The 72,089-nt window shown below is 35.2% G+C and overlaps 1 protein-coding gene across 1 annotated transcript; it reads right to left on the minus strand.

Moving 5' to 3' along the window:
• Positions 1-17,884: 17,884 nt before the first annotated feature.
• LOC149559196 (disease resistance protein RPS5-like) lies at positions 17,885-20,981 on the minus strand. The gene has a single exon (XM_089828376.1). The coding sequence runs from the start codon at positions 20,875-20,877 to the stop codon at positions 17,941-17,943; it is 2,937 nt and encodes a 978-aa protein (XP_089684502.1). The 5' UTR covers positions 20,878-20,981; the 3' UTR covers positions 17,885-17,940.
• Between the last annotated feature and the right edge of the window lie 51,108 nt (positions 20,982-72,089).

Below are 72,089 nucleotides of genomic sequence, written 5' to 3' on the forward strand. Positions count from 1 at the left end.
TGGTTAAGGGAGTCGTAGTCACCTACTAGTCGGGATCTACACGATGCACCACTTCCTTCCATTGCCTATTTAGTTTAGTATATATTGTGCTTGTACATACATAGTTTTTATGCAAGTTGTAGGTACCAGGTATCGACTTCCCTGAATTGCCAGGATGAGCGTACCCTATCACATTATCTCAATGATAAGAGAGGGGAGATAAATTCTCAAGTCCACATCTCAACCCTTTAAGCCATTTGTCCTAATTGAAAACTAGGACAAGTATCTCAGTCAAGTACCTTCCGAAATACATTGGATGATGTAATTCGTGATATAAACCCTTGGTTTGATTTTGTATGTATTTTGGCTATGATGAGTTTTTCGTATTTTATTTTATGAGTCTTTGATGTATTTTCTATTAATTAAGCCTAATTAAAAGAGTTAATTAATGGTTTAATTTAATGGAAAATTAATATGATATTTTAATATTTATTTTATTTAATTAATTGAGAAATTAATTAAATAAAATAATTAAATTTGAAAATAAAAATTATAATTTTAAAAGTTGGAATGTGACAATATTTATTTTAATAATAATATATTTGGAGTTCATTTTTAAATAAATGACTAAATAATAATATTATTAAAGCTAATAAATATTTTAGCAACTAAGTTTTGAAAATGAAATTTAAAAGTGGAAAATATATTAAAAATTATTAAAAGATTCTAGATCTCATGTGATTAAAATATAAATATATTTAGTTTTAAACAAGTGGAGATATTAAAGTTAGTGCATGAGATTTAATAAATAAATAAATTAAATTGGAAAGAGTAAAGTAAATATTATAGTGCATTATTTTAATGTTTGCTCACATAGGAGTTTGCAAATTCTCGAGAGTTGTCATGTAGACAACACAGGAGTTTGCACTCTAAGTATGCACTAGTTGTCTACACTTAGGAGTTAGCATTTTATTTGAGCACATGGTGTCTACAACCTTATGACTCATCTAGAAGGTTGGAGAAGACTCATGCTTGGTTGTCATGCTTATCTTCTAGTTGTTTCTAGAGACATTCTAGATGCATCTTAGAGGCCTTTAAATAGAGGCTCTCCTAGTGTGTTTGGACAAGCTAGAATGGAAGCTTCAAAGCTTACATGCATTTGAGAAGCTCATATGCTTCTACATGCTCATTGGTTTTCTACTTGCTTCTATACTTCTTCTAGCACTTCTAGTCACTTGGAAGTTTTCGGTTGGCTTGGATCTTGGAGGAATTGCGAATGATGGAGAAGGAAGGGATTTTCTATGGACTTCTAAGGCATGGAAAATTAGCATCAGTGTCCAGGTGCACTCGTGATATTCGCATATTTCCTTTGCACTCTTTCTCTTCCTATCTTCATTATGTCTGTTGTATGTGTCTGAATCTTCTCTATGATTGAATTTGTAATTTGAAATTGGAATCTAGATATGTATTTAGTTGGTTGAGAAGGAAACAATAGAAAAAACCTAGATCCAATTAAGGAAGAAATTAGATCTAATTCGAGTTTGGGTTCGAATTAGAATCAAATTGAAATAGATTTGAAAATGGTTTCAAGAATTATAGCCAAATCCATTAGAGGAATTATTGGATAAGTTTAGAGAACAAATATTTTAAGAAATTATTAAAGTTTGGAAGACTTTTTGTGTATATGTTCTTTATGGAAAACATACATGTTTATATATTTTCAGATCTCCACACACACACACACACACACACACACACACACACATATACATACTATAGTGCAAAAATCTACATATATATATATATATATACATATATATATATATACATATATATATACATATATATATATATACACACATATATATACATATATACACACATATATATATACATATATACACACATATATATATACATATATACATTTATATATATATATATATATATATATATATATATATATATATATATATATATATATATATATATATATATATATATATATATATATATATATATATATATATATATATATATATATATATATATATATATATATATATATATATACATACATATGTATATGTTTATACATATATATTTAATTGGAAAGTCGTATATTATAACGCAGTGAAGAAGATTGTTTATTAAAAATCCAAATCGCGCATGAGAAAGTGCTTTATGAATAATGTTTAAAAATAATAATAATAATTTAATATGTATTGGGAGGGGCGGACAGTCACATCCCATCCCACCCCACCCCCCCGGTGGTCACTGTCCACAACAGTGGACGCGCCGATAGTCCTTTGTGACTGTCTGCCGGCCACTGCTGTGGCAATGCCGCGACAGGCCTCCTGTACGAGATGACGCTACAACCGTGGTAGTCTGCGGTTTAATTTAATCGCAACGATATATTCGTTTATATGTATGTTTAAAAATGTTATAACAATTTTGGCATATGTGTTGATTTGTAATTCGATTTTTATATTATGTAGTTATCAAATATTATTATATGTATATATATATATATATGTGTGTGTGTATATATATATATATATATATATATATTGTAATTCGATTTTGTAAGTATAATGAAGTATTGGATATTAATCGTTATATATATATAATATTAATAAAATTTTATTTAAGTTATTAATCAAGTTATTGAAATTTCAATAAAGCAATATAGTTAGAATTTAATAACTACTTATTTAGTCTAAAGACTAATAAGAATGTTCTAAATGAATTGATGGAGGTTTTTAATAGGAACGATTGTAGATAGAACTGATGGAAAGAGATATTGAATGGAGGAATTTTTATATATTAAATAATTTAGAGATGGTAATTTTATATTACGAGATGATTTTAAATTAAGTGATTCAAATTTTAATGATATTGGACAATGGGTCATTGTTACATTTTGACCTTGTTATAACATAGCTACAATTTGAATTATTATTATATTGATTATAAATTATTAATATACCTTAAAGGTTAGTTAAATATAAACTAATGAGGTTTATGGAAGGTTCTCTAGATTGATTAATAATAGTTTGATGAGTTTTATTATTTATTAATGTTTGTTGGGTCTAACAAACTATTAATAAATAATGGTTTAAATAGTTATCAATAAATTCGATTAGAGTTAATCTAGTGGAGATTATTTAATGTTTGAAGTTGGAGTATAGTTGATTTTTAATTGATATTCATTGAGTTGATATCATAACTATGATATTATTAATTAAGTTGTGCGATAGAGTCTTACCTGAAATGATTATTGATAATACGAATTTGTCAAGGGAATGTTAGTATTCTTTGAAAGAATGATGTATGTGGTCATTATAGATTTCCTATAACTTGCTATTAAATAATAACAAGCCGTTATTGAACTATTAATATGAATATTAGAGATTTGAGTTATAGTTGACTTTTAACTTACAAAATTATAGTTAGTTATTAGTCAACTGATATTAATTGGAACGTTGCCATGGATATGTTATTATTAATTAAATTAATTAATTAGATTTAATTAGATTTAATTAATAATTAAGATATGTAATTAAGTTTTAATTGATATGCTAACATCGATTCCTCTAGTAAAATTGTGAAGTATCTACATTGAAGTTGATAAGTCTTATGACTTGAATTATGCTCTTTAGATATTATATGGTTGTCAACGATGATAACAATTAAATTAAAAGACTCAAACTTTAGTAATACTTAATTAAGTTTCTAATTGAAAACTATTAGAATGATATAGGTCATGGATGGTGTACCTATGTTAATTGATTGATTTAATTGATCATTTTAATAAAGTTATAATCTTCTTACTCAAAGATTGATAACTGACTTTCTTATAGCTTAACGAATAATGATCCTTGATTATGATGAAAAGTTGAAGTAACATTGAAGAAGAGTTAATCAACTAGAATATGGATCATAGTTAAATCAAGAGAACGGTTTAATGAGTAGATATTTATCCTTGAGTTATTTTATTGTAAGGATAATGCTATTGGGGAAACAAATGGGTTGACGTATAGGTCAAATGGTAAATCATATACACTTGAAGTATACTTGAAACAAAAAACTGGAAACCTCTACACTTAATTCAGCTATGTGATTTTAGTAAACCAAAACATGTGTCTGCATTGTGTTTTCTATATGCTTCTTGTTTTGGGTTTTGGGTCGACTAGTGTTGACTAGTCCTAGGTTGTTACCAGAGGCTCGGGGGTTATGAGATGTGATGGCATGTTGATCTTATTTGGTCTCGATCTTTATAAACCCAACCATGGTAATGTGATCGTATGCTCTATGAAATGTTTGTATTCACTGATTGTTATTGTTCATTAGTCTTCATGTGTGAAGCTGAGATGTATGTGTATGAGACATTTGAGCTAATCATTTTTGAGTCATCAATCAGTTATCCTTGGATTACTTTGTAGTCGCCATGATGGGACTAAAGTGTTGATTTACTTCTTGATGATGTCATGTTGTGACATGTTTTGACTCAACCATTTTGGAGTCTTCGATCAGTATGGTTTTGTGATATTCTTGGTTGCTTGTTGAGAACCAATGGATATTGTGATTCATTTTGAGATATATTTTGGTTGTTAGGAACCAATGGATATTGTGATTTATTTTGAGATATATTTTGGTTATTGAGAACCAATGGATACTTATGATTATCAGTGATACCTACAGTTGCCAATAGAGAACTGTTTGATCATGATTTTCTATGGATGCTTTCCAGATGCTCATGGAGATTTGATGATTCTTTTTATGGATTACCTTTTTGGTATTTTTACAGTTGCTTGTACAGGACTGTGGCGATTTATGATTCCATGAGCTTAGGGTAGGTTATCTACTTGTAGTGTCGGGAAGTGGCTTGCAATGGGGGTTGGGGCCCTAAGTGGTTGCCAGGGTAACTCATTGTAAGTTTGATTAATAAGTGATAACATTTACACACTAAATGGGTATTAAATGAACCTGAAAAGATAATTGTTTTGATGTTCTCGCCCATGCCTCAAGTGCTTGTACAGACTAGGATGGGAGTAGAGAGAATGCATGGTTGCGACCTTGCATTCCATAGTATGCCTGGTCAATATGAGAGGATACTAGTGGCCGCATGAGATCAGTATGGACCCGTGGAGTTTAGCTAACTGCCAGGGTAACTTGTACGTGATAAATGTGATGACACTTTTTCGCTTGCAGAGTAGGTTTCCTACATGTCATTGTGTGCCTTTGGGAATTAGATGTCGGTTTTGTGATTGGAACCTTTGAGTTAGTATACTTTTAGGATTCTTGGATATAGAGAGTATCATTTCTATGTGACTTTTGATAGCCTGTTTGGGAGTTGAGATTATCTCCTCAGCACAGTGGAAGTGGACCACTTAGGTTCCACATGGTCGGGTGGTAATGTATTTCCACTCTTATCATTTGAGATCCATCCGAGACACCGTGGTTGGAGTATTCTTGATTGGTATTTATCTTCATTCTGTTCTTGGAGCATTATGGTTGATGATATACGTTATGATGAATGTATTTATTGGTGTGTTTCTCACATTGATGATTTGCATATGTTAGATGATGTTATCTTATGCTTTACTTTGCATGTTAGTAGGATGTTTTAGGAGTGACATTCCTACTATGATAATACCAATGATCTCTTCGGTGCTTTGGAATGTTATGCACGGAGGGATGGCTAGGATCCACGATGGTCTAATGATGCTATTTACGGTTGGGTGGAACCATGCACTTAGTTATTTATGTTTGTGATATATGGTTATCTGTATGATGGATGTTTATATCTTTTGTGATGTTGTATCAGGTATGACATATGGTTTCATTTACTTTAATTGCATCATGGATTAGTATTGGATGATGATGTACTTTATTTATGTGGATGTTTATTCTTTCATACCCTCTGACATGTATAGTGGATGATTGAGCAATCTAAAATGTAATTCAGAAAGGACACTTGTATATCGTTTAAGAATGTTGCATGTATCATTGTTATTTCATAAGAATGTGAAGTTAGATGAATGGTTAATTAGATGTGATTCAACGTTAAGGGATCCTTAAAGAATGTAATCTATTATGTTATGTTACTTTCATTTGATTTGTTGCTATTGCTTCCGTTACTATGCGTAAGTTGTAAATGGTTTACTTTCATGTTAAAAAAAAAATTGTTTGCCAAACTTAGTGAAATTCTTTGGATCCCTTGGCAGGGCATTACATTTGGCTCCAGTCAAGATTGGGTTAGATGGGTTCTTAGCTGTGTTACTACTCCTTCCTTCTCGGTCCTTCTTAATGGTGAATCGACAGAGCTTTTTGGGGCTTCTAGAGGTCTTCATTAGGGAGATCCCATCTCACCTTATTTGTTTATCATTATGGCCGAGGGACTTGGTAGACTTATCAAGTTTCATGTTTCCCAAAATTTGATTCAAGGATGGCAATGGGGAAATGGTTTGCCTGCTCTTTCCCACCTTCAGTTTGTTGATGATACTACCCTTGCTAGGAGAGCTCGGATTCGAGAAGCTAAAGCCTTTTGGCTCACCTTGGATACTTATTTGGCTATCTCTAGGAAGAAAATTAATGACCACAAGTCCTCTATTTTTTTCTTCAACACTCCTGAGCTGATCTAGGGGAGGATTGCTAATATCTTGAGATTTCAGATTGCGTCTCTCCCTCTGACTTACTTGGGGGTCCCTATTGTGGTGGGTAGACAGCCTAGGCTTTTTTGGCAAAGCTTGCTTGACAAACTTCGACAACGGGTCAATAATTGGACTCATAGGTGGCTCTCTATTGCTGGTAGGGTGACACTCCTTCAATATGTAATTCAAGCTCTTCCCATATACAGAAGCATGGTTTAGGCTGCCCTGGTATATTTTCTTAAAGAATTTGATGCCCTCTCTCACCAATTTCTTTGGAGTGGCAATTTGCAACATAGCAAATGGAGCCTCATCAATTGGGATACTGTTTGTTGGCCAAAAAAGGAAGGAGGCCTTGGCCTTCGGTCTGCTATCTTGTGCAATCACACTCTTGCTGCCAAGCTCTATTGGCATTGGTGTACTAGTCAGTCTTAGCTTTGGGCCCGTATCCTGTCACACAAGTATTTATGTGGTGTTGAACCTTCAGAAATTTCCTAATTTTCTCTTGAGGGAAGAGGCTCTATGGTGTGGAATACCCTCAAGATTGGTGCTCACCTGGTGAAGCGAAGTTTATTTTGGATTTGCAACAAGGGCACTGAGGCTCTATTTTGGAGTGATTCTTGGAATGGGCATCCTCCTCTCCTTTCCTCTCATCCTCACTTGCAGGCTCTTTGTGATTCTTTCCTTTCTGCCAGATGGAATAAGGTGGCTCATTATAAGGAGGCTTTTAACCTAGGCCTTGCTGTGGGTTATAGATGGAAGATTTCTTCTAATTGGCCTCTGGGTGGCTCACTAGGAGATCGACTGGAACTATCTCAAATATTGGCTTCTAGGGAGTGCAGCTCGTTGCAGGGACCTGATCTTTTGGCTTGGCGAGGTGCTTCTTCTAGCAAGTATTTTGTTTCTTTTGTGTACCTTGCGCTGATAAAGAAACTTTTTGGTGAGGTGGAGGTCTCTTGGTGGAAGAAAGTTTGGAATAGTTTTTCATGGCCTAAGTGTAACTTTTTCCTCTAGATTTTGGTTTACAATCGTTGTCCCACTTGGGATAATCTCTGCAAGTGAGGCTTTCAGGGGCCTTCCATCTGTGTTCTCTGCTGCAATAGTGAAGAGACTGTATCTCACCTTTTTTTCCAGTGCCCCTTTGCCAAACAGATTTGGCACCTCTGGTGGAGTGTGTAGGGATGCACATGCTGGAATTTGTCCTCTTTGTTTGAATTCTGGGACCGTTTGGGCCATTCCCCTTCCAAGACTTCTTTTCTTCAAGTTGCTTGGACTATCGGCCCTTCCCTTATTTTATGGCATGTTTGGCTTTAGAGGAATAGAGGGATCTTTCATGATTTGTAGTTTGAGATCAGGCACCTGTGGGGGAAAATTGTTAATTCTCTTCAAGAAACACTCCTTGCTAAATGTGACATTGGTGGGGGTTTGGATCCTATTGATGCTGGTATTTACTCTCGCCTCTCCTTTCCTCTTCAGGGTTGCTCTCCTTCGATCCCCCACACCCGCTCTAGGAATAGAGCTAAGAAACACCCTCAAGGTGTTAATTGTTAGGGACATTGGTCTCCTCCTACAGTGAGCACTCTTAAAATCAACACTAATGGTTCTTCTCAGGAAAATCCTGGTCTGGATGGTATTGGGGGAGTTGGACGTGATAGTTCTGGTGATATCTAGTTTTTGTTTTCTATATACAAGGGTTACCATACTAATAACCTAATGGAAGCCCTGGCTATCTTGGTTGCAGTGGAACAGTGTTGTCTACGTGGCTGGAAAAGAATCATTTGTGAGACTAACTCGCAGGTGGTTGTGAACTTATTGCATAATAGGAACCTTGTGCATGTGGATTGGCATTTGGCTCTGGTTATTCAGTAGATCATTCAGTTAGGCAATTCTCTGGATTTTGTGTCCTTTATGCATATCCCTCATGAGTGGAACGATGTGGCTGATTATCTGGCTAAATGAGCCTCTGAGCAGGGGCCGGCTTGGAACATTCTTGATCCTAGGATACTTCCCCTTGATTTATCTCAGATGCTGGATCAACTTGCGGACCAGGATAAAGCTATGTAGTTCTCTTTGTTTCTTGTGTTGTTTAGCTCTCTTTGATATTCAATAAAAATTTTACCCCTCTTTTAGTCAAATTTTTTTAATAAATTCATTAATGCAAGATGAAGTTGTTAGAAAATATTTGTATTTTTTGTTGAAGAAAATTAATTTTGTCCCTCACCAAAAATAGTATGGACCAATAGAATGGATGAAAAATGTGATTTATAAAATAATGAAAAATTAGAAAAATATATAAACATTTGAAATCTCATATAATTTTTTAAATTCTTTGTTTTCATTGGTTAGTGTTAATGTCATATTTGCATTAACATGAATGCATAAGTATTCTTGCCTTGGCAGGAACTAAAAACAAAATATCGATAGTGAGAGGTGAATAGTAGAGAAATGACTAAGATAAGATAGAGATAGGGAGGGAGACAAGAGTGTATATGTGTAAGAAAGATATATAGGAGGGAGGGAGGGAGAGAGAGAGGGGTATTGAATTATTGATTTTAATGATTTAAAGATATTTTAGGTGATGGATAGTATTTAGATAGATACATAGAGTATATCAAAGATGAATTCAAAAAGCAAAATATAGATGGTGAGAGGTGAATAGTAAAGAAATGAGTAAGATACGATAGAGATAGGGAGGGAGACAAGAGTGTATATGTGTATAAGAAAGACATATAGGAGAGAGGGAGGGAGGGAGAGAGAGGGGGATTGCATTATTGATTTCAAATAGCTAGGATATCCATTTCGTATAAGAAATAATGATAAGTGAGATAGATGATTATAATGAGAGATAGTGGGAAGGAGAGAAATATGAAGACGAGAAGAGGGAGATAAATAGAGAGAATGATAAGGAGATATGAGGAGATAGATGGATAGTGGATAAATAAATAGATAGATAGAGTAGATCAAAGAGAAATAGAGAAATCATGATATATATATATATATATATATATATATATATATATATATATATATATATATATATATATATATATATATATAGCGAGAGAGAGAGAGAGAGAGAGAGAGAGAGAGAGAGGAGCGTCTATGTGGATAAAGATAAAGATAAAGGAAGTAGATAGGGAGATTTTATGAAGATATGTTAAAGAACACCATAAAAAATATATAAATACTATCGGCTTAATTCTTGCACCCTTCAAAGGTGCAAGTGCTAGTTTATATCTTTTCTTGATTCCTTTTAGATCAACATATGACATTCAAAAAAATCTTGAAAAATTATTAAAAAATTATTCTTCCATAATACATAAATAATTAGTAAAATAAAACTCCTTCAAAACTATTTAAAAAAATTAATTATTAAAAATATTTTTTAATATTGCAAATTTTCTTCATATTTTTGTAGATTAAAAATTCTCTCCATATTTCATGAAAGCTATTAGGGGAGAGGACCCAAACTTGAGCACGTTCCAATGGTTGTGATAGGAGTTGTTAACTTAACACCCACACTTGTTGATTTAATATCCAACATTTTTGACAAGATTGTACCAATAGTTGTAACTTTAAAGTTGTTCTTTCTAATGATGACTACCCATAATTGAATGAAAAGTGCCCATTTTCTCAAAGAAAACAACCAATAGTGTAACTTTGTCTCCCCAGAAAAAATTGAAAAATATTTAAACATCGAAAAAATTACATAAAATTCACTATGAAAATCAATTTTATTTTAGTACAATAAATGTTATAACTCAAAACAAACAAGTCCTAAATAGTGGCTTAGTACTTACCTTCAACTTTTATATAAATATAATTTTAATTTAATAATTTTTTAATAATTTATAAAATATTTTAATTAATAAAAATATTAGATAATTATAGTTTTCTATAATGATATTGATTATAATTATAATTATATTTATATTTATAAATATAATTATTAATATATATGTTGTATTGTATATATGTCATATGATAATATTATATTAGAAATCTATTAAAATATGAAAATAATAATATATAATAGTATTTCTCAAACTATTATATAATATACATAAGATATCTTTTTAGTATTTTTAATTGAATGAAAAATATTATATTATAAAAAAATACACAAAAAAGAAGAAGAAGACCAAATCATTTACATTAAATATATTAAAAATTAATGAATCATATTCACGTTAATAAAAACTATCTCTTGTTTTATAATAAATGAACTCAACCAATCAAATATTAGAAAAAAATTTCTTAAATTTGTAATATTAACAATCATGCATTTATGCTATGCAACATATTAGTTCGACAAAAATTTTTAAATCAATAAATTTTAAAGTAATACCAAAAAATTTAATCACTAGTTAAAGCATAAAATCTAAAAAGTATCACAATAGTACAGAGCTAAGTACTAATAAAGTGCATAAACTAAAGAATTCACTACAACTCAATGTTATGTCTTTGTTCCATTTCCAATGCTTTACGGTGGTTGAGTTGTGTGGTGCTAAATATTTCGAAAGTTTATTGAAGAGACATAGACTGACTTGCAACATTTAATAATCATAGAGAAAGAATTCAAACTATTTTGTACGCATAGCCATGAGAGAGTTTCACAACCTTGTGTGCTAATACTAATATTCATAGGAATAGTATAAAGAAGTTTAATAAAATAGTGCATCAAGTAGGATACTATAGCATTCATTGAATGCAACTTTTTAATTTGATTCTCCAATCAAAGTAATTTATTTTTCAAGAACTTTATGAAACTATATAGTTTTAATTTATATTAGTTTTTTCAAAATTCAAGATAAATTATTTATCTACAATCTCATTGACTAATGTGTGTTACAGTAGTGTTTCACTTCCGATTTTTTGTTCACAAAAATAAAAAATCACTTTAGAAGTTATGAAACTATATAGTTTTAATTTATATTAGTTTTTCCAAAATTCAAGATAAATTATTTATCTACAATCTCATTGACTAATGTGTGTTACATAGTGTTTCACTTCTGATTTTTTGTTCACAAAAATAAAAAATCACTTTAGAAGTATTCCACCATTATGAAAATGACAAGTGACTTGACATTAAAATAAAAATAATAAATATGTACCAACCACCTCACAATGTCTATTAATATCTTCAAATGCTTTAATAAGAGTTTATATTCAATTAAATATATAGAACTTTGCCAATTTTTAAATTAAAACTATTTAAATTAAAATAATTAATATGTACCAACCATCTATGAATATCTTCAAATACTATAATAAGAGACATAAATATATAAATCTTTCCAAATTTCTTTAATTAAAACTATCTATATTAAAATAATAAATATGCACCAACCATTGACAATGTCTATGAATATCTTCAAATTCTTTAATAAGAAATGATATTTACCAAATGAATGCCTTTTATTTTCAAACCTTTTTTAATTCTCGAAGGAATTTTTTTCAAAAAAAAAACTTCAAATCTTTTATATTAGTTTGCTTAGGAATATTTGCATAGATTCTTAAAAAAAATTAGTAGTTCCTTTAGGTTATTTATCTAATTTGTTTAGAATGTAATTAAGATCTAATTTTAATAATTTTATTAGATTTTATCAAGATATTTTATAATTTAATCTAAAATTTAAGTTTAAATTAATAGAAAGAAAATAGATTTGTGAAAAATCATTTTACAAAAAAAATTAATTACATTTATACTTGCAATATAATATATTTATTTAAAAATAAAATTAGCATATACTTATGCACGTTTATTAAAAATGTCAAATTTTTAATATAAATATATTATTAAAAGTAGTTATGTTTTTAATGTATTATAAAAATAACATTTACTCTAATTTATTTTAGATATTTAGTAGTAATTTTGTTCCTCATTTCATGAGACCTACAAAATCACTAAATACTCCACTTTTCACTTTGGTTATGCTACTCTCAATGCCATTTTTGGCACGGTAGACATGTAACATATGTCATTTAATTTATCTGATTTTTTTAAAAATTTATTGAATTTATATATATTTGTTAAATATTCTATGAGAAAATGCATAATAACCATTTTACTATTGCAATTGCAAATAAAACAAAATTTTCAAAAGTCAAATTTGTAGTTTAAGTGTAATACAATACTAACAATAGGTGACACTTTGGCTATAAAATTTAAATCAATTTCTACATTGGCATGTCCTTGTTAAAAATGTAATGAGTTATAAATTGGTACAATTAGTTATAAGATATAATATAAACTCTTCCGAAAGAGATGAAAGGTTAGACTATTACAAAGTAAACATTAAACTACTACATTAGAAACAAAAAGTCAAAGCAATAATAATTTATATATATTTGTTAAATATACTATGAGAAAATGCATAATAACCATTTTACTATTGCAATTGAAATGACCCTAGCTATAAAGGTCACTAAATCCCAACATTGTACTGTGGCAATTCGTCAAATAGTTGGCAAACAGGCTCTGATACCACTGAAATAACCCTGACAGGTTATTGCTTTCTCCAGCACCAAAAAAACTCTTTATACTTCAGGGGTTTGCAATTTCGTCAAACAACTTGCTGCATTGGCTACTAAAAAACAATACTGTACTGATGATTTTTATTGAATACTCAGCATACACATAAATGTAATAATTTAAGCAATGTACCAGATAAGTGGATGAATCAAAATGCAATGATTAATACCATTAGGGAAAATCCAATCACAACCAGTTGAAGATAATGAATTACCAATTTATATATATAACGTCAGCAATAACTAGAACCTGGAATGGCCGCTTCTATTGGTAGTCGTACGCCTGATAGAGGGAAAGAAAACTGGTGAACGATCTTCTGAACCTGACTTGCACAACTAGGAGTGCCGTTTGCTACCTGCATTAACCCTACTGTCATACGGGTTCGTGACCATCAGCCAAGTTAATCAGTTGATGACCAAATAATGATTCTTTCCTTCCTCTCTGCCGCCTGCTTTATGAGACTTCCAGATTTTGGTTTGCGATTTTCATCCTATAATGGACTATCCGATCGAGGTGACCGAATAGCTGCTGAAGTCTGTGCGATTTATCCGGTTATGATTTCAGCGTCCCTCAATGATGCCTAGACGGACAGAGACTTTTATTGTCCTTTTCCCGAGTTCATTCGCATTTTCTCTAACGCGTTTTCAGAGCTGCAATACAATTCGAGTTTGAATGTCCGCATGAAATGCTTGGAGATTGATAGTTTCTGCTACCCGTACTTGGACGTCTGCAACTATACTTCACCGCCTTGCGATCTATCTATATCAATTCAGACTTCTGTCCATCGCTGCCGTCTATACCTTGGACTTCTGTTGTGAGTGGATCCTCAATTGGATCATGAAAGGCCCTGTCAGCTCGACCAAGCATATCGCCCAACTCCTCAATTCAATTTGGCGGGAATATCAGGCTTTGTGAATCAAATGGCCGCTTCAGCATAGCATTCTCGGCATGGAAAAACTTCTTTCGAAACTTTCGTTGGAAATTGGCGTGCTGTCGTTTGCCTTATGGTATCTTCAAACCGGTTGGGCTTGTGAACCTCCCTCCTACAGTCTGCTCGCGCTGCGACCCTAAAATTTATATGCCCACCAAAATGCCAATCCGGCTGAGGACAAAGCCGTCTGGGTGCAGGTATAACCGAGTGTCAATTTGCTTGCAAATCCGACCCGGTATGAGGAAAATATAACCATAGATATACTTCCAGCTTCCTTACAAAATTCTCCTGATCTGCAATAATTTGATAGATGACAAATGATGCTTTTCAATCAATCAATAATGAAAGGATCTCCCCACTTGGCCCTAAGCCACAAATTTTTGCTTAGATGAAAAGACTAAAACGTCACGAATAAGCCCAACATGAAATGGCTAAAGACCATCTCCAATGTGCAATAATTCGGATGATATTTCACATCCTCAAAATTGCGTACCAATTGAGAGTTATCGTTCTCAATGGCCAACTGTGACAATTGCGAAAACCCTAGGTTCCACAATGCACCCGTGATTGAATCACAATCTTGAAATCAAAAGAGAGATAAAAACTGCCTGATTCGAATGGAGCCCCCGGGGTGCCTATTTATTCTTTTCCCTCCATCCTCTCCAGAGACTTCTAGAACCTTTTTGATCTTATCCCTCAAGTGACTTTATTAAATATTTTCCAAGTCACTTTATTAAATACAAGGTTATCTTTTAATATTTATTTATTTAATTAAAATAATTAATTAGTCGTCCTTGGACAACCAAATTAATTAAATTAATTAAATCGAACTGTCACCAAAAAATTGGGGACATGACAGTCCGCCCTTCCTGAAATTGCTTGTCCCCAAGCAATGGCTGAACCATAAACCAATCAGTATGCCTGGGTCCCAAATGTAAATCTGTATGTCATCCCAATCCTCATCATACTCCCATGGAGAAATCATCAATACCAGTAGCTGAGAAACTATACTCAACATCCAAACAACTGACAACTCTGATGAAATCATCTGTAAACCAACTGTAGCTGGCGATAGAAGAAACCTTCCTGTAGATCTCAACCCAACTGAAACATCAACTCCATCAAAATTCAAACCCCTGTCAAAATGACACCTGCACCCAACTGCACTGTAGATATGACAACAGCCATAGGTACCTGAAACACTGCCATCAAATCCAATCTCTGAAAAATTGCTCCGGGCGTGTCGATGCTGCAAGCCGAGTAACTTGCTACTACCAGTTTTATTTTCAAAAGATGGGGCCAATCTATCCCCTAATGGATGATAAGAAATTGGAGCCAATCTACATCTGCGTGAAATAAAATCTTCTACCTCTGTGTCAAAAGAGAAATGATGAGCGTACCCTACCGTATAATGCCGGTAAGAACCTCCAAATTCTGCTGCTAGCTCATCATCACTGAACTGGTAATCAACATATGGCTCCAATCTCTGACTCCGAGTGACTGTAGGTCGTATAGGTCCCTGTGCATTCTGCTCAACAAACCCCTCCTCGAGATCCCTGTGAGGTAGCATAGTAGCAAGGACCCCTATAATCTTCTCAACCAATCTGCAAATAACACTAGTATCTTGGATGAGAACACCTTTTGTCACCTTATGCGAGTCTAACTGAACACATGCACTATCCAACAAATGCTTCATGAACGGTTTAGTGCAGTAAAAATTATAGGAAGAAACATTAACATACTCCCCTTTACACCACAACTGGTCCTCCTGAAAGGGTGGCATATTCAACTGTACCACGCTATCAACTATCTGAGAAGAATCAATCTGGAAACTTGACTCTACTGGTATCCCAAACTCATTAAGACCAACTTCTTCCAAACCCTGAACATGTGTGTCAGTCTCAACAATAAGCTCCTCAAAAGCAACTGTAGGAGTGTACTTACCGTCATCTACCTCAGTAGTCAAATGAACTGGGTCTAGGGCTGATTTTGACCACAAATGCTCCAACTCCATGGTCACCTCCTTCAACTGAAACTGCGACTTCTGTAGATCTCGCTGTGTGTCCTCTAATGCCTCAGTAGTCGCTATGAGCTCTTGAGAAAGCTCACTCACCTCCTCTTCATGATCCAAGAGTGCCTCATATGCTGTACTCCCCCACTCAACCAAGTGATCACGGTCGGCTACCAATCGTAAATAATCCTGTTTCAAAATCCGAACAACTTCATGCAAGGCATGAATCTCTGCCAAAGAAAAGTAACCACCGCTGGACTCATCTGTCATAGAAGAACCCCAACCAGTAACAGCCAACAACTGACGAGCAGTATCAAAATGCTCACAAGCGATAGCAATGTCTCGCTCACTAACTTTCAACTGGATAATCACATGATGGCTCTGGCTAGACTGTCTTCTACAAACTCCCTCTGACACATTGTCTAGAGGAGTGTCTTCAAAGATACTGGTCTCTGGATTATTTCCATCCATATTTTTCGAATCAACTTCAAAACTCATATCAACATCCAGAGTGTCAAAATCTGTAGTCCTGCTGTCAAGCTCTTTTGTACCTAAAGAAACTGTCAAGGAAGCTGAATCTTCAAAACTGTTCACTTCATTCTCCTGGATGTCATCAAGGCCAAAACGATCCTGGGACTCATCTGTACATGCTTCCAAACATGAAAAATCTTCAACACCTTTCAGCAAGAATGGTCATCTACATATATAAACCAAACCTAACACCGGTGTATAAAAACTAATTCCAACATCGGATGTTCTGTTGGCATAAGGAAAGACAACACTGTATACTCTGCTGATCAAATCCATAATAGCACTCAAACAAACATTGCTACTATTAAATGTTAACGATCTCCAGTTAATTGAACCCCAAATGCTGCGACCCTAAAATTTATATGCCCACCAAAATGCCAATCCGACTGAGGACAAAGCCGTCCAGGTGCAGGTATAACCGAGTGTCAATTTGCTTGCAAATCCGATCCAGTATGAGGAAAATATAACCATAGATATACTTCCAGCTTCCTTACAAAATTCTCCTGATCTGCAATAATTTGATAGATGACAAATGATGCTTTTCAATCAATCAATAATGAAAGGATCTCCCCACTTGGCCCTAAGCCACAAATTTTTGCTTAGATGAAAAGACTGAAACGTCACGAATAAGCCCAACATGAAATGGCTAAAGACCATCTCCAATGTGCAATAATTCGAATGATATTTCACATCCTCAAAATTGCGTACCAATTGAGAGTTATCGTTCTCAATGGCCAACTGTGACAATTGCGAAAACCCTAGGTTCCACAATGCACCCGTGATTGAATCACAATCTTGAAATCAAAAGAGAGATAAAAACTGCCTGATTCGAATGGAGCCCCCGGGGTGCCTATTTATTCTTTTCCCTCCATCCTCTCCAGAGACTTCTAGAACCTTTTTGATCTTATCCCTCAAGTGACTTTATTAAATATTTTCCAAGTCACTTTATTAAATACAAGGTTATCTTTTAATATTTATTTATTTAATTAAAATAATTAATTAGTCGTCCTTGGACAACCAAATTAATTAAATTAATTAAATCGAACTGTCACCAAAAAATTGGGGACATGACAGCAATTGCAAATAAAACAAAATTTTCAAAAGTCAAATTTGTAGTTTCATACAATAATAACACTTTGACTATAAAATTTAAATTAATTTCTACATTAGCTTTTAATTTAAATTAATTTAAATTAATTTCTAAATTAATACGCTTTTCGTCCTTGTTTTGTATAATACACAACTTGTACTATTGAATTCAATATAATTTTATTTTAGTATAATATAATTCTTTTTAATGCTATAACTCAAAAGAAATTGAGTCCATAAACTTATCCAAAAAGTGAAATGTTTCATTCCACCCAAATTCCACATGATAAAAAGGTCCAGTCCAGCTAGCCATATGATGGTACTGCTCTTCTAATGCTTGAATTTCTTCAGTAGATAATCTTATTGTTTGCACCTTGGTCTTTGACTTGATAAAGTTCTCTTCTGCTGTCATAACATGAAAAACCTTGGAGCAACCGTAGACTCTTATCTTCTCTACACTCTCCAAATTCAAGTAACACTCTGGTAAACTCTGCAGTGCCTCGCACTTCATTAATGTTAGTTTTTTAAGTGAAAGCAGCGCTCCTCCTTCCACTATCGGCAGCTGCTCCAACTTTTTCATCTCCACCAGTGAAAGTATCTCAAGCTTCAGAAAAGTTCCCTCCTTTCCGAAATCTTCTGGGAACTTGTCTATATTGGGGCAATTTACGATCTGTAAGTGCCTCAGATTCTGAACTTCGTGCAAGGCCGGTAGTTGCTTCAGCATGTGACAGTTACTCAAACCAATGTAGCTCAGATGTTGAAATTCAGAGAAGGAATATTCTATTTTAAGAAATTTAGGACATTCTAACCAGAGTTTGTTCAATTTTGACATGGCACTCACGTCATGAGGTAGGTTTTCCATATCTGTGAGACTCAAACATAGCCACTTCATCTCCTTCATATTTCCCAGCATTCCTTCTCTAATAGTTTCGCCATTATTTTGAAGCGCCAATCTTTTGAGTTGGGTTAGTGTGCCCGAATCATTAATTGAAAGGCGATCTTTTCCACAATTCTTCCACCTGATATTTGAGCTACTTATATTGAGGTATTCCAGGGAGGTAAGGCGTGATATCCCATCAGGCATGCACAACAAATGTTTACATAGATTAACTTTCAAAAGTTTTAGGGAATTTAACTTAGAGATAGTGGAGGGAAGCTCTCTAATATCAGATTTATAAAGATCTAATATTTTAAGGTTTTTAAGAGCGGAGATAGTGTTTGGCAATCTCTTGATTGGGACCAAGGATAACTTGAGGCAAACTAAATGCTTCAGGCATCCTATGCTTTTTGGCCATGATCGGATTCCAGTAAATGACAAATCCAAGATTCTGTGAGCGGTCATGCTCTGAAACACCTCTTTTGGAATTTTTGTCAAAGAAAGATTGTGAGCAAGTACCAAGGACCTTATACAAGGAGCTCTGAATGTCTTTGGAATGCTGGTCAAATTGTTGTACCACAGTGAAATTCTCCCGTTATCTGAGAAGTCATGCGGAAATTCAGATAAACCTCTGCCTGCCCGAAGGAAGCATTTTTCGTCATACTCAGCAATTTGATGCGCCATATCGTACAGAACATCATGTACCTTGAAATACACTACATTTCCATCACAATCCCTGTGGACTGGTTCAATAAGGCATCTATCTGCTAAGATTTTGACATATCTCTCTCCAATTTGGATAGGATTCGTCCCGGCCGCCAACCCTTCTCCAATCCAGTACTTTGTAGCAACTCCAATGGAGATGACCTCGTCCTCTGAGAAAGCAGCAAGGCAGAGGAAGCACAACTGTAAGGAAACGCCGTAACCGACCACATCGGCTAAAGCATCATAGCTCAATCTCAACCTGGGTGGAAGCGTGCATGAAAGTGACTGTGTGCCATCGTTTTGCAACTTCTGCAATGTGAATTCCCACTCACTTGGCTGAGTGATGCCTGCCATTGCATGCCCGATTACTTTGAGGGCTAATGGAAGCCCCCCGCACTCCTTGCAGACTCCCCTCGCAACATCTTCGTCAATGATCCTGGGCAAAATTCCTCCGCTATGTGGGAAAGCGTGGAAACAAAACAAATTCCAACTGTCATCCTCTGTCAAATCTCGCATTTGGATGAGTGATGATTTCGGAACGCCCAACCGTGAGAGTACACTAGTTGTTCTGGAAGTGGCAATGACAATGCTGGATTTTTGTGGAAAGAGAGGAACACACAACTCCTCTAGCAAAGAGGTTGCATTAATTTCCCAAACATCATCTAAAAACAGGCCAAACTTGCGTTTTGCCATGGTTTCATTCAACCAAGTTTTGACATGATGTTCCTCTGTACTGTCCAAAACCTCTTTTACCTTAAAACCTATTTGTTTGACCATATCTCTTCTAATAGCATTGAAAGAGGGGTTTTGTGAAACAGTAACCCAAATCATCAAGTCATTAGAAAAGAGAGTTTGTACCTGGTTACTGTTGAAGATTTGTTTCAGCAGAAGGGTTTTACCGGACCCGCCCTTGCCTACTATGCCGAATCGAGACAGATTGTTGTGGTGCTCTGAATCAATCAGCTCCTCAAGTCTGGTCGATGCAGAATCCTGTCCCACGATGAGTGCCTCCTCAATATACCTTGTGTAAGAAGCAGTTGAAGAAGTGGATATTGTTAAAAGATCTCCAGACGTTCCAGTTCGCTGAATAGAATCGATTCTCTGCCCCATCTCTTCAAATCCATGACGGTAGACCATGTCTTGGTGAAGCTGGTGGAGGAAAGCAACGGTGGCCACATCCTTTTCCACATGCTTTTTCAATTTTGCAGCGAGTCTCCGGATCTTTCTGCTCAAGGAATACCGAGAAAAGAGATGAAAGTGTGAGGGTACAGTGCAGCACTCGGTCAAATCAGACGCTTCCTCTAAAAGATCACTCAATTTCTTCAACCAGCTATTCACCGTGGAGGGCAAAGATGGAAGAGAAAATGTACTCAATTTGCCAGAATTCAGAGCCATTTGATACTTCTGCAATTCCAAGTTCATTTCATTACTTCTTGTAAGCAGATCTCTTAGGGCATTCAACTCTTTCCTGCACCGTACGGAAACATTGATGCGATGAATGATGCGATTTCCCGCTAATTGAATGGCGTAACCAATAAATCCAGGGATGAAGCCAGGATCCGGCATTTTGGGGCACGTGAAGGAAAAAAATGAAAGGGATTTTCTCACAGAAAAAGGGAGAAATATAAACAATGGAGGAGCTAAAGCTGTGGTCAGTGAAACAGGGTAACCTGCTGGGTTGGCTCACGATACGAATTGCTTATGACGCAGTCCAAAGATCTCTTCCTATTCACGAAAGGCATGCTCAATAATGATGGACATTTTCATATTCGTTGGCAAACCGATATTTCGTTGTTGATTGAAAGACCCTATTATGCACATCCTACTAAACAATTATAATCAATTAAGGAAAATAATGGATTGGTTAATTCTTAAATTAGAACTGTTAAATAGTCGAAGTCAAATAATTTTTTACGAACATCAGTTTGAAAAAAAATTCTTGCGATCTCTTCCACGTCTAAATCATATCAAATTAGATGAAACATCGGCTAAAATTATTGCCAGGAAGCAAGTTAACATCGGCTAAAATCCTTGCAATGCTTATATATTGTTTCAGCCGTCAGCATTTAGTCATGTTCACAAGTTGAAGGCTCAATAAATAGACTGTTTGACTAGCGAAGTAGATTTCACAAACCATTTTCAATAATTTAAAAGTTAAAAGGCATCTAAAACAAATGTCCAATTTGAGGGATATCTAGAAGTTCCTCGATTTATTCAACATTATGTTTTTTAATACTTTTATTCCGCGTTCTAAGTAAAAATTGCCCACGCCCGCGTTTTCAATGGGAAAAGTCGGAAGGAAGAAAACATCAAATTTGAATGAAACAGCCTGTTTGAAATTAATCTTCAATTATCCAAACTGTGGCCAGCCCTTAAATATTACATACTAAGCAATAAATTAAGGAGTAGAAGCTCAATAGTTCCTTTCTTTAGTGTAGTGAATTTGGTGTAAGAGTTAAGTTATACTTCTTGTTATTTGAGGTGTGAACTTAAAGTGAAATGCTAATGTTATTGAGAGCTTTTAATTTGTGAAGACTAAGTGCATCAAATCTATTTATGAGCATAATTTTTCCTTATTGTAGGTAATTAGTATTTTTGTTACTATTTTCAAAAAAAATTAGGAAAAATTTATTGTTCGACCACTCATATCATAAAAATCATTAAGGTCTCTTCTACAAATAATTTGATACAGTTTAGAGACCAAGTAGGAATGCTTAGATCTAGATAGTGAATCTTTAGAAAAAAAGTTATAACTTATTCAGATGGATTGTTTGTGATACTATAAATTATTATTGACAATATTGATAAGATTGATGATATGAAGCTAATTTATAATTGATGGCGTTCTTATCTTTAAAACTTGGGGTAGCACCTAATAAGAGTCGCATGAGTAAAAAATCAAATATAATTTATCGTTGTAAGTGAAACAATATATGAAATAGTAATTTATTCATAATATCGTATAATTGTGATTTAGTCTAATACCTTTGTTTGCTTATAATCAACATAGCACTGTAAAAAAAGGTAATATTTATAGATTGTCTTTAGATGTGTATTTAGGGTAAGGATTAGTAATATAATGTTTAAATCTTCATATAAAAAAAACTAAATTCAAATTAAAAATATGTAAAATTTGAATATTCGTAAAAATAATGCTTTAAAATAATTAGTAATAAAAAATAAGTTCATGATGATTAAGAAATAATATAAATAATCATGACTCACATACAAGCTTGCTCTGCTCTTTGCTTATGGGTTTGGCGAGCTCTTGTTGGTTCGATCAATTCCTTTTCAACTCTCTAGATAGTTATATCTCACCATCCTAGTTTGGCCCTTTTTATAGCATGCCACTGAAGTAAATTCCAACTAGGAATTCTTTCTCCGTATTGATGGATCATCGTTCGAGTTCAACGAAGAGGAAAGGTGCCCTAGGCTTTAATTCTAAAATTTTGAACAGTGCCCCAATGGTTCACAATGCTATAAATAGAAGAGTGGTGAAGGAAGATGTACAAAATGGTGGTTCTAGAAACCCTAATGCTTGTTCAAAGAATGGTTGAATATGGGTTATTCTTGTTAGTTCTTCCTGTATATCATCAAGGGCAAATGTTGTTCCTTTGCGCCCTCCAGATGGAGTAAGGGTTCTCACTCGGTTCATCCTGATCCAAATATTCTTAATAGGGGTAAAAATTCAATGACATTGGTAGGGAAATTTGATCAAATCCCCTTAGGGCTTCAAAAATTTCACCTACTCAGAAACCCCAAACCCTTATCATGAACAATATTTATACTAATGGCCTTTGGGTTATTGTCAAATGAATGGGCTTTTTGCCAAATGGAGCTGCGAAGATCCAACTGGAATCTTAGTGTGGGATTGGCTTGAAACCTCATATGGCAACCAGTTAAGAATCTCTTATCTTAAAAATGATTCTTTTTGCCAAGATTGTTCATCTTTAGAACTATGAAATAAATTATTCCCTAGAGATCCAATTTTTTTTGAAAGGTCACCATTTAAAAGTCATAAAATAGGAATGCAACTTTGATCCATTTTCCTTCAATAATGTCAAAATTTTGAAATGGATTCTACTTAGAGATATTTTGGTAAGATTATTGCAGGGCGACATTCTCAGTTGAATGGGAAACTCTATGGGTTTTTTTTAGAGGTTTAGAAGATGATTTTGTAACATTGGAGCACATCATTTATCACCCTGAGATGTTATGATGTACTATATATCGTAAGATCGCAGACCGCCTAATGCCATTCAAACTTAATATAAAAATCTTTTCTAGTCCCACTGATCCAACTAAGCATATATATGGTATTCGTATCACAATCTGACCAATCAGAACTGGACACCTGTCTGACAACACACCATCACTTTTTCTTGTCTTCAATCTCCTTACAATCTTACGATGATAAATATCCCATAGCATCGCAACAACCAAATATTTCCTTTACGATCTTAAGATATCCACTGCTTTGTAACATCGTAACAAATTCTTTCATTGTCCCCAATGCCATGATTGCCTTCTTTGTCATAACTTCGTAGAGGGAAAAAATAAAACAATTTAAACTGTCATACGATCATACAATACAAAGGAAATCGTAAGATTGGGAATACTAACTTTCTCATCCATGATACTATGATACAACACTTATCTTAAGATCGGGACAATGAAAATACCACATCACGATCTACCGCTAATCCTTTAGTCATAACATTATAGAAGATAATGTAAAAGACAAAATGAAATCCCACTCAACTATAAAACCTAGGGTTAGGACCTAAACTCTAATTTTATGAAGATTTTTGCAATGTGGGATAAAATTAAAACCCTAGGGCACTAAATTTCACACTTCGAACAACAATGAAAAATAATCAAATTAGAGCAAAACGTGCTAGGGTTTCCTCTGTAAATGAAAACAAAAATAGGGTAAGTGCACCGAGTTGTGGTGCCAAAAGGGGGGTATAAGTGGACACCTTTTTCCTGAAATCAATAATTTTTGAACTTCAACAAGAATTTGAAGAGAGTTACGCTCAAAATTTTAAGATATGACAAAAACAAAAGTCGTAGTCCTTTGAATCTAGTTTCTAAACTACTAATTTTTTTTCAAAATGGTTAAGTTTTAGGTCCTCAAAAAAGGGGGCCACAAAAAGTGGTACTGTTTATTCCAAAAAAACATAACACGGTACAAAGTGTGGCCCCCCTAAAATTTTAACTTTTTTTTTGAAATTCTTTCATTGCTCTAGTCAAAAGTTACTTAACACTATGTAGTTTATCCTGGATTTTTTGGCTAATTTTATAATGTGTATTTTTTTTTAATGAATTTTTAAACTAGACATGTCCCAAAAATGTGAAATATTTGTGTGTTCCCCCTAGAAATAATTGAAAACTAATCTAGAATCAAAACCTTTTTTTTCAAAGTGTGTAGAATGGAGTCTAGTTTCTAAAAAACTAAGTTGTTGCAAAATTCGATGAACGAGCTAAAATCTATAGCCCAATTAGTACATGGTGGTTTTTGACAAAAAATGGACATACATTCAAAAGAAATTATAGATGAAAGGCTTGAAATGGTTCAAATTAAAAATAAATTATATGGCTATATAGCTAACATAGAGACCTACAATGTCATGTAACCTGATCTTATCGATGCCCAACCACGAGGAATCCTGAAGGAGGGTACACAAGAAAAATCTATCATTTTCTGTATGTTTGCAACAAAACACGTCTCAAACCTATTTATAAACTCCAAACCTCTGGGTTGGATCTCCAAGGCTAGGCTTGGTTTTAATGCAAAGCTTTGAATAGCGCATATGCACTATAGCGCGTGTGCACACACACTATTTAAAGTTTTTGAATTTGAGTCTGAATAGCGCGTGAGCGCTATAGTGTGCATGCACTATTGAGACCTAATTAGTCCATAGAGAAGGAAGAAGACATGCAAAGAAAGAGTAAGAGAAAGGGGAGGGATGGCTATGTGTGTGTGTGTGTGTGTGTGTGTGTGTGTGTGTGTGTGTGTGTGTGTGTGTGAGAGAGAGAGAGAGAGAGAGAGAGAGAGAGAGAGAGAGTAGGGGATGGGAAAGGGGAGAGAGAGGAAGTAAGAGAGAGTAGGGGTGGCAGAGAGAGTATGGGATGGGAGAAAGAGGAAGTGTGAGAGAGAGTAGGGGTGGCAAAGAGAGAGTACAAGATGGGGGAGAGAGATTAAGAGTAGGGGATGGGAGAGAGAGGAAGTGTGAGAGAGTGAGTAGGGGTGGCAAAGAGAGTACGAGATGGTAGAGAGAGATTAGGTAGTGGGAGAGGTAGCAAGATAGGGAGAGAGGGAGAGAGAGAGAGGAGGATATGATTGTGTTTGAGAGAGAGAAAGAGTAGGGGTGGCAGAGAGAGAATGTAGTGGATGGGAGAGAGAGAGAGAGAGAGAGAGAGAGAGAGAGAGAGAGAGAGAGAGAGAGAGAGAGAGAGAGAGAGAGAGAGAGAGAGCACAGGGGATAAGGGAGAGAGAGTAGAGAGGGAGAGAGTGAGAGAGAGATAGTGTAGTGCCTGCCCCTAGGTTGCATTTTTGTTATCATTGTCGAACTCTTTTAGGGCTAGTTTTATGTTGATGGTTAGCAACATTATGTTGAGATTATCAGATATTGTTTTAGATTTAGTTTATTATATGATGAGATTACTTGGTACTTTATAGTTCATGTATGCATGATGATTATTCAAGTGATTTCAGTTATTGATGATGATTAGATAGATGATTTATTATCGTATGTGTTTTCTTATGGATACTTACCCCATACTTGCATGTGTATGGTGTGTGTGCTTGTTTTCTTTCTGTATGGCATTTTTGATGTGGTTGAGGAAGGGAGTCGTAGTCACCTGCTAGTCGGGATCTACACGATGCACCACTTCCTACCATTTCCTATTTAGCTTAGCATATATATATATATATATATATATATATATATATATATATATATATATATATATATATATATATATATATATATATATATATATATATATATATATATATATATATATATATATATATATATATATATAGTATGTACATGCATGGTTTTTATGCAGGTTGCAGGTACCGGGTATCGACTTCTCTGAATTGCCAGGATGAGCGTACCCTATCGCATTATCTCAATGGTAAGAGAGGGGAGATAAATTCTCAAGTCCAAATCCCAACCCTTTAAGCCATTTGTTCTAATTGGAAAATTAGGACAAGTATCTGAGTTGAGTACCCTCTGAATGCGTCGGATGATGTAATTTGTGATATTAACCCTTGGTTTGATTTTGTATGTATTTTTGCTATAGTGGGTTTTTCGTATTTTATTTTATGAGTCTTTGGTGTATTTTCTATTAATTAAGCCTAATTAAAAGATTTAATTAATGGTTTAATTTAATGAAAAATTAATATGGTATTTTAATATTTATTTTATTTAATTAATTAAAAAATTAATTAAATAAAATAATTAAACTTGAAGATAAAAGTTATAATTTTAAAGTTGGAATGTGATAATATTTATTTAAGTTAATAAATATTTTAGTAATTAAGTTTCAAAAATGAATTTAAAAGTGGAAAAGATATTAAAATTATTAAAAGATTATAGATTGCATGATGTGTGCATGTGATTAAAATATAAATATATTAAGATAAAACAAGTGGAGTTATTAAAGTGAGTGCATAAGATTTAAAAATTAATAAATTAAATTAAAAAGAGTAAAGTGAATATTAAATTAATTAATGTGCATTATTTTAATATTTAGGAGTTTGCGAATTCTCGGGAGTTGTCATGTAGACAACACAGGAGGTTGCACTCTAATTATGCATGTGTTGTCAACAACACAGGGGTTAGCGCACAAATTAAGCACATGGTGTCTATAACCTTATGACTTATCTAGAAGGTTGGAAAAAGCTCATGCTTAGTTGCCAACACCTTTTGGTTGTTTCTAGAGACATTCTAGGTGCTTCCTAAGAGTTCTTTATAAGGAGGCACTCTTAGAAGCTTAGGGAGAGCATTTGGAGCGTGGTTGGAGGACCAGGAACGTGGGAGAAGGAAGGAGCTTGCTCTGCGGATTCTGAGGAGAAGGGAATTAGCATCAATATCTAGGTGCACTCATGATTATATTCCCTTTTTGCACGCTTTCTCTTCTTGTCTTCATCGTGTCGACTAGATGACTGCTTGGATAATTCTTATGATGAATGTTTAATTCAGATTTGCATGTTGATTCTCTCCTTGTGTGAAGAAATCAATAGAGAACTCAATTAGAAAACCCTAGCTTCCATTCATGAAAAGAAATTAGTTTTAAATCGGGTTTGGGTTCGAATTGTAATAGAATCGAGGATTTGATTAGACAAGGGTTTGTATTTTAATGAAGAATTCTAAGTTAAAATTTATAGTCAAATCTATTTGAAAGAATCAATGGGTACAATTAGAGAACAATTACCTTTTAGGAAAAATTCTAAATTCATCAAAATGGAAAGCCCTTCTTGTGTAAAATTTGATATATATGTTCTTATATATATATATATATATATATATATATATATATATGTTTATGTTTAATTAAAAATGTAGTGAAAACATTTTATATATTTAAAAATGAGTCGCTATTCAATATTGAAATGTCGTTTGGAGAAACGTTTTTAGAAAAAGTGTTATTTGAAAACGCATTTAAAAAAATTATTATTGAAAATTGTGGGGCGGATGGACCCGCACCCCTTGCCCCGCCTACAATCGAAACGCAGAGTACCTGTGCTGCAGGTACTACGTCGACAGCAAGTACTTTGTACCACTGTCACCGCAAGCCCTGCGACCGTAGGGTACCTGCGTACCACGGTAGCGGTTTTGTTTATTTGTTTTTTTTTAAACGTTTATAATATATGTTTAATGAAATCATTTTTTATATTTCAATTTTCATTATTTAATATTAATAAATTTTATTATTAAATATTATATATTAATAATAATTATTAATTATAATATTTATTAATATTACATATTAATAATTTATAATTATTAAATGTTATATAAATTGTTATAAAGTTTACAAATTATCATTTTATTAATAATGATTGTTGATAAAGTTATATATTGATATTTTAGAATATTTTAATAATATTTATCAAGTTTTATTTATAGTATAAATGCATAGGAAATTATTAACTAATTTAATTAAATCTAATTTAATTAAGAGTAGTTAATAATTGAAGGAAATTAATTAATTTATAATTATAATGAGTCTTAGTAAATTTGGAATTTAATCCATTAAGGGATCATTAGTTATAGTGATGACTTATAATTGTAGACCGTAAATTATATGTTTTATTAATTAACTTAATTAAATATTATTTAATTAAGATTAATTAATGGAAAAGTTGTTGAGATTAATGTGAAATTGATTTAATAGAGATAAGATGAATTTGTGGAAATTCTAGAGCATTATTTTAAATGATAATGGAGTTGTTAATATAGTTATTTAGTTTAATTAATTGATTAAATTTAAGCAATGGGTTTAATTGAAATGATTATCAACAATACAGGTTTGTTAAGGAAACATTAGTATTCATTGAAAGAGTGATGAACGTGATCATTATAAATTTATTAAGATTTCCAATATAACTTGTTATTAATTCATAACAAGTCATTATTGAACTATTAATATGAATATTAGAGAATTGGATTATAGTTGACTTTTAACTTACAAATTATAGTTAGTTATTAGTCAACTTATATTAATTGGAATGTTGACATGGATATGTAATTATTAATTTAATTAATTAATTGGAGTTAATTAGATTTAATTAATAATTAAGTTATGTAATAAAGTTATAATCTTCTTATTCGAAGACTAGTAACTTTCTTATAATTTAAACGAATAATGATCCTTTGTTTATGTTGAAAAGTTGAATTAATGATAAGGAAGAGTTATTCAATTTGTAAGATTGATCTTAGCAAATGAAGAGAATAATTTAATTAAGGGTCAAAGAAGATTAGTTTAATGAGTAAATATTTACCCTTGAGTTATTCTTAGAATGTAATTTTAATTAATGGAAGGATAATGTTATCGAGGGAATAAACAGGTTGACTTGTAGGTCAAATGATTAATCCTATACACGTGAAGTATACTTACAAATAGAAAACTGAAAACCTCTACACTTAATTCAGTTATGTAATTTTAGCAAACCAAAACATGTTCTTGCATTGTGTTTTCTCTATGCTTTTGTTTTGGTTTTTGGGTTGACTAGTGTTGACCAATTATAGGATGTCTACCAGAGGCTCGGAGGTTATGATTGTGATGGCATGTTGATGTTATTTGATCTCGATCTTTCTAAACCCAACCATGGTAATGTGATCGTATGCTCTATGAGATGTTTGTATTTACTGATTGTTATTGTTCAACAATCTTCTTGAGAGAAGTTGAGTTATATGTATCTGAGACACTTGACTTAACCATTTTTGAATCATCGATCAGTTATCCTTGGATTGCTTTCTAGTCGCCATGATGGGGCTGAAATGTTGATTTATTTCTTGATGATGTCATGTTGTGACATGTTTGACTCAACCATTTTGGAGTCTTCGATCAGTATGATTTTGAGATATATTTTGGTTATTGAGAACCAATGGATACTTTTGATTATCAGTGATACCTTCAGTTGCCATTAGAGAACTGTTGTAGTCATGATTATCTATGGATGCTTTTCATGTGCTCATGGAGATTTGATGTTCTTTTTATGGACTATCTTTTGGAATTTTTCTAGTCGCTTGTATAGGACTGTGGTGATTTTGGTGATTTATGATTCCATGAGCTTCGGGTAGGTTATCTACTTGTAGTGTCGTGAAGTGGCTTGCAATGGGGGCCTGGGCCCTAAGTGGTTGCCAGGGTAACTCATTGTAAGTTTTGTTAATAAGTGATAACATTTACACTAAATGGAGATTAAATGAACCTAAAAAGATAAAAAATTTGTTCTCACCCATGCCTCGAGTGCTAGTACAGAGTAGGATGGGAGTAGAGAGAATGCTTGGTTGCGACCTTGCATTCCATAGTATGCCTTGTCATTATGAGAGGATACTAGTGACCGCATAAGGATCAGTAGGGACCCATGGAGTCCTAAGCTAACTGCCAGGGTAACTTCTACATGATATATCCAATGACACTTGCCCTCTTACAGAGTAGGTTTCCTACATGTCATTGTGTGCCTCTGGGAATTAGATGTCGGTTTTGTGATTGGAACCTTTGAGTTAGTATACTTTTAGGATTCCTAGACTTAGAGAGTATTTGCATTATGTGATTTTGATAACCTGTTTGGGACTTGAGATTATCTCCTCAGTGCGGTGGGAGTGGACCATTTAGGTTCCACACGGTCGGGTGGTAGTGTTTTTTCACTCTTATCATTTGAGATCCGTCTGAGACATCGTGGCTGATGCATTCTTTGTTGGCATCTATCTTCATGGTTTATGATGATGGACATGCATCCTCTCATTGATGATTTGCATATGTTAGATGATGTTATCTTGTGCTTTATTCTTACATGTTAGATTTCTTTATGCATATGTTGTAGCATGTTAGATTTCTTTCTACATATGATGTAGGATGTTTTAGGAGTGACATTCCTACTATGTTAATACAGATGATCTCTTTGGTGATTTGGGATGTTACGCACGGAGGGATGGCTAGGGCCCACGATGGTCTAATGATGCTATTTACTGTTGGGAGGAACCATGCACTTAGTTAATTATGTTTTATGAGTTATGGTTATGATGATGTATCATGTATGGTTTGTGGTTTCATTTATGTTATTACATCATGGATTAAAATTAGGATGATGATGTACTTAATTTCACTTATGTATATTCTTTTAAGCCTTTCATACCCTGTGGCATGTACAGTGGATGATTGAGCAATCGAAAATGTAATTTATGAACATTCGACTTATCATTATTATTTCATAAGGATGTGATGTTAGATGAATAGATAAATTAGATGTGATTCAACGTTAAGGAATCCATGAAGAATGTAACCTGTTATGTATGTATGTTATGTTTACTTTCATTTTAATTGTTGCTATTGCTTCCACTATCATGCGAATGATGTAGATGGATTTAATTTCATGTTTTTAAAAAATGCTACCAAACTTAGTGAAACTTTAAGTTAATTCTTTGGATCTCTTGGCGGGGCAATACAGATAGTAGGCGGTGGAAGAGGGAGTGGGAGAGGGAGAGAGGGGGGACAGGAATGTGTGTGAGAGATCTAGAGAATAGGGGATGAGAGAAGAGAGAGAGGGGGGGTATGAGAGTGTGTGGTGTGTGTGAAAGAGAGAGAGAGAGAGAGAGAGAGAGAGAGAGAGATGGGAGAGGGGAGAGAGAGAGAGAGAGAGGAGGGAGTGGGAGATGGAGAGAGAGGGGGGGAATGGGAATGTGTGTGTGTGTGTGTGTGTGTGTGTGTGTGTGTGAGAGAGAGAGAGAGAGAGAGAGAGAGAGAGAGAGAGAGAGAGAGAGAGAGAGAGAGTACATGATGGGGGAGAGATTGAGAGTAGGGGATGGGGGAGAGAGAGAGTAGGCGGTGGGAGATAGAGTGGGAGAGGGAGAGAGGAGGATGGAAGTGCATGCATGTGAAAGAGAGAGTAGGGAATGGGAGAGGGGGGAGAGAGAGAGTAGGGGATGGGAGAGAGAGAGTAGGCGATGGGAGAGGGAGTGGGAGAGGGAGAGAGGGGAGATGGAAATGTGTGTAAGAGAGAGAGAGAGAGAGTAGGGGATTGGAGAGAGTGTGAAAATGTGAGAAAGAGTAGGGGGTGGTAGAGAGAGAGTGGAGAGGGAGAGAGTGAGAGTGAGAGTGAGAGAGAGAGTAGGCAGTGGGAGAGGGAGAGCAAGTGAGAGACAGAGTAGGGGATGGGAGAGGAGAGAGAGGGGGGATGGGTGTGTGTGTGAAAGAAAGAGAGTAGGAAATGGGAGAGGGGATAGAGAGATAGAGAGAGAGTAGGGGATGGGAGAGAAAGAGAGTAGGTAGTGGGAGAGGGAGTGGGAGAGGGGGAGAGAGGGGGGATGGGACTGTGTGTAAGAGAGAGAGTAGGGGATGGGAGAGAGTGTGAGAGTGTGAGAGAGAGTAGGGGTGGTAGAGAGAGAGTGAGAGTAAGAGATGGGAGAGAGAGTAGAGAGGGAGAGAGTGAGAGAGAGAGAGAGAGTAGGTGGTGGGAGAGAGGGGGAATGAGAGTGTGTGTAAGAGAGACAGAGTAGGGGATGGAAAAGAGAGAGTAGGTGGTGGGAGAGGGAGTGGGAGAGGGGGAGAGAGGGGGGGAATGGGAATGTGTGTGAGAGAGAGAGTAGGGGATGGGAGAGAGAGGAAGTTTGAGAGAGTAGGGGTGGCAAAGAGAGTACATGGTGGGAGAGAGAGATTGAGAGTAGGGGATGGGGAGAGAGATAGAGTACAGGATGGGGAGAGAGAGATTGAGAGTAGGGGATGGGGGAGAGAGAGAGTAGGTAGTGGGAGATGGAGTGGGAGAGGGAGAGCGAGAGAGAGGGGAATGGGAGTGCATCTGTTTGAAAGAGAGAGAGAGTAGCGAATGGGAGGGGGGATAGAGAGAGTAGGGGATGGGAGAGAGAGAGTAGGGATGGGAGAGGGAGTGGGAGAGGGAGAGGGAGAGTGAGAGGGAGAGGGAGAGGGAGAGGGAGAGAGGGAGAGAGAGAGGGAGAGAGAGAGAGAGAGAGAGAGAGAGAGAAGGGGATGGGAGAGAGTGTGAAAATGTGAGAGAGTAGGGGGTGGCAGAGAGAGAGTAGATAGGAAGAGAGTGAGAGAGAGTGATAGTGAGAGAGAGAGAGAGTAGAGAGAGAGAGACTAGGTGGTGGGAGAGGGAGAGAGAGGGGGGTTGGAGTGTGTGTAAGAGAGAGAGTAGGGGATGGGAGAGTGTGAGAGAGAGTAGGAGGTCGCAGAGAGAGAGAATGGGATGGGAGAGAGAGTGAGAGTAGGGGATGGGAGAGAGAGAGTAGAGAGGGAGAGAGAGTGAGAGAGAGAGATAGTAGGCAGTGGGAGAGGGAGTGGGAGAGGGAGAGAGAGAGAGGGGGGATGGGAGTGTGTGTGAGAGAGATCTAGAGAGTAGGGGATGGGAGAGGAGAGATGGTGAGAGAGAGTAGGTTGTGGGAGAGGGAGAGAGAGTAGGCAATGGGAGAGGGAGAGTGAGAGAGAGAGAGTAGGGGATGGGAGAGGGGAGAGAGAGTAGGGAGAGATAGAGAGAGAGAGAGAGAGTAGGGGATGGGAGAGAGAGGAAGTGTGAGAGAGAGTAGGGGTGGCAGAGAGAGTAAAAAGTGGGAGAGAGAGAGATTGAGAGTAGGGGATGGGTGGAGAGAGAGAGAGAGATTGAGAGTAGGGGATGGGGGAGAGAGAGAGTAGGTGGTGGGAGACGGAGTGGGAGAGGGCGAGCGAGAGAGAGGAGTATGGGAGTGCATGTGTGTGAAAGAGAGAGAATAGGGAATGGGAGAGGGGGGAGAGAGAGTAGCTTGAGAGAGAGTAGGGGATGGGAGATTGAGAGAGTAGGTGATGGGAGAGGGAGTGGGAGAGGGAGAGAGAGGGGGGATGGAAATGTGTGTAAGAGAGAGAGAGAGAGAGTAGGGGATGGGAGAGAGTGTGAAAATGTGAGAGAGAGTAGGGGGTAGCAGAGAGAGAGAGTAGAGAGGGAGAGAGTGAGAGTGAGAGTGAGAGTGAGAGAGTAAGTGGTGGGAGAGGGGAGAGAGAGAGTAGAGAGAGAGACTAGGTGGTGGGAGAGGGAGTGGGAGAGGGGGGATGGGAGTGTGTGTAAGAGAGAGAGGAGGGGATGGGAGAGAGTGTGAGAGAGAGTAGGAAGTGGCAGAGAGAGAATGGGATGGGAGAGAGAGAGTAGAGAGGGAGAGAGAGTGTGAGAGAGAGATAGTAGGTAGTGGGAGAGGGAGTGGGAGAGGGGGAGAGAGAGGGGGATGGGAGTGTGTGTGAGAGATCTAGAGAGTAGGGGATGGGAGAGGAGAGAGGGCGAGTGAGAGTAGGCAGTGGGAGAGGGAGAGAGAGAGTAGGTGGTGAGAGAGAGAGAGAGAGAGAGAGAGAGAGAGAGAGAGAGAGAGAGAGAGAGAGAGAGAGAGCATGGGATATGAGAGGGGAGAGAGAGAGAAAGAGAGAGTAGGGGATGGGAGAGAGAGCAGCCCGAGAGAGGGGGATGGGAGAGGAGAGAGAGTGAGAGAGTAGGGGATGGGAGAGAGAGTAGGTGATGGGAGAGGGAGTAGGAGAGGGAGAGTGAGAGAGAGTAGGGGATGGAAGAGGAGAGAGACTGAGAGAGATTAGGGGATGGGAGAGGAGAGAGAGAGTAGGGGATGGGGGATGGTGGGATAGGGAGAGATGTGTTTTGACATAATGCATACGCACTATGTCAAATCACCCAAAAATAGTAAAAAAGCAAGTTTGGTTCTCATTTCATCCATTCTCTACTTTTGGTCTATTGTGCATTTTGTTGTTCCAACAGAAAACATGGGTTTCAACATAGCAAACACTATTTGAAGACTTTTTGAAGCAAGCAAACACCAAATTCAATCATTAGATATGCAATTTGAAGACTTTATAAATATTCTTTATATAGAAAACATTAGTGCAATCCTTTTTAAATATTGTTTGTTGATATATAGATACATATTTGATTATAATTTGACATGTTGTTCAATATATAGTGAATTTTTTGAAATTTGTATGTTTGAATGAAATGTTATTTCAAAATGGTTAGAAATTTGACAAGTTTGATATATATTGTGCATTCTTTCAAATAATTATAATTTTTATATGTATTTGAATGATTTGTAATTTACACATTGTAAGTAATTCAGATATTTGAATAATTTGACATGTAGAGATCATCATCATGCCAAGGAAAAAAACAAAAACTCAAAAAAATGAAGATAGGGAGAGAGATTTGGAAAGAAAAGGAGATAAAATGAAACTACTACATGAACAAAGAAAATTTTAAATCAATAATGAAGAATTGATTTTCGAAGAGGATCAAGAATCATCGATATAAAGAAACAAAGAGGAAGAATTGGAAAGACAAAGGGAATGAATGAGACTGTTATGCTCAAGAAGACAATTGAATTGTGAGGCTACACCATCTTCCAATGTTGGAGTCATATTATCCTCTCATGTGGAAGAGACACTAATTTGTAGATCCGACGATGTACACACTCCATGATGTCATGTTGAAGACACAACATCAACACATCAAGTAGGTGATATTCCATCTTTTGCATCTTATTGCCAAGGCACATCATCTTCGGTTCATGGTACGCAATACACTTAACCTTATGTTGATGTTCAAAATGTTGAGGGAATGGAAGAGATTATAATACTTTCTAGAATTCATTTTAGAAGACCAAAATATTTGATTGATATTGATACTAACATTTTGAAATCAATACCTGACAATATTAGAAAGCGTACTTGTCAAAGAAAAGTTAATCGTATGTGGAGATTATTTTTTGAAGAATTAAATATTACAGGTCAATGCTAATTATTTGTTGAAATGATGAGGAATTTGAAATTTAGGCCTATCATGAAGATTCTTGGGCTAAGAACAATGGACAATTCAAATGAAAAAAGCATTGTAAAGAATATAACGAGTGCTTATGACAAAGTGGGTTCTAAATCACACACCAAAGATAGTAATATCACAAGATGAGTACTTACATCGAAAATAGTAAGTAGCCAAATGAAGAAATCTCGACTCATGAGAAAGACAAGCAAAACATTAAAAATTGGTAAAGGTACTCTAAGGAGAGCCATGCTAAGGCATGAGAGATTGGAAGATCCAACAAAAAATGAGTTATGGATATTTAGCGGTAGACTACCGTGAAAGGATAAAAAAATTAGTAAAGCTTTGAAATCATTGATCAAATATTTTAGAAAAAATAACACACATGTTTCCCCTAATCAAAGAGATGTTGTAAGGAGGATTGGTAGCCAAAATCATGACCCACGTGCGAAACATTTTTTGGACTCAACTCAAACACAATTTTTTGCAAAATTTATTGGTATGTATCCTCATATTCAAAAAAGTCAAAGATTTTTTGAGATGGGTAAACCTTTTTATGTCAAGATAAATCACACATGCACAACTTGTTTTTGTAGGATACATATTGAACTTTCTAACCATTTTGATGATTTTAGGCATATATGTATGTTTTTGCATTCTAAGTTTGTTTTGCAAGATTGTAACATGAATGAGCCACCAAGATCTTCAAGGGAATTCATATCCAACATTTTATGTGAAATAGGGGATGGCCAACAATTTTACAAGACATCATGCTTGGATGGTACATGCTTATTTTGTGGTTCTTTGCAACTTTTATCAACTTGTCAACATATGGATAGTACACATGCAATTGAAAATGAAATAGTAGATTATGAAAAATTTAAGATAGTGACATGCTCTAAAAATGGGAAATAGGGAAAAAGATGTGATTTATTCATTGAAAAGATTCCAGTGTATGAGTTCATGAAGATTTTTCATGAAAAGATTATTTACGAGTATGCAAGGCATACACAGAGAGCTCGATGGTTGGATTTGCAATTCAAGTTGTGCAAGGATACGTTTCCATTGGATACCATTATTTTGGTTGTAGACTTCGCAAAGAACTACACACTACAACCACAAAATGAGGTGCAAGCAAAGTATTATACTTCTCAATAGGTTTCCATATTTGTTCACATAACATTCATGCATTCACCTACAAGTACAGAGGATGACAGGAAGATTTTGAGGGAGTACCATTTTTACATTAGCGATGATCAATCACATTCTACAGAGTTTGTACAGGGTTATTTTCAACTATTTTATGGAGATCTAGCTAATAGGGGCATCACATATTATCAACACATTATTTGGTCAAACAATTACACATCTCAATTCAAGAATGCATGTATATTCTATTGGTTGAGCAGATGCACAGGTTGTGTAGAATTCAATATATGTGGAATTTCATAGAGGTTGCTCATGGAAAGGGAGAGCATGATGATGTAGGCACATGCATCAAAAGAGCCTTAGCTCATGAAGAACTAAAGTACAAAGATGGAGCAATATTGATAGATGCAAAATCTATCATCTAGTAGTGTAACACTACAATGGGTCTAGGCAAGGAAGGTGAGTCTATGGTTGGTAGATTTTTTTGGTTGATAGATAATACTAACATTGCACCATATTAGGATTGTTGCACACTAATAGGATTCAGTGAGTTGCACTCTTTTAAAAGCTCTGATGCAGGTTCATGGAGTATCCACACACGAAAAATGGTATGCTATTGTCCATCATGTGCAGAGGAAAATTAGGATGACTATGAGTGGACTGAATGGGTGGACAAATGGGATATATAGGTTTTGGACCCAATTGACACCTATCATCCCCCACAAGCACTGAAAATGGTACAGATGGATTCATCTATTGACTTTGACCGCTTGTCTAATCTAGTGCAACCCAGTAATATATATATATATTTATATATCTTTGTAATTTCAATATGTAATTTAATAAATTTTACCTAAGTATTTTCTGAATTAATAGCCACATTTTGTACATTTGTCACTGTAGGCCATGTTTTTGCTATTATTGCACCTAAAGAAAATGAAGAAGGAACATATTATTATTTGTGTCATTGTGTCAAAGCCAAACAAAAATTGTATCACTCGGTTATAGATGATGAAGGTTTAGATTACCATGTTGGTGTAGTGGTTGTAATCGACACATGCCTTAGATGATATTCTATGAAGAACCCTAACTTGTGGTTATTCGAGGATTGGAAAATAGAGAGGAAGATTCTTCATTATTCAAACCTTGTTGTCACATCAAATGTCCACTTGATAAAATATGGTGAAAAATCACATAATGAGATTTTTTGGAAAGTTCGCAAGTTAGACCATGAGGCAATACTTGAGACATTAAAATGTAGAGCAGATCCAGTTGGCTCATTAGACTAAATAGGGAAAGAGGGAGAGAGAGAAAGAGTGATCAATTGGATCCAAATACAATGTTGCAACCTCTCCCCCAAGACTATCCACATGACAAGGTGGACCGTATTGTTATGGTGTGTAAGTGATGAGATAAGTTTAAATCATAGATTTTATGTTTTGATTTGTTTAGAATCTAGATACATTATTTGAATTTATATTAGATTCTTTAATAGGACCCATTTTTAGATTAGTCATTTGAATAAGTGAAAGTTTAGAATTTGTTGTTTGGATCAAAATGTAATGAAAGAACATGAAAATTGTTAGAATGTGAATGCTTTGTGATGTAAAGTCATGATTGTGTGCATGTAACCAAAAACTTCAAACTAGTAAAAGCAAGGATACAATGGGAGAAGTTTCCAAGACTCATCAAGCCATGTTTAGTAAGCCACTTGATCATTTCTAGAAGCTCAAACAAATAATTCTTTGCATTTGGAACATTGTTACCAATAATGATATTATGACTAACATGCTTTTATCTTTTAATAAAAATCAGGAGGAATCTAGTGGTTCAAATGCTGAAAGTGAGTCTGCTAATAGAGGGACATTTAGGGGTGGAAGATCCAATGGTAGAGGAAGGTCTAGTGGAAGAGGGCCTAGTGTGTTCACTGGTAAGTGCTTTACTTGTAACCAAGTAGGACATCAGTCTTTTCGATGCCTTGAAAAGAACAAAGAAGGATATTACATTTATTTGGTTCTATTCCTTCTTACAATTTTTATTGCCTTATGTGTTTTGGGTTCAAATTTGAAAGCAAGACACTTTTATGTGTCCTTTCTTAAATTATTGATGTAGTGTTATAGAAAATAATTCTTTTCAAATCAGTTTCTTTCTAGAGTTGACCAATACGTAATATAGTTAGTATATTTTAAAACAAGTAAGAGAATCTAGAAATGATGCCTCTTTTTCTCCGAGTTATCTTCATTCCTCTAACAATGATCTCAATCTCAGCACTAAAGATAATGCATAGTACAAATCTACTCGTGCCAACTATTATTATTATTTCTATGAAAGAGATGGAAAAATAAAAGTAATCGAACAGGAAGTAAAATAAAAACAATTGAAACAATCAAGGGAAGTTAGCCACGTGGGACCTTTATATACTTCACCACAACCTTATAAATATATATATTGCCACCTCGTAAGTACCCTCTTTTAAGCGCCTCTTTACCTTCCATGTGACCGCAGTCTGTTCCTTAACTTTTGTCACACTCTAAACGTGTGCTCTTTTAATGCCCTTGCATTAATTAAATAATTCCTTCTTATTAGTATTATTATTATTATGTACTTAATGTTTCTTTTAATTGCCCATGATTGCTTGTTGTTTTAGCTAGAGCATTTGTTAACTTTTAACCTAGCAGCAATTTCCAATTCCTTTTGAATGTTTTAAAACTTAATCAAAGTCATTATTTTGCACATCTCTCAGTGAAACAAAGATTATGCATTCCGCATCACCCTATGGCCAACATCAAAGTTTGAAAAATGGATGATTTTAGTGGGTTTTGTTTTAGAATCTATTATAGCAATAGTCTCTCTTGCTTGGGTATAAGAGGAGGTAAAAACTATTGAGAGAGTGCAATGGTGTTCAAAAGGTTCATTATTTTTTTTTCAACATTTGGTGTCTTTACTTGCTATAATGATTTATGAGAAATCCATTCAACAATTAGATTAAGCTTCTTATAATTGTTGTAGTAAATTACTACTGTCATCTGCATTAGGCTCTAAAAGGGCTAAACTATTTCCATATTATATGAAATTTCAGTGTTAAGGGAAAATGATAGATGTTTTACCATGATTCTTGGATCAAATTTTCCAACAACAATGTGGTTGGTCTGGGACCAAACTAAATTGTTATAGGCCTAAAACATTGATGAGGTCTATTGAGAATGTTCAATGTAAAATTAAAAAAATAGTATAAATTTCTTCTAGGAAGATAGTTTTGAAAAAATTTATTTTGACTAAATCTAATGAAGTGACTATGTGAAGGATAGATGTAGTAAAAGAAATAGTTGACTATTTTCATATCATATGTTATCTACATTGGTCTATCAGGGATAGAGTGTAATATATATCCAATGTATTGATTCCATTAAAAAATTTATCCCAAGAAATAACACTAAAAGTAAAAGTTGGTAGTTTAAGTTTAAGAAATCTATAACACTTGCTAATATCTAACCTAGCAATTAAATTACTAGTGGAATTTTCTCTGATAGACATAAAAATATAAAATTTTCAACCTTGTCCCCTTAGTGAAAATGCTCAACAATAGAAGCAGGAAAGTTAAGGGTAGTTTCAACATTTTATTTCTCCAACTTTGCACCCTTTTTCTTAAAGGATTGCTAAACTATAGCTATATGAAATGGTTTGAAATTGAATTTGTAATTACCTAATTGTATGAGGTTTAATAATTGAAATATTTTTTTTTAAGTAGCATGGTATTTGACATGCAGTTATTGTGCATGTCGATGCATCTCTTCAACCAGATGTTGATTTTATTTTTACTGATTGGAAACAATTCTGCATATAAGATTTGAGATTTTATATACTTCAATGTCAAGAAAATGAAGCAATTAGCTATCTTTCATTACCCAAGTCATTGAAGGTTAAAGCATTTAGTTTCATATTCTATCTTTCATTAGCCAAGTCAACCAAGTTACTATTCTAAGACCCTTATTAACCTCATCTAAGTGTTTCCACCTATTACCTAATTACTTAATGCCCTATAGGCCTTGGGGACTCATGGTTTATAGAATTACCAAATGAGCCTCAAGCCTTTACAAATGGCCTTATAACATCATGAAATTATTCCTAAAATCCTAAAACCTTATTGTCTTGCTCATGAATTCTTTACGAAGGTGGTGTAGTGTAGGATCCTTGTGGAATGCCCCATGATGACTTTTGTGCTGTTGGAGGGCTACTAATTTGTCATAAGGTCTTCTCCTATCAAAACAAATGGTTCTAAGGTCTTCTATGCCTTTTTCAAGTTCGATTTTAGCATTTTTGCTTATTTCTTGCAATTTGACCCTATTGTGTGAACCCTTGACAACTTTGGTATTTCTATGAACCAGTTGATTCATGAGGTCATAGGGGTCTAGTAATCTCTTAACATCTTATTAGGAGTCTTAGGATATGTTAGTATCTTTAGAGGTCATAATGAAGTCATAAAAACAAAATAAGTTACATAACTAGAACAAGAATGCAACATTTATGCATATTATAAGGATTATTGTTTGTAATGTTTCCCTCCAAATGTTAAAACCTTTGAAAATCAGTTGGACCAGTTGGAGGAAGGTCTTCATAAGCCCTTACAGGTAGGTGGAAGATATAGATGTACTTTTTCTTTGAAATCAATTAAAAAAACCATCATTTTCCTGTAAAAATACTATTTTTTCGTACATTGTATGAATTTTACAGATCAGGGGGCCTGGAGAATTAGTTTTTATTGAAGGTTGCTAAATCACATTTCAAATGAGCCTACTCTGAGCTCTTGAAACATTGGGAGGTGCAAGATATAAGGTTTTTTGTGAAAGTTGCTTTCAAACCCTCACTACCTAGGGTTTTGAACAAAAATGTTGATTTCTCCAATTTCTACTATTGGAAAATTTTGATTTTTGGTGGAATGGGAGGTTGTCATATGTAATTTATGATTTTGGTGGTTTCTAGGCTGGAGATGATGGTGGCTGTATGGAATTTGCATTAAAGAGTTGGCATTACCATGTGACAATTCTGCTGCATTATGAAACTTGTGGATTTGCATGCCTTGGGGTTTGTGCCAATAAGTGAAACTCTAGAATCTGCCTTCCCTTGTCATTATCTAACTGTTTGATTCTTTGGATTGGTCTTTCCCATTGGATTTTTGGTACTTCCTTCATTAAGGTGACCTAATTGAAGGAATTAGGCCTATAGAACAGTCCAGTTTTGGAAGGCTTGTAATTGGTGTCAACACTTATCCTTTTGGGGAGTTAAAAAATTCCATAAAGGGTATTTGAAATGCCAATTAGTTCCTAAGGTCCTTTTGGATTGAAACCAACATTGTGCTTAACATACCCTAACCTCTGCATCAGCTTATAACATCGTGAAATTATTCTGAACATCCTAAAACCTTATATTGTCTTGCTCATGAATCCTTTAGGAAGGTTGTGTAGTGCAAGATCCTTTTGGAATGCCCCATGATGACTTTTGTGCTGCTGGAGGGCTACTATTTTGTCAATTAGGTCTCTTAAGACACCTTGGAAGAATTAGGCATTGGGAGTTGGGTCTAGCCAAGTGGATGGTTAAATCCAACTGAATACACATTATATAACTCATAAAACTCTTATTTAACCCTTGGTTAAGGCCTTTTCATATTTGGAGTTATTTTGAGTCATATAGAATTTGTAGGTGTTCTTGGCAACTTGGATAACTTGCTCGCTTGAAGAAGTTTGGAAGTGGAGTTAGTCTTGTGGATCCAAAGGTGTAGAGTTCAGTGGATTAAGCCTTTTGAATGATTATCCTCTTATTAAAGATTGAGTGGGTTGGGTTATTGTTTTAGTTACACTTGAGGAAGATATAAGGGCATTGTTTCAAAGAAAAGGGATAGTTAGTTGTTTCTACATCAAATCATTGATTGACCACTAACCTCTACATCACTTAAGGTGCCAACTCTACTTATAATTGAAAAAACTATATCATTCACTCTCTACATAAACTATGCTAATTCTTCATTTACAGGTCACCAAAGAAGAGGGCTAATAAAGTCGAAGCACCATTGATAAAGGGTGAGACACCAAAATCATCTGCAAAATGGTATTATCAATTCACATCCTCAATGTTTATTAGTGATTTTTGTTCAAGTACCATTGTGTGTTAATCATATATAGTATACAGACAATCAATTTACTTTTCCATAAAATGGTTCCTATGTTAACAACTTTTACTGTATTTCTTGATTTTGCTCCAACATTTAATGTGATTGTAATATTGGTTTGTAACTAAAGGAGGACAAAGCAAAAAGAGTAAACAAGTTGCATCTGCGAACACACCTACAAATGGAAGTGGAAGAAATCTAAGGGAGCTAAGGAAGTAAAAACTATAATAGATTAGGATCAAATAGGGATATCATTAGATATATGTGCAAGGAGTTCAAATGATGAACCTTTGGTATGTAAACTCCAAAATACTATTTTTGGTTTTAAACTAAACTTGAGTATGCATTTGACTTATTTATCCTAAAATGCAGAATGCATGGAGATCATGTGCATGCACTTATTAGTAGAATTTGGGAGTTGGGCTTCACTTTAAAAATATATGAACATGCACAGGTATTGCAAACTTCTTAGATTTCTTAACATACCTGTCACATCATAAGACTTGTTGGTGGATAATTTACCATTTCACTTTTTGAAGGCACTTTTGGTCACTAGATTCAATTGTGCATTTGATTGAGTTTGTATTTGGACCTTTGATCCACCATATTCTACCCTGCAAGTCAACTCCACTCTACATGCCCAACCCTCAAACCTAGGTGATGCAGAGTATACAACAAAAGCACCAAACTGCCCTTCCAAACTCCAATCAACACCTTAACTTGCTTTCAACCTCCAAATAGAAACTAGACCTTCTTCCAAGGTTAATGACTAATCCACTAGACCTCTAACATAGGTAGGCTCTACCTCTAAGTGGACTCCACTTCACAAGCCCAACCCTCAAACCTAGGGTGCTCAAACAACTTGGACCAACCACAACACTTCAGGACTCCTTATCACCAATAGGCTTAAAATGAAAAATACTTCTTAAATGGTTCCAACACTCAACTTTTTTGATTTAAATGGTTTTTTATAGATTCAAACCAATAAGAAAACCCCAACTTTGAAGTTTCTCACACTCAACAATCAAATTGCAAAAACTGTTACCAACACTTCTTATTAGGACAATTCCTAGTTTCAATGGTCAAACTCCCAAAACATAAAAAGGAGCATCCAATTTTTTTAGAGCACTGAACACTCTTCAACCACTCCTAAGAGATTCCAAAAGATCGATCACAAACTCTACTTCAGCATCAAGTTATGCCCACTTTGTGTCACTGTCCTAAATGGCCAGTTTAGGATGGGTTACAAGGAAAACATAAATAAATGGGTTCATAAACTTGGTTCAACCCCTTTTATCTCTTCTACACCTTTAATTTTTCCTTCTACACCCTTCACTTGGGTTAAATCAATCAACTTGGGAGTCTAATCCTTCATTTTCCTTCAAAACTAGACTAGACATAAGACTATGTTTAGTCTAGGGCTTGAAGGTAAAAATAGGTGCCCAACTCCTACAACCTTGGAACTATGCCATATTAAAGAACCCTCTCCTAAATTTCATTCCACAAAGTGGCATTGAAATCCCACAATGGGTTTGCAAGTTAGGAGGCCATCTTGTTGAAACCCTCAAATTTAGGGTAAATCCAGGTAACCTTCACAAAATCTACTATGCCTTTTGTTCTAGATAAGATAAACACTTCAAACCAAATGAAATGGAATCCTAACTCAACCCTCTATCCAATAATATGCAACTTGTGCCACTCCTAATCTATACAAGTTGTATAGAATTGAAAAAAAAGTTAAAAAGGCATACATTCTGAGTTTTATTCACCAAATGTTGTCCACTCGTCCGTACAATGACCTTACCCACATGTGGAGACCTTAAATAAGTGCCTTCCAATGGTTACAACTTCCATTTGGATGGTTTTAAGACCATACAACTTCCTTTTTTTAGTTTGACAAAAAAAATTACAAAAATTGCTCTTTAGCAACTTTTTGCATTTTGCAACTTTCTTGCACTTTTGCACTTTTTTATAAACCTTTAATCCAAAGGTATCTTAATGACTCAAATCCACCTAAAACATCCTAAAAAAATCAAAATACTCAAAATCACACCTATTATGACTCCTTGGTTACAAATGGTCACTTGGCTTATAACCACACCAATGTGCCATTATACCTTACAATTCAGTCTTTTATTACAAGTATGGATCAAACTTCTTTCCTAATGATTCTAACCTACTAAACACCTTGAATTCATTCCTAAGAGCCTTAGGTGCCCTGAACCACTAGGGTTCTCAAATGACTTAGATCAATCACAACTTCTTAGGGACTCCCCTTCTCTAATAGGCCTAAAAAGGAAAACTCTCCATAGATGGATTTAGAACTCAACTGTCCTGATATAAAAGGTTTCTATAGACCTAATCTCTCAAAAAAACCCAACTTTAAAGTTCTCAAACCCCCAACAACTGATTTGCATAATTGTTTCTGGCATTTCTAATAGGGCTAATCCTAGCTTTCTTGGTCAAACTACCAAACTTTGTAAAGGGCCACACTATCTTGTCACCTCTTTAGACACCCTTTAATCACCTCTTAGATATTCCAAAAGATCAAACTCTAACTCTGTTCCAACACCAACTAACACCCACTTTGAGTCATAGACCTAATTGGCCAGATTAAGCTAGGTTACAAAGGAAGTAAGGGTAAATGGGTTCATAGACCCAACTCCACCCCTTGGAACTCTTCTTCACATATAATTAATCCTCCTACACCCTTCACCTAGGTCAAATCAATTAGTTTTGAAGCCTGAACCTTCTTTCTTCTTCAAATCTAGATTAGACATATAGCAATGTTCAGTCTAGGGCTTGCTGGTAAAAATAGGTAACCTACACCTATAGTTTTGAATCTTTTCTATCTTGAAGTACCCTCTCCTAAATTGCATTCCCCAAAGTTTGCATTGAAATCCCATAGTGGAATTGCAAGTTAGGAGGCCATCTTGAAGAAACCCTTAGATTTAGGGTAAATCTGACCAACTTCTGCAAAAACTAATGTAACTTTTGTTGTAGATAAGATAAAGACCTCAAACCAAATGCAATGGAACACTAACTCAATCTTCTATCTAACCATACCAAAATTTCACTCCTACCAATTTGTACAAGTTGTACAGTATTAAAATAACAGAGAAAAAGATAGAAATTCTGAGTTTTATTCAATGTTTGTTGTTCACCCGTCTATACAATGGGTTTCTCCTCTTGTGGAAACATTAAATAGATGTAATACAATGGTAAAAAACACTTATCAACACTAAAACTAATAATTTTTGACACTAATCAACAAGAACACTAAAATATTGAACTCAATCATAACAAAAGATAGATTATTATACTCAAACTCATGAAAAACACTAGCTCATTGGTCAAGTTGATCACATATAAGTACATATATATAGCATGGTTAGATAGCTTTATGAATCTTCTTTATGTTTCACTTGGAATGAGGTTCTAATTCTCTCTACAACTCAAGATATTCCCATTTTACTAACTGTTGTCCCCATTTTGTGCCATTACCTAGGGTTTTATTTATTTTCCCTCATATCTTGAGATTCCACTATGGGAAATTAATGACCCTTGGTGGAATCTGAGTTAGGAAATTTTTTTTTATGTTACTTTTGGTTTTAGGTCAAAAGAATGAGGTTGGAGAGAAAAACTTGATGCCCTATGCAGGCAAGATCCCTGTGCATGCTAGAAATTCGTAGCAACATCTTCCATAACTTGCTACAAAGAAGGTTTCAAGGCTTGAAAATTGGTATGTGATCATCTTAAATGATCCCCCTCATGTTATAATTTTTGGATTAATTTTTTACTCAAGGGGTAGGGTACTTCCTTTGTTAATGGATGCTTAATTGTCTACATTCCTAAGTGAGCCTTAAAAAACTCAATTGCTGCATACTTCTCTTGAGATCCCAAGGATTTAGTATGTTTTATAAAACCAAAAAGGGTATCCAAATCAGTGATTTTTTTCTTTGGGTTGTGAGGAGATGTTTGTGATTTTCCATGTTCAAGGCTACAAGCGTAGTCTTGAGTTTGTGAAGCAACTAGCTAATGAAAGTTGCATAGTTTGAATCTAATGTTGGATTCATGTTATTTTGGACCTAAATAGACCATTTAAATTTTTGGAAGTCACCTTTGGTTGTTATTTGTATTTGTGGGGTTTTGTGTCAAATAAGCCTTGTGATGCCCTTAAGAGCAACTAGTGATTAGTTGTCTTTGTGAAAGGATTTCCTTGTGATTGGGGATTCCTAGGAGTGTTTGGGTTCCTTAGAAGGTTATAAAGTCCTTAGGTTCATTAGGTTAAGTATTAGGCATCTAGGAGTTAAGATGTCAAAAATTGTAAAAAATTGTAAAAGTTGTCAAAGTAAAATTTCAAAAATCCTGACAACTTTGCAGGAGTTTGGGAATTGGTGAAGGGCTAAGCATTTGGAAATAATTTATTTTACTATTTCCAAAAATTTTCCAAGTTTTATAATTGGAATCAAGTGAAAAATGTAAAAATTGCACTTTTTGTGCAAAGTTGCATTGTTGAAAGTTGTAAAAGTTGCTTAAATTTGCAACTTAGTGGAAAAAGGGTTGTGGGATTGAACTGTCTATTCTGTTAGCTTTGGGTGGCTAGGTAACCCTATCCCCAACCTCATCCCATCCCATTGAGTGATCAAACATTCTCGGGCACGCCGAACTGGAATGTCCCTAAGGGTCACTAAATGTCATAGGGTTGCGGTATTTGACAGGGCATATCTCAGAGCTCATGCAAGGTATGGATGCAATTCCAATTCTTATAGGACTGTGTTGCAGAGACCTACAATAACCTCTCACTTTTTGGAGATTGTACTCCATTTTGATTTTGTGATGCCATCTCAGGTGATGTTGAAACTTGTAGTGTTGGCCAATATAAAGTTGCCAACTGCCAAATCTCTCTCACCTTTCGTAATGGGATCGAACTATCTACTCTATTGGCTCCAGGTGACTGGGTAAACCTTATCCCCAACCTTATCCCATTATGTTCAGTGCTCGAATGTTCTCAGGCAAACCAAACCAAAATGTACCTAAGGGTCACTAAATGCCATAGGGCTGCGATCTTTGATGAGGTATATCTTGGAGCTCATGCGAGGTATGGATGGAATTCTAGTTCCTATAGGACTATGTTGCAGAGACCTACAATAACCTCTCTCACTTTTTAGAGATCATGCTCCATTTTGATTTTGCGATGCCATCTCGGGTGATGTTGAAACTTGTAGTGTTGGCTAGTACAAAGTTGCCAGTTGCCAAATCTCTCTCATCTTTTGTCGTGGGATCAAATTGTCTTCTCTGTTAGCTTTGGATGGCTGGGTAAAACCTATCCCCAACCTTGTCCCATCTCGTTCAGCGCTCAAACATTCTCAGGCATGCCGAACCAGAATGTCCCTAAGGGTCACTAAATGCCATAGAGCTGCAATCTTTGACGGGGCATATCTCGGAGCTTGTGCAAGGTATGGATGCAATTCTAGTTCCTATAGGACTATGTTGTGGAGACCTAAAATAACCTCTCTCACTTTTTAGAGATCATACTCTATTTTGATTTTGCAATGCCATCTCGAGTGATGCTAAAACTTGTAGTGTTTGATCTGATTAGGATCTAGGACTATTACAGAGGAATGCTTAACATTATTTCATAAAATAAAATTTCAAAGTGTTAATTAGCAATTTAACACAACTTAAATGCTGAAATGAACAAAGCATAAAAAGGTAATGACAGAAAGAAAGAGAGTAGAGAGACATAAGACAAAACACGATTGATAACGGAGTTCATCCGCGGGTCAGACTACATCTCCGGGTCCTGCTCCAATAGAGGGACTGATCCGATTTGCTCCAAAATCAATTAAAAGTGTTCAAGATCTTCCCTTCAAGCACAATTGCAGCATTACTCTCCAATGTGCAGGAATAATCATCAAGTCTCCAAGATCATAATCTCCTTCTCATCACCTGGATGCCTTTCCAAAGCCTATTACCCCCATTTTATACATCAAATTTAGCCAAAAATGGGCTAAATCAATTAACCAACATAATCCCCCATTTTGGTTACATATTTCGAATTTACCCCTTTTACCAATATTTTGTTATGATCTCACACCAAAATTAAGGGTTTGTTTTCAACAAATACCCTTATTTAGATAAGATTGGGCGGATTTGTTATGGATAGATAACAACTCTTCCCTTAATATTTTATATACCATAAATAGCCCATTGGTTGGCCTTAATTTTAGGAGGCTTATGGTTAGGAGTTCAACTCCCATTATCTCATTCCTTTAATTCGAATTAAATAGCTATTTTAATTCGAATTTGAGTGTTTTCCCTCTCTTAATGATTTTGTGATGTCATGCTGATGTCATCAAAATCCATACTTTTGCTTGAATTTGAAACCATCATAACTTTTATATCCGATATCCGTTCTTGATGAAACGAACACCATTGGAAAGCTTTTGACGAGCTCTTCCATTTGAAATCCATTGTCAAATACTTTTGAGATGATTATTTTTCACCCTTTTATGGCCTTTGGTCCCAGTTTGACCATTTTGACCAGTCATAGTTTTTGCACTTGAACTCCAATTTTGATCGTTCGAGTTATGTTGGAGTCAAAATTGTGAACACTTGTAATGATGTTGATTCTTGGAGCATTGGGGACATTTTACTTTTTAGTAATTTTTATCCCCTGGATCAGTGTTGGTCAGTACAAAGTTGCCAACTGCCAAATCTCTCTCACCTTTCATCATGGGATCAAATTGTCTGCTCCGTTAGTTTTGGGTGGCTAGGTAAACCCTATCCCCAACCTCCTCTCATCCTGTTCAGTGCTCAAACATTCTCAGGCATGCTGAACTAGACTGTCCCTAAGGGTCACTAAATGTCATAAAGCTACAATCTTTGATGAGGCATATCTCGAAGCACAAAGCAAGGTAGAAGACTTGGAATAGTGCATGATTTGGAATTTTCAATTCATTTGGTTTGTGTTGTGATGATCGCTAGTGTGTGGCGTATAGATTATTGTTTCTAGGAGCTAACGAGATGGTGTAGTGTATTGTTTGGATTTGTGAGTGCTAATTGATAAGTAGGAATCCAATGCGTCTTGAGTGTTATATTCATTCTCATGAGAGATGGGTTCATGTAAACCACTACTCATGCAACATGGGTCAATGAATTTGACTCAGAAACAACATAGTTGAATCTTGATAGAAATATCACAATTTGACATGTTGTGGAATATATATATGTTACTAATCAATTAACAAGCTTAAGGGGATTACTAATAAATGGTTCATAAGGCACAACACTTGATGAAGCTTTTACAAATGGAGTTGCAAGAAGAGTGGTTTTAACCATGGGGGAAACTTTTTAGTTAAGCGCACTTGAGTTGGAGTAGTACTAGGATGGGTGACCTCCCAAGAAGTATTGGTACTTCACCTCTCTAAGCATCAATTAGATTCAATGAGTGTTAAGTGTTCTATTAATTATCATGAGAGATTAGTTCGTGTAAACCACTACTCATGAAACATGGGTCAATGAATCTTTCTCAAATACTACACAGTTGAATTTTGATAGCAATATCACAATTTGACTTCTTGTAGAAAAGTCTCCTACTTATCAATCAATGAGCTTAAGGGGAATTCTAATGAATGGTTCATAAGGCACAACACTTGGTGAAGGTTTTGCAAATTGTGTTGCAGGAAGAGTGGGTTTAACCATAGAGGAAACTTTATAGTCAAGTATGCTCAAGCTAGAGTAGTACTGGGGTGGGTGACATCTTAGGAAGTCCATGTACCTGAACTCTATGGAAATCACCTAGATCCAATGAGTGCTAAGTGTTCTATTCACTCTCATGAGAGATGGGTTCTTATGTCCCACTACTCGTGAAACATGGATAATGAGATTGACTAAAAAATTACACACTTGAATTTCATTAGTACTATCACAATTTGACTTGTGAAAAAAGATCTAAACCTACTTATCAATAACACAATTTGCTAGACCATTTGACTTATCCTGGCATATACATAGATATCCAGTCTCCATGGTGATAGATTGATTGATGTATGAGGTGCACACATATACAAATAGGAAAATATGTGAGAAGAAACAAAGTATTTTTTAATAGGATAGACTAGCATGCCAAACAAACGCTCCTAAACCATTCAATTATATCCTTTGTCTAGTTCATATTGAAACACACAAATATTACTAACGAAATCATACCCCTTTTTGTTTTTTGTTTTGTTAATGATGTTCCTCTTGTCATGATTTTGGATTGATAAGGACTCAAGTCTATAGAGGGTTTGATTGTTTCCTTGTCTCTTAAGTTTTGACAAGATTATCTTATGCATTTGATCTACTTTATGGAATTTGCACAAATGAGTTGGCATTACCATGTGACAACTCTGTTGCATTATGGAATTTGCTGATTTGCATGCCTCGAGGTTTGAGCTAGTAAATGAAACTTTGGAATCTACCTTCCCTTGTCCTAACCTAATCATTGGAGGCATTGGTTTTGTCTTTCTCACTAGATTTTTGGTACTTCCTTTGTTAAGGTGACTTAATTGGGGCAATTAGGCCTGTATAACAGTCTAGTTTTGGAAGGCTTGTAAATGGTTTCTACTCTTGTTTTTGCATTGTTTTAAATGTTTTTGCATTATTTTGTAAGTTTTTACATTGTTTTGTAGGTTTTTTTCAACTTTTCTTTAAATTTGTTTATTTATTTAGATTGCAATTGGTTTCTTATCAGAAAATGTGAATAATGAACCGTCAAATCCCTAGCTAGATCAACAAAACAAAAACCCTCCACAAGATCCAAACTCTCCACCAAATGAAAATCAAAACCCTCCATAGCAAGAAATTTTGCAACCTCCACCGATTGGAAGACCTCCTCTTGGCACCAAGAAAACATAATGAATGAAATAGAAAGAGAGAAAAATGAATTAGAAGCACTCATTGGTAGGTTGAAAAATTGTGGACAAACCAATCTAATGAGAGCATAATTGGCATCCTCCCTTGAGTCCATTATGACCCATGTAGCTTTTGTTAGTGGTCAATTGGATATTTGGCAGGTTAAGAGGGATGAACAAAGAAGATATTATGCAAACAAATGATCATATCAAGATGTAAAAGAAAAAGAAATAGAAAAAGGTAGCATTTGTGCATTGTTTAAAAGGCCTGGTAAACAAAATACTCTTAGAACTACAACTAAAAGATTCCCCATCCATTGGTACATACATGATGGTATTAGAAATAATTTTTGGGATAGATGGTGGATGGTCTTTGATGCCCCTCCCTGCAATAATCATGAGGTTCCAATGTATTTATTAAAGAAATTGTTGTGAATTTGTCCTTAGGGAGATCTCCAATTATTTTGATATATTAAAATCTCAAGGTATAGGTGGGGGGTCATCATTTGACAGGTTGGGGGCATGTCATGACCCTAATGTAGTTAGGGCACTTGTTGTCAAGCTACAGGGTGAGCATGTGATTATTCCTTCAGTTGTGAAGAAATGTGTAGAGACCAACACTCTAGGGACTATTAATGCTTTGATGCAGACCCTCATTCATTACACGAGTTCATTAGTTGAGGAGGAGCTTTCTGTGCATTGCGGTCACATTTGCACATCATGTGGATCCTTATGCACATTTGGTAGTCATGCTAGAGATAGTATGGATGATGGGCTAGTCATTGATTAGTTCCTGAGTTAGACATTTGGCATTGACACATAGGTAAATTACAATTATAATAAACTAATTTGATCACATTTCGTATGTATAGTGAATGACTAATTAATTAGCATGTATTGCCATTGTTCAAAATTCAGGGTAAGAGTGTTGCTAGCCCTAGTAGAGATCCCCCGGCCCCATTTTTCGTCCCATCAACAAGTCTAGAGGTATGTATCGATTTAATCATTTAAATTAATACATATATTTATTAAGTAATCATATGAAGGATTGACAAAAAAAAATTATGCGAATGCATCAGTTCTCTATAGGACCATCGACATTCACTAGGGAATCTGAGCATAGGTGTGGTACGAGCTTCGTAGAGGTACATTTTTTTCATGTTAACTTAATTCATTTGATTATATTTGTTTCATGTTTCATGTTACATATAACTTGTATTGTATGACATGCATTGTAATGTCTCGTTTATGACATTATATTATTCGCTTCCTTATTCTTATAAATCTTGATAATAATTCTTATAAATAACTTCAGGTATGTGTTCTATACTTGGAAGTACATAAAATTAGTACTTATCCTCAAGGGTTTCCAAATTCTTGAATATTATTAGGGATGATAGTTTTATGTATAGGATAAAATAATTAGAAATGTAATCTTTATTAGTTTATACAACTTCCTTTTATGGGTTTATGCCCCTTTATTGTAAATCAAACTTATAAACTTATATTAATATTCTTTATTAAAGGGTCATCGTTATCCTTTTCCCACTTAATGTTTATTTAACATTTCATTTGCGTGGACTTGTAAATATATTTTGGCCTTGCATATGTCTATAATATTGGATATGCTATCTTACCTACGTACTGCTATATGCTAACGTGACTTGGAGATGACATGTCTATCGTATTTGCAAATTCTAATTTCCACACCTCTTAAATGTTGGCCATATTCGATGTTCACCCTCTGCACTTCATCGCACGTCCTTCGTATCCCTTCAATGAGATTCAATGAATGACCTTAGATGGAATATTTAGATCTTGATGTGATTTTCTGAATGTCTGTTTTTCCCTACATTTCTTTTCCCATTAAATATCATTGATGCCTTGGCTAGCAGGGGACGTGATTCTTCACATAACCGTTGGATTAGGTTCATCGGCCTTGTTAATTATTAATTAGTATTTCATATGTGAAATCATATGTATGGGTTGGGTCCTTTTTTTATTTTATATATATTTATTGGGATATATTTAAATGTTAAAATATAAACATTAATGTATATTATGGAAGATGTCGTAATTATTATGATAATATAAATTTATATTATTTTAAAGTAATTAAGTAGAATAAATAGATTATAAGTATTTATCAATATTATTATTATTATTATTTTTTGAATGATCGATAATAGAATTTTTATTATATTTTATCTAGTTATATTCATAGGATTCTCTTTAGGCGGAGTCATGATATGCATCTCTTGACATTTGAGACTCCTCCTCATCTTCACCAGTCGATTGATTATGGTGTTGATGCAACAATGGCTAGTTCAGAGCCATTGACCGAGGTATGAAATAATTTTCTTAGTTTTAGTTTTTATTCATAATAGTTAGTATAAAAAATTCTAATGTTATTTATAAGTGATTATATTGATTGAATTGTTGTAGGGCCTTGTTACACCCGATCGTCCGTGATTGTCTGTGAGCCTTTGAGGTGGATGTATAGAGTGACTATGTGATGGTGGTAAGAAAATAATTAATTTTGTGTGTTCATATATTTGATTTCAATTTATAATAATTATTGATTCATATCTACTTTGTTTGTATCAAATCGAGTTAGAGAAGAGCCTAAATAAGAGGACAAGTGAGCGTGTGAGGAAGACCCCATCATCCCCATCATCTCCCTCCACATGACGATCGAAGACCTCTAGGATTTTTTTTCTTTCCCCTCGTGGGAAGGAGAAGATATAGTTGATAGACACACATGAATAGGCATTAGTGGACATATATGTTGGATTTTATGTCAGTGGACATATTCGATATACATTTGATGTATATATGACATTTTATATTTGATGCATGACATTATTGGTTAATATATGATATGTTTTTTCATTTATGACATTATTGGTTATCATAATATATTATGTGTTTGTTAATGTATGACATTATTGGTTATCATTTTATATTATATGTTTCTTCATGTATGACATTATTGGTTATCATAATTTATTATATGTTCATTAATGTATGACATTATTGGTTATCATAATATATTATATGTTCATTCATGTATGAAATTATTGGTTATCATAATATATTATCAAGGTTGCATGGGTACTTGTACCCACACCCCTAGTACTCGTACCCACATACCCAAGTACTGGGTACATGTATCCTAGGTACCGAGTACTCAGTGAAGAGAATCATAGCTAAGGACCTCGATTGAGATTTCTGATTTTTCTTTTCCAATTTTTTGTTTGTGTATTAGCTCATTGTTTATCAAGCTTAATTCAATACCTAATCAGTTTGAAACTTTGATAGAATATTGATTAACAAAAACTTTATCACTATTCAAGCACAAGTTTATCATTTCCAATATGTCATCATCATATGATTTATGATCTTGTTCATGTTTAAAGTTTTCCTTCTCTGTTATTTGTTTATCAAGCTTAATTCAATACCTAATCAATTTGAAACTTTGATACAATATTGATCAGCAATAGACTTTATCACTATTAAAGCCATAAATTTATCATTTGCAATATGTCATTGTCATATGATTTATGATCTTCTTGTTCACGTTTAAAGTCTACCTTCTATGTTATGCATCTAAACATTTATCATAAATTATTATTACAAACATATAACAAATTTAAAACCAAAAACAATACATTACATTTGCAAACTTTATCACTATTCTTGATTTGAAAAATCATTGTCATGACTCATAAATTCAGGTTTTCTATAAATATAAAAGTATGATTAAAAATAAAGTTTGACATACCCAAGTACCATTGTCCCCTATTATAAAAATATTTGTACATGTACCCATACCAATACCCTAAGTACTCCAAGTACCCTCGTCCCTATGCAACATTGTATATTATATGTTTGTTCATGTATGACATTATTGGTTATCATAATATAGATCTTATTTTTATTATTTACATTTTAAGTACAATTCATGTATTTCATTTTAATGTAAATTGCATCCAAAATGATGCAGCGTGCTCACACCAAAAGCTAGTGGATTCCTAGCAAGAACACTTTAAGGCAAACTACCTTTCACACCTTTGTAAGTGTCTTCAAAGACTCTTTCCAACTTGGTTACAATAGTGAACAAACTTCTACCCAAAATCACAAAATTACTTGATCACCTTCCCTATTCAAGACTTGTGAAGCAATAAGGGAAAAATGAGCAAATTTGAGAAATGGATCATAATCAACTTCTTACTTCAAACTAACATCTTAGCTACTTCAAGGAACACCTAATAACTATCTCACAAAGTTAGTCTGGCATCTATTCCATCCTTCCAAGAGATTCTTCAACATCCTATGAGTGAAAACAATCTTCCAACATCCTATGACTATATTTTCTTTGCAACAAGTAATTTGTTGATTTTTAGACAACTCTTCACAAAGGGAAGTGGTAATGTTTCAAACCCATGAAATGACTATTAAGACAACCAAGAAGATCATTAACATTGTTACACTTATATTTTTCTTCAGCCTTAAAGTCAAACATTTAAGTCATGGGAGTGCTCAAGTTGAAGTTGAAGTTGAACCTTCGAGTCAGTTCAACTTCAAGTTCAGTGATTTCGTAATATACTTTCGAGTGTCGAAGTCGAAGTTGTAGCTTCCAGCCAATTCAAGTTCAACTTCAAGTTCTGTCATTAGCACAAAATGTTAAAAAAGACCAGTCATTCTCCTATTCATCAACATTCCTATTCACATATGGGGAGGTTGAAGTTGAAGTTGAAGTTTCAAGTCAGTTCAATTTCAACTTCAAGTTCATGTTGGAATCGGTGCAAAATGCAATGTTCAGTTCGAAGTTTCAGTTTTAGCCCCGGCAATCAGAAGTTTGAGAATCATTATGATTCAATCAAGATTGGGATCTTCAAAATTATATTTGAAATGGTGAAGCCTGAAAAGAATCCACTATTCTTAAGTTCAAACCTCATGTACAATTTCAAGTATGCAGTTCACAGATCAATGGCCTAGATTCAATAGTTAGAATTTGTGGCTCAAATTCAAAATCAAGCTCAGATCCTATTTCAAGGTTCCAAGTCTAAGACCCAAGGAAAAAACAGGATGGTAGATAATGAGATGTGATGGAAGTCAAAGGAAATCATTGTTATCTGCCATGAAAGATGCATTGATGATAATGGAGGATATGAATTTGAAATTGGGCCTTATTTCATTATAAGTAATATGTTTTGGCTTTCTAGGCGCTTGATAAATTTGTAAATGAATATGGGCATTTATGGTGGAGCCATAATAGGCAAGCTGACGTGAATTTTTATATGCTAGTGACAGTGAGGTCATAGATCTTTGTGTGAGCTTGAAGATACTCCAAACCTAACAATAAGAGAGGTAGCACTAGAGATTATTCAACTAATAAAAGATGCAGTTGAAGTTGATTATCCTGAAGTTGTGTCATGCACGGGCATCTTAGCATTAGTAGGCTCTTATGCAACTTACAATTATATTCCAACATGTGATTTATGTTTAGGTATTGGTGTATATACTATTATAAGTTTTAACACAACCTATAACCACATATTTCTAAAAGCATTAAAATAACAATAACAATGCGGGGGGCATAAATTTTAGCTCCACCATTGGATCTGATTGAATTTTGGATATGTTTCCCAAAATCAAGTTTTCAATAACACACGACTTTTACAATTTTGAAAGACTGCATTTTGCAAATCCTTTGTCAATAATTGGTCATCATTTCACTAATCTCTATTTGAACTTTTATGTCATTGTGAAGGTCAATTTCATCAAAATATAACTGAGGACAAAGTATGTATTCAAGCTTGAAAAAGAGCTAAAACCCGAGCTTAGAGTATGATTTTAAAAATAAAAAAAATGCATAGCCATTATATTTGATGCATTTTCTGTTCACACCCCATCATCACATCATATTACTCGTATTCCTATTTCAATGATGCTTATATGCTGATCATTGGCACTATCCCATACTGTAGTAAACTATAGCATTTAAATTGCCATATCTTTTGTTCAACTAATACTAAGAGCCCGATTTTCTTTCTACATAATGGGTCATTCTTCAAAGATTTTTCAAACATAAGGGAAAAAAATAAAAATAAAAGTTCCCACACTGTTCCAACAACAACCAGCTCAAGACAGTTCCACTTCACAACTTAATGATTCATTCTGAAAAGAAACACCAAACTCAAATTACTGAAGACAATTCAGGAAACTTATTGCCTCTGTAATCACTGAAAGTTAAGATCACCATAAAAATCTTAGTACTTAATTTGCAAAGACCACTTATATAAAGGAATGGACCCTCTGCACATTAACACATGAAATGATCATCACTGAATAGTCCACACCAGCTCTGTCACTGCATTATCCAAACAAAGAAAATTTTTTTGATTCCTTACAAGTGTCCAAGAATCATGACTTCAATCACCATTCCATTTGAAAGAGATCATCAATGGGAGCATGATATCCTTGCCAGGTTGGGATCTATCACCTACCCATCATGACAAGACTTCTAAATAACCCACCTAGCTTGAAAAGAAGAAGGCAATGGTAGGGATAACCTATCCAAGGAAGACCTAGACGTAGACTCCAACAAGACTAGACCTAAATGTGAGACATTAAATTTTTTTAAATCTTTCGCTTTGACAACATAGGTGTATGATGAAAAGTGGGACAACAGCTGGCTCTGACTGGGCACTTAAACATTCCCATGTTTAAGAAATGAATTTTGAATCTCTGGTTTCACATAGGTATAAGAAGGGCAGCAACACAACAAAACTGAACAAGGAAAACCAAGCAACAAGAAAGGAAACTAAATAAACACAAAAAAAACACCTCATATAAGGTGGGAAAAACTAGACAAACCTTATATGAGAAGAATCCCACACTAATCAAACAAAACCATTCACAGGCTGAGAGAAATATGACCCCTTGCGAGATAGAGGTCTGCATATGTATGAATTCTTTACGTTCATCAGCAATGCCTAACTTTTATAAGAACATGGCCAATTTAGCAACCTTCCAGGCAATGGTAATTTTCCAAATAACCATTTTTCATCATAAACTTCTTCATGACAGATTTCTATACCTTCATATTTTTGCTGCAAAAGAGACCAATTGAATATTGGATTATGCATATTTTGTTTAGGACTGAAACTTTCTTGAATGTTCTGAATTTTATTATCACTCAGCACCAAACCATCCATTAAAAGGTCATCATTATGCTTACTAATTCCATCATTCTTAGCTTTGACTGATTCATCAGTAGTTAGGAAAAAAAATTGGCCTCTATTTTTAGCATTATGAGCACTATCACTAGTATATATGTCTACTATTTGTTCAACATTCTCCTGAGACATATTATTTTTCGAGATGATTTGACTAGTAATTTCAACATCGCATACCTTGAGAAAACTTTTTGTAGCCTCAAATGACTTGACTGAGAGAAGTGATTTCTCATTCTGTCTATGATTAGCATTGTCTTCTACTTCAATCATCAACTCCTTACTCTCCATAGCAGTCAAAGAAAATTTTTTAGTTTCAACAACTTCAGCATGCTCCACGGAATGATTCAAAAGCTGAACCAAAATTGATTCCTACATTTTCAATGTTGAGGGCGGTTCTAGATTCATGCTCAATGATTCTTGGGAAGCACTCAAATCACAATCTACCACGAGAACTACCTCCTCTTGATTAACTTTGTAAATTTTATCAAAACAAGATGGTCCTTGAACATCTTCCATAATCACATCTGAACTATTTTTGGTATGTTCTTAATATTTAATTTCAGACATAGGTAGAGCATTTTCCAAAATCTTCTCATTATCTTCATCCTTAGGAATGAAAGTCTTCTTTTCAACCTCAAATCAAGAATCTAAAGGTGCAATTAATGATTCCAAAGGAAATATTGTTGAGTAACAAGGAATAAAAACAACCTTTTCTTCTTCTTGTGGTGGTTCAAGCTAGAAATGCTTTTCATGCCGATCACTTTCTTCATCCTAATGGCTCATCCATGGTAATAGTGAGGATGAAGAGAATTCAGGTTCTCTCAAAGTAGGTAAGATGGGAGAAAACAAAGCATCCTTTTTAGAACTTACATCAATGCTATGCATTTTAGATGTTGGTTGTCTTTGTCTTGCTGGAGGAACTTTTGAATTAACAGCTACCTTTGCATCTTGTTTCTCTGAGTCTGATTCATATTCTAAAAATAAATTTCCAAAGTTGCCATTGGAATATGATGTAGTCTCACTACCATTCACACTTTTATGTGGAGCTTCAATTGCTAATCTTTGTTGTGGTCCAGGAAACTACAAAGGTTTATTACTACATTCACCAACCTGCTTTGAAAAACCTCTTTGATATGGATTGTTGAAATTTGGGAGCTGTCTTTTCAAAACAATCAGCTCATTGGACAACTTCTGAATCATCTCTTCCTATGAAGTAGTATCATTGGTGCTAGCCTTATTATGAATTTCATGTTTCCATCTTCCTACAAAAATCATATCATCCTCCAATTCTACAATAGTTCTTTGAGCTACCTCCAAATCTATAGGACGAGACATTCTTAATTCAAAGCCTATGTCAGGAGGCATAGCGTTGATGAAAAATGTTTTCAGGTTGCCTGCTGTAGGTCTATTTGCTATTGGAATTCTATTTGTGACCTTATTAAAACTAGCAACAAAGTCTCTCATGCTCATAGAAGGTATTTTCTTCATTGACTTTAGTTGAGCCAACAAAGCATATTCATCTTCAACAATTTTAAAACAATCCTCAAAAGCTGCTCTCATGGTCTTCCAATTCAAAATAGATCCATCAGCCAAGTAATAGAACTAGTCTGCAGCCACTTCAGTAAGAGTTTCAACAAATAACCGGACTGCAACGTCTTCATGATTAACTCCCAAGATGTTTATAGCTATGAAAAATGCTCTTATGTGTTCATCTGTAGTAACCTTCCCATCTCTTGTGAATTTAGGTTTGTTCTTTCTAGAATCGGAAGGAAGAGGATGGTAGGCTGCAAAGTTAAGTGGCCTAGTAGCAATTGCCCGAGTTGCAACCATGTCCTATTTATCTATTTCTTAGAAGATTCTAACCTCAATGCATTCTCTGAAACTCAATCTCGTGGGTCACTAAATGTTTGAATTGGTGCTTGAGCTAGCCTCTGATTTTGTATTTGTCTTTGTACCATAGCGGCCAACTTTCCAGCTAGTTATCCTTCTTTCAAAACTTCACTAGCTCTTCTGTAATTAGAATTATATCCTCACGAGGTTGCACCATTTCCCTCATGACAGGTAAAGTGACTAATTGTGAGCATTAGTCTTTTGAAATTTTCAATCATCACCAAGGCTCTGTAATTGAAAAACCTTGTAAATGGGGTTTTATGAGAATGGAGTCGCCAATTTCTGAGGAAGCAATGAAAATGAATAATGTAGCTTAAAAAAATCAATGTGTTCTTCCTCTTAGTCGCCAAAAACACAAGCTGGGAAACTAAATGATAAGAACTTTCAAATTCTTCAAAATTTTGATATGAAATAGGGTTCTTTAAAAACACAGAGTCGCCAATCTCTAGCAGAGATAATAATAATAAAATTGAGAAAACAATCTCTAGCGCTAATCTTTTTTTTCGACCTCCTCAATAGAGTTGCCAAAAATTTGTTGGTAAACAGATTTGTCCTTTCTTGTTTCCTATGAAAATATGACTCTTAATGCTCGAATGATGAACAATATCTGTTTACAACAGTTGAAAAGCCATTCTCTGATTACCGACCTCTCTCTGAATTGGTAGATACAACTCCCTATGTGAATGATGTTCAAGGAATTATGTTTTGTTCCTAAAACTAATGCGGGGTATGCTCTTAACCTGAGAGCAGAAGAGGCAAACCAAATTAAGTCTAACCAGAACTTAATTCAAGCAAGAAAAACTTACTAATCTACAAACCAAGCAATAGAACTCACAAATCTTATGAATCCATATATTCAGCATCAACTAAACTACAAAAACTATCAACGGAAATATAGATGAAATGATCAAGAACTTCCAATGAATCCTCCCCTGAATATCCCAAAGCACATCCTACTTTGGTTAATTCATATCCTCATAACAAAAGAATGAAACATCTTTTCTTTCCTTCTGTAATTCAAATTTAAAAGAAAGAAACATAGAAGCAACAATTCACTAATTAAATGGAACAAAAAATCATTGATATAAAACACCCTTCTATTGACTCTGCAACATAAAGTCTATTACATCAACAATTTGCGCCCCCTTTTATGTTTCTTTTACAACAATTTATATAAAATTCATAGCATACACCCCTCATGGGAAGGTGAAATGCTTCAAATTCAGAATTTGGAAAGGTTAAAGAATGATACTTTCAAAATTAAAAACAAAAAGGTACTCAAAAGACTTTGTCTCTTCATATGATTCGCCTTTGAGAAGGTGAAGTGAACAGACTTTCACCAATTGACATGAACTTGAAGATGGTACACCACATCTGCATGCTAGAAAGAACAAGTCCTTATAATATCGACATAAATCAGCATAGAAAGAAAGGAAAAATATAAACCACTGTAAGCTTGTATTCATGAATGAACTATCATTAATATGGTACTTCTTTTGTGCTCATGGAATTCGAAGTAAGAAGTGTTGATTATCATACTTAAACAAAATGAACAAATCACCATTCATAAACATCTGATCATCCCACTGTATTAGCCTTTTCCCTATTTTTATGCTTTTGAAAATGATTTGATTAATAATACTGATCAAAACTAAATCACCATTTATGAGCATTTAACTACCTTACTGCACTAGAAAGAGATCAACCTCAGAATAGCTTAGAACAGCTTTGGATACAATTTGGATTGGTCATGAGCCGTAAATAATCATATAAAAATATCCAACAAGATGCTATGTTTGATAAGCTTGAACAAATATTCTTCCTTTGTTGTGATCAATCCTCATTCTTCTTAGATGCATAAAGAATGTCCATTGCCTCTAACCATAAGTTTATTTAATATTCAAAAGCATATATCTGTTGTTTCATTGCAACAGTTATCCCTTAAAAATAACCGAAAATTCATTTCTTGAATGCCATGAGCCGTTAACTTCTATCAATTTGATAATCTGATCATATTTGGCATTCTCCATGTTATATAAAGCAACAAAATCATATCTCAAATCTTCATCTACTTTATAGCTTTGAACAATGTGGAAAACACTCCTTTGGAGCACCCAAAATCAGATTTTTGCCTGGAACAAACTGAGCACCTTCAGGAAAAACTTTCTAAAAGGAAAATGTTCTTTTAACAATTCCAAGACAACCCATATGATTAGAATTTTTAAAAAAACTCGAAATCTTTAAGAAACGAGCTGGCAGATTTTAGCATTTTAGGTGTGAAAATAACCATGGCGCACTTGAAATTGAAATTTCTGCCTCGACTCTTTCTAGGCACTTTCATGACACACTTTCTAAAGATGACATCTTCTTTAAGGGATTTCATAATGATCCAGATGATCAGATCTTGAAAAGAGTCTAAATCATGCAAGAAATCAGTTGGCGGGTTTTGACCTCTACAGTTGCGAAATGGTAATGGCATAGCTAAAACTAAAAAACCCGCCTTGCAAAATCTTACTCATTTCTTCATGAATTTGCATGTCATTTTCTTCATTAGAACCATTTAATCTCAGACATCGAGATATGTATCTAAATAGTGAAAAACATTATCATTAGCTGGCTGCAAAAATACATTAGAGGGGCACCAGTTTAGCTCTGTTACGTCTTCTAATGGTCATTTCTTCACCTTGAATCACACTTAAATTCTTTAATTTTGAACCTTTAGACACCTGAAAGCTATTATATGATCATATCAAATCATTTCAACCAGAAGTCCTCTGAGAATTGGCTAATTGCACTTCAAAAATGCAATAAGCCGAAGCTTCATAACATACGACTTTTACAATTTTGAAAGACTGAATTTTGCAAATCCTTTGTCAATAACTAGTCATCATTTGACTAATCTCTATTTGAACTTTTATGTGATGCTTATATTCTAATCATTGGCACTATCCCATACTATAGTAAATTATAGCATTTAAATTGCCATATCTTTTGTTCAACTGATACTAAGAGCCCGATTTTCTTTCTACATAATGGGTCATTCTTCAAAGCTTTTTCAAACATAAGGGAAAAAAAAAAAAAAAATTCCCACACTGTTCCAACAACAACTAGCTCAAGATAGTTCCACTTCACAAGTTAATGATTCATTCTAAAAAGAAACACCAAACTCAAATTACTGAAGACAATTCAGGAAACTTATTGCCTCTGTAATCACTGAAAGTTAAGATTACCATAACAATCTTAGTACTTAATTTGCAAAGACCACTTATATAAAGGAATAGACCCTCTGCACATTAACACATGAAATGATCATCACTGAATAGTCCACACCAGCTCTATCACTGCATTATCCAAATAAAGAAACTTTTTCTGATTCCTTACGAGTGTCCAAGAATCATGACTTCAATCACCATTCCATTTGAAAGAGATCATCAATGGGAGGATGATATCCTTGCCAGGTTGGGATCTATCACCTACCCATCATGACAAGACTTCCAAATAACCCACTCGGCTTGAAAAGAAGAAGGCAATGGTAGGGATGACCTATGCAAGGAAGACTTAGACCTAGACTCCAACAAGACTACACCTAACTGTGAGACATTAAATTTTTTAAAATCTTCTACTTTGACAGCATGGGTGTAGGATGAAAAGTGGGGCAACATAGTTATAGGATCATGATTGCAATCTGTAACCAGCACATGCCATCTGTCCAAGAATGTACAAGGGATTCACTTTAAATTTGGTAAAAAGATTTGTTATAATTTATGAAACTTTAAAGTGGCTCAGCTATTAAAATTCCAAAGGGGTAGGAAGAAGACGAGTCATGAGAATGATTAAACTAATTTTTCAAGAAACGGTTATGGAAACCAAAAGACAACCCAAAATGTTATTTATTACAAGATTCAGATGTAGTGGGGTTCTTCTCTTCACCTGCAGTTCTATAGCTATAGGAGAGGGAGAATACATTTTTATGTGCAGTGATTTTAACAAGGAGGGGAATAGCAGTGTTATTTCTATTTTTCTGCAACTTGACTGTAATGACAGAAATAAAATAATATTGCTATTGTTTTGTTATGCATCTGAAATAAAAGAGAGTTTCATACATCAAATTCTGAAGTCTGAATATGGTTTTCTTGGATTGAAAATGATTTTACAGTCATTTCTTTCATGTTTTAGGTGCAGTTTTGCATTATCATTAATATTTAGTAAAATAAAATAATGCTTCTTTGTACTTTTCCAATGATATGAGAAACTAGATAGGTAGTCCTGTGGCTATTTGTTCATTTTCTTTCTTCATTGTATAGCTTATAAATCTTATAATCATATTTATCCCATAGTGATGGGTAAAGGCTAGAAAACCTTTATGTTAACCTATTATTTAAATTCTCTGAATATATTTCTAAGAGGGAGCTATACCTCTCAATTCAGAGGAAAGCTATCAATCTTATGATAGTATTTCCAATTGTTAGTGGCAATTGTTCTTCTATTTGGGCATCTTGAGTTATTTTTTGTATTTAATTTTGGAAGGACAAAACTATTTACTAACATGCATCTTCCACTAACTTCATTTAGTGATAACATGTAGCTATATAAGGTGTAATGACTCTCAAAACACTTATTGAGTCAACTTATTAATGAAAACAACAAAAAAAGGAAAATCGTTATGACTAATGCAATTTGGGTTTATAGGTGACCTCAAATTTCTTGACCTTACAAATAAGGATTACCTTATTACCATAAAAAATAACATGTTCAAAATGATGTGTATGATCACCCCTTTACCTTCTATCATGAGTCTCCATCATTGGACGAGATGACATATCCAGTTGCCACAGTCAAAGATAGCTGCCCTATGGCATTTAGTGACTCTTAGGGACAATTCGGTTTGGCATGCATGAGAATGTTCGAGTGCTCAATAGGATGGGAGGAGCTTGGGGCTAGTGTTTACCAAGCCACCTCAAGCTAACAGAACAAATAGTTTGATCCCATGATGAAAGGTGAGAGAGATTTGATAGTTGGCAACTTTGTATTGGCCAAGACTACAAGTTTTAGCATCACCTGAGATGGCATCGCAAAATCAAAATAGAGTAAGATCACCAAAAAGTGAGAGAGGTTATTGTAGGTCTTCACAACACAGTCCTATAACACCTAGAATCACATCCATACCTCACATAAGCTCTGAGATATGCCCTATCAAAGATCATTGCCCTATGGCATTTAGTGACTCTTAGGGACGATTTGGTTCGGCATGCCTGAGAATGTTCGAGCACTCAATGGGATGGGATGAGCTTGGGACTAGTGTTTACCTAGCCACTCAAAACTAACAGAATAGACAATTCGATCCCACAACGAATGGTGAGGGAGATTTGGCAGTTGACAACTTTGTACTGGCCAACACTACAAATTTAAGCATCACCTGAGATGGCATTACAAAATCAAAATGGATTAAGATCTCCAAAAGGTGAGAGAGGTTATTGTAGGTCTCTACAACATGGTCTTATAACACCCAAAATTTCATCCATACCTCACATGAGCTCTGAGACATGCCCCATCAAAGATTGCTGCCTTATGGCATTTAGTGACTCTTAGGGATGTTTCGGTTTGGTGTGCCCAAGAACATTCGAGCACTCAACGGGACAGGATGAGCTTGGGGCTAGGGTTTACCTAGCCACCCAAAGCTAAAAGAATAGATAGTTCAATCCCGTGATGAATGGTGAGGGAGATTTGGCAGTCAACAACTTTGTATTGGCCAACACTACGAGTTTCAACATCACCCGAGATGGCATCACAAAATCAAAATGAAGTAAGATCTCCAAAAAGTGAGAGAGGTTATTTTAGATCTCTGCAATACAATCCTATAACACCTAGAACTGCATCCATACCTCACACGAGCTCCAAGATATACCCCGTCAAAGATTGTTGCCCTATGACATTTAGTGACTCTTAGGGACATTTTAGTTCGGTGTGCCCGAGAACATTTGAGCACTCAATGGGATGGGATGAGCATGGAGCCAGGGTTTACCTAGCCACCTGGAGCTAACAAAATAGATAGTTTGATCCCACAATGAATGGTGAGGGAGATTTGGTAGTTGACAACTTTGTAATGACCAACACTATGAGTATCAGCATCACCCAAGATGGCATCGCAAAATCAAAATAGAGTAAATCTCTAAAAAATGAGAGAGATTATTTAGGTCTCCACAACATGATCCTATAGCATCTAGAATCACATCCATACCTCGCATGAGCTTTGAGATATGCCCTGTCAAAGATCGCTGCCCTATGACATTTAGTGACTCTTAGGGACATTTTGATTCGGCTCGCTCAAGAATGTTTGAGCGCTGAGCAAGAGGGGATAAGCTTAGGGCTAGAGTTTACTTGGCCATCTGGAGCTAATAGAATAAATAGTTTGATCCCATGATGAATGGTGAGGGAGATTTAGCAGTTGGCAACTTTGTACTGGCCAACACTACAAGTTTCACCATCACTCGATATGGCTTCCCAAAATCAAAATAGAGTAAGATCTCCAAAAAGTGAGAGAGGTTATTGTAGATCTTTGCAACATGGTCCTATAGCACCCAAAATCACATCCATATCTTGCATGAGCTTTGAGATATGCCTCATCAAAGATCATTGCACTATGGCATTTAGTGACTCTTAAGGATGTTTAAGTTCGACATGCTTGAGAATATTCAAGTACTCAACAGGATGGCATGAGCTTGAGGTTATGGTTTATCTAGCCATCCAAAGCTAACAGAATAGACAATTTGATCCCACGATGAATGGTATGACCAACATTATGAGTTTCAGAATCACCCGAGATGGCATCACAAAATCAAAACAGAGTAAGATCTCCAAAAAGTGAGAGAGGTTATATTAGGTCTCCATAACATAGTCCTATAGTACCCAAAGTTGCATCCATACCTCACATGAGCTTTGAGTTAAAGATCACTGCCCTATGCCATTTAGTGACTCTTACGGACGTTTCAGTTCGGCATGCCCGAGAACGTTTGAGCACTCAATGGGATGGGATAAGCTTGGGCCTAGGGTTTACCTAGCCACCCTGAGCTAAAAGAATAGACAATTCAATCCCATGATGAACAATGAGGGAGATTTGGTAGTTGGCAACTTTGTACTGGCCAACATTACGAGTTTCAGCATCACCCGAGATGGCATCGCAAAATCAAAACGAAGTAAGATCCCCAAAAAGTGGGAGAGGTTATTGCAGGTCTCCACAACACGGTCCTATAGCACCTAGAATCACATCCATACCTTGCATAAGCTCTGAGATATGCCTCGTCAAAGATCGTTGTCCTATGACATTTAGTGACTCTTAGGGACATTTTAGTTTGGCATGCCCGAGAATGTTCGAGCACTCAACAGGGTAGGACAAGCCTGGGGCCAAGGTTTACCCAGCCACCCAGAGCTAACGAAATAGACAGTTCAATCCCACGATGAATGGTGAGGGAGATTTGGCAGTTGACATCTTTGTATTGGCCAACACTATGAGTTTCAACATCACCCAAGATGGCATTGCAAAATCAAAATGGAGTAAGATCTCCAAAAAATAAGAGAAATTATTGTAGGTCTCTACAACATGGTTCTATAGCACCCAAAATCATATCCATACCTCACATGAGCTCCAAGATACACCCTATCAAAGATCGCAGCCCTATGGCATTTAGTGACTCTTATGGACATTTCAGTTTGACGTGCTCAAGAATGTTCGAGCGCTCAATGGGATGGGATGAGCTTGGGGCTAAGGTTTACCTAGACACTTAGAGCTAATGGAATAGATAGTTCAATCCCACGATGAATGGTGAGGGAGATTTGGCAGTTGGCAACTTTGTACTGGCCAACACTATGAGTTTCAACATCACCCGAGATGGTGTTGCAAAATCAAAATGAAGTAAGACCTCTAAAAAGTGAGAGAAGTTATTGTAGGTCTCTACAATAAGGTCCTATAGCACCCAAAATCGTGTCCATACCTCATATGAGCTCCAAGATATGCCCCATCAAAGATCATTGCCCCATGGCATTTAGTGACTCTTAGGGACATTTCAGTTCAACGTGCCCGAGAACATTCGAGCACTCAACAAGACGAGACAAGCTTGGGGCTAGGGTTTACTCAACCACCTAGAGCTAACAAAATAGATAGTTCGATCCCATGACGAATGGTAAGGGAGATTTGACAGTTGGTAACTTTGTGCTGGCCAATACTACGAGTTTCAACATCACCCAAGATGGCATTGCAAAATCAAAACAAAGTAAGATCTCCAAAAAGTGAGAGAGGTTATTGTAGGTCTCCACAACATAGTTCTATAGCACCTAAAATAATAGCGATACCTCACACGAGCTCTGAGATATGCCTCGCCAAAGATCGCTGCCCTATGGCATTTAGTGACTCCTAGGGACGATTTGGTTCAGTGTGCTCGAGAAGGTTCGCGTGCTTGATGGGATGGGATGAGCTTGGGGCTCAAGTTTACCCAGCCACCCAGACCTAACAGAATAGATAGTTCAATCCCACGACAAACAGTGAGAGAGATATGAGCAAGATATGTATGCCTAGGCCACTTTGTGAAAGATATAAATGAGGTGCCAATTCTGAAAATAAGATTGAAATGAATCCCATCAGTGGCATGGCCAATAATGTCCTTTTTAATACAGTGACCAATATTTGGCCTCACTCCCCATACCTTCTCATTCATATAGAGGAAAGCTTAATATACAAAGGAATATATACAGAGGAATTGTAGCTACATCTATTAAATATACAAAGGAAGATATAGAAAACCTACTTAATAGAGAGATTAATTTGAGAAAAAAGGATATTTCAGAAGAAAATGGTTATCTTAGTGCCATCCAAGGTATGCCAATTACTTAGTATGAAGAGACAAAACCTACAACTATTGGGAAAGAGTGCACATGTACACAGATACAAAAATTTTAGATAGAGAATTAACAAGTGCTATAGAACTATCCATGGAGAAATGTGAAGTGAAGCCTCAAATTTTCTCATTAGTAGGCAAAAAATCTAGGTTGCGCACTTCATTCCAACACCACATATCTTTCAATTAGAAATGCCTATTCATCAATGGCCTTGCATTTACAGGACTTGGGAAGCCAGGATACTCAAGCTGGGCATGATCCGTAAAAGTTCTCATTGAAATATATTAATGATCTTAATAGAACAACAAAAAGCTCATTACCACCTTTAAATGGAGACTTTAGTTTAAATGGAGATTGCCAGTTCCCAAACATGTCCCAGTTAAGTAGATGACTGGTTTACAAAGCAACCAGTAGGAAACAAGGTCATGGAAATGAACTCAATGCTCAAGAAGGTTCAACAACACTAAAATAACTTATTTCCAAATGCTCAGCCCTTCACCAATTCCAAAACTCCTGCCATTCACAAATCAACACGCTACAAGAGGTCAAATCCTTCATGGTACTTGACCTAGGGCTTGATTAGAAAAATCACAAAACACATCCTCCAATCTTGAAACCTTAGAATCTTAAAAAAGACCCCACTAAATACCATTTCCAAAGTGACCATGAAATTTCAACCAAGGAAATTGCAGTTAGAGGCCCATTTTTGCTATGTGCACCAAAATGTTGTCCTAAAAACTTAGTTTCACTAAAAATGCAATAACTTGAGTTAGAAAACATGTAGAATGACAAGACTAGAAGAAAAAGAAAGATAATTCAAAGCTCTATCTCAAAAATCCATCACATCTAGTCTAAAAGTCTGTATATTTTGTGCAACATGCAAACAACAGTAAAAATGACTCCAAAACTGAATTTCTTTCTTTGCAACTTCTTCCAATCCGTACATTAATGCCCTCTAGACCTCACAAATGAGGTATATATATATATATATATATATATATATATATATATATATATATATATATATATATATATATATATATATATATATATATATATATATATATATATATATCTCCTATGTATATTTTAATGTTTACAACCAATATTTTAATAGTTACAACCCTTTTTCCACTAAGTTGCAAAAATGTAGGTACAAGGGAGAAAGATGATGCCCTAGGTGCATGTAGCATATATGCACCAACTCACTGTTTTGCTATAGTCAACACTTGAGACCTTAAAACTCATTTCCAAAGCCTCAAACTTGGGATTTACGCTATTTAGAACATTCCTCAACATGTCCAATTGGTTTGGTGGTTCTACCAAGTGTCTAAATAGTACTTCCTTTGCAATAGTGGCCTAATCAACCCTTTAGCCTTTATTGTTGTCCCCACGGGTTAATGCAACATTTTTGTATATGCAATGTCAGCACTTTGGAATCTAACAGTATATCAGGAGTAGGAGGTATCTTGGTGGTTAGTTTTTTCTTCCATTCAACATTTACTAAGTTGCATGTCATAACGTTGCTTCTTGGGCTATTAGGAATCGAAGAGGTTAATGAAGGAACTATGACTTTTTCTCACTTTGAGGCCTTCAAATTCAGTCCATATGCCCCTGCTAATGTTAAAACAACATGCCTTAAGTCTATGTTCATGGTTCCATGTTTGGAGTAGGTTTCATATGTTAAGCCTTTATTGTTGTCAAGGTGCAAGTGCGAGGTTTTGGGCCTTGTTTGGGCTTTCAAACTTTGTTTAGGTATCCTTGTAGGTTGTAATCTCCCAACCTTCATTGTTAGTACCCCACCACTTGCATCAATGATTCAAGGTGACCCTACACCACTCTTGCTCTCTCTCCCTCTCTCCCTATTCAATCTAATGAACCAATTGGATATGCTCTACATTTTAATGTCTCAAGTATTGCCTTGTGGTCTGACTCGCTAACTTTCCAAAGAGTCTTATTATGTGGTTTTCCACCATATTTTATCAAATGCACATTTGATGTGACAACAA

This window comes from Cupressus sempervirens, chromosome 5 (genome assembly GCF_028749045.1).
Source record: "Cupressus sempervirens isolate cs-2001-9-10 chromosome 5, ASM2874904v1, whole genome shotgun sequence".
NCBI classification, from domain to species: domain Eukaryota; kingdom Viridiplantae; phylum Streptophyta; class Pinopsida; order Cupressales; family Cupressaceae; genus Cupressus; species Cupressus sempervirens.

Bases quoted from the DNA above. Each gene is read 5' to 3' on its own strand.
- LOC149559196 (XM_089828376.1), bottom strand. From the start codon at position 20,877: ATGCCGGATCCTGGCTTCATCCCTGGATTTATTGGTTACGCCATTCAA.